The following is a 72,089-nucleotide window of genomic DNA, read 5'->3' as shown; positions in this document are numbered from 1 at the left end:
ATAATACAAATAATAATAAGTTGGGAGCTTCTCTGACAGACAAGTTTTGTGTGGGGGAAAATGAAGGCACAGTTCAGAGTGACATCTCAGCCCTTATTTAGAATCCCGTTACTTGTCTTGGGTTTTGTTTCAACCTTAATTTTTTTATTACAGTATTTTGGGCCTGATTCTGATATTACACAGGTGTAGATCCACAGTAACAGCATTATCTGGATTTATGCTGGTGTAACAGATCAAAATCAAGGCCCCCTGTGTTCAAGTTCCTGTTGTTTTGTTTTTAATATCTATCTCAGTGGTATCAACCTCTTCAGCCTCAGGGCCAAACACATTATTTCAAAAGTCTCAAGGAACTGAAATCAATACTTTGCGGCAGATTCTCTTCCATGTTCTGCTTCCTTGGAGCAAAAACAACCTACGATCACCTGATGGAGATTCCCTCAGAATACGAGGGTCCAGAGTGCAGAGACAGTGTGTCTTATTCCTATGTCTCCCGGCCTGCAGTCCCTGGCTGGTGCCAGAGGAGTGTTGAGATGGGGAGCGGCATGTCAGACACAGGGAGTGGGAGTGCCTATCCCCAGCTGGTGTGTGGTCCCTGCGAGCAGCACAAGTTAGAGCAGATCCCTCTAACTTGTGACAGGGCTGGGGCAGAGAATCAAAGAGCCATAGCTGGCTGTTTGTTCTCAGCGTCTCTTCTTTTCCCCCAGGGTAGCCAGGCATAGGTGCCGACGACGTGGGTGCTCCGGGGCTGGAGCACCCACGGGGAAAAATTGGTGGGTGCTCTGCACCCACCGACAGCTAAGCTCCCCGCCCCGCCCCAGTTCACCTCACCTCCTCCCCCTCCCCTGAGCGTGTCATGTCTCCGCTTCTCCTCCCAGCGCTTGCCGCTGCAAAACAGCTGTTTTGTGGCGTAACAAGCTCCGGGGGGGAGGAGCGGCAACGCAGCGCGCTCAGGGAAGGAGATGAGGAAGAGGGGGGGATTTGGGGAAGGTGTTCAATGGGGCAGGGAGGGGGCGGAGTTGGGGCAGTGACTTTTGGGTAGGGGTTGGAATGGGGCAGGGCAGGGGTGGGAGGGGACGGGGCACGGGTGGAGTCAGGGCGGAGGAGGGTCGAGCACCCACCAGCACCAGGAGAAGTTGGCGCCTATGTAGCCAGGTGTCCAGTTTTCGACCAAATAGTCCAGAAGAAAAGGGAACCTGACTGTGTCTGATCAGTAGATCTGACAGCAAAAGTCTGGTTACTGTGGGTGGGGGAGGCGGGGAGGCACTGGATCATCACCTGCGGCCATCCCCTACTCATCCAGGGCTGACTCCTGCCTGTGTTGGGCAGCTGCAGCTCCCAGTCCTGGCTCTGCAGGCAAGTCCCTCCCGACCCGGGCGGGGGTGGGAAGGGGAGGAAAGAGCAGCAAGCAACGGGGGGAGGGTGGAAGAGGACTGAATGGGGGCGGGGCTTTGGGGAAGATGTGGAGCAGGGGAGGTTGCAGCACACCTGCTGGAATATCTGTTTTTTAAATATTACAAAGTTGGCAACCCTACCCTCCTGTAGGCTGTCCCGGGGGGAGCTGTGTAGGGGAGGGACACTATCAATTGGCAGGTGTTCCCCTAGGCTCAGGGAGAGCCAGTGAAATGCCTATCCTGATTCCCTTCCTATTTTTTTCACTTGTTGTCTCCAGGAATTAGTTCATCCCCTTATTTTTTTCTGGTCCTTCTGCTCTGTAAAGGGGGCTGCTCTTTTGGTTGAACAGATGGATCCCATTTGGGGATCCATCATAAACATGGGGACCAAATAGGTCTGCTGTTCTTGTATGTCTCAGAGCCTGGCAGGGAAACAAGCAATGGACAGTGGTTCTCAACCTATTTACTATTGTGGGCTGCATATGCTGCTCTCTGTGTGCTATGTGGGCTGCATCCACACTATGTACTATATGCATCCACCATACACACTATATGCATCCACCATACAGTACCTCTATGGCCCTGAGGATGTCACATGGGCTGCAGCTGGGTGCTGATTGGGCTGCATGTTGAGAACCACTGATCCAGAGCTAGTTTCGTCCTTCCCCTGTGATGCAGCACTTGGCCCCTGGGGGAGCTGCTGAGCAGCTGCAGCAGGGAAGGGAAAACAGCTGGTCAGAGCTCTCCTGGCTCAGGCAGAATTGCTCTTGGAGCTGGGAGGAAAGCAGTTGGAAGCAACTGGGGAGATTATGTTCCCTTCCTCCTCACTGTAGTGATAGAGCTTATTCAAACACTTCATTTTAAAAATCAGACAGTGCAGTTTAGGGAACACACTTTAAATTCATGATGAAATACAAATGACCAGTTATTAATCTCAACATTTGCAATATTATTGTTAAATTTAAAATTGATTCAGTGGCACAAATGTCTGAATTTTAAAGAGATTTTAAGCAGATGAGTCTAGCTCTCAGCTGAAGCAGCCCAAGATAGTGTTCAGTAACCCAGGAAGCCAAATAATTTGTCTGGTCAATTCAAAGTCTTTACTAGCTCTGAAGGCCAGGTGTGTGACACCTTTGTCATTATTGGGCCACTGTAAGTAGCCTTCTAGACTAAACCACAGCCATTAAGATGTACCGCATACAAGGCATAAAGGAAGCTGAAATAGTGTTTGGTAAAAAAATCCCTGCTTAAAGGAGAACCAATACAGATCCTGCACAAAGACAAAGCCATGCACTATGCACTAGCACAGTGGTTTTCGACCTTTTTTCATTTGCAGACCCCTAAAAAATTTCAAATGGAGGTGAGGATTCCTTTAGAAATCTTAGACATAGTCTGCGGACCCCCAGGGGTCCGCAGACCACAGGCTGAAAACCACTGTTCTATGGTAATGCCAACCTTTTGTGGACCTTAGACATAGTCTGCATACCTCAGGTTGAAAACCACTGCACTAGTACAGCGGGCAGGAGGGCAGGGATCCCAAGGTGAAGAAAGAAATGGATAGGATGGAGTTGGCTGGTGTATTACTGAATCAATGAAGTGGCGGGCTTCTATGATGCCTATTATGAAAGAAAAATGACATGCCTGGGTTGAGGCTGAATGAAAAGGAGAGAAAAACATATTGCTCCCCGTATGGAATATATATGCTCCAAGAGAGCAGTGATACAACATTCTCCTCACAGCTGTGGTGCTTACAGATCATTCAGTACTTAAGGAGTTTGCCAAAGCTCTGCTTTGTTCTGTGTCTAGTTTCAACTGGCTGTGCATAACTGCAAGAGTTTCACAGTGCCCCACCAAGAAAGACTCTCGGCCTGGGAAGCTCAGCTGTAAAGACACAGTCATAGATTCATAGATACTAAGGTCAGAAGGGACCATTATGATCATCTAGTCTGACCTCCTGCACAACGCAGGCCACAGAATCTCACCCACCCACTCCTGCGAAAAACCTCTCACCTATGTCTGAGCTATTGAAGTCCTCAAATCGTGGTTTAAAGACTTCAAGGAGCAGAGAATCCTCCAGCAAGTGACCCGTGCCCCATGCTACAGAGGAAGGCGAAAAACCTCCAGGGCCTCTTCGAATCTGCCCTGGAGGAAAATTCCTTCCCGACCCCAAATATGGCGATCAGCTAAACCCTGAGCATATGGGCAAGATTCACCAGCCAGATACTACAGAAAATTCTTTCCTGGGTAACTCAGATCCCACCCCATCTAACATCCCCTCACAGGCCATTGGGCCTATTTATCACGAATATTTAAAGATCTATTAATTGCCAAAATCATGTTATCCCATCATACCATCTCCTCCATAAACTTATCAAGTTTAATCTTAAAGCCAGATAGATCTTTTGCCCCCACTGCTTCCCTTGGAAGGCTATTCCAAAACTTCACTCCTCTGATGGTTAGAAACCTTCGTCTAATTTCAAGTCTAAACTTCCCAATGGCCAGTTTATATCCATTTGTTCTTGTGTCCACATTGGTACTGAGCTTAAATAATTCCTCTCCCTCTCCGGTATTTATCCCTCTGATATATTTATTGAGAGCAGTCCCCAATTCTATGTCTTCCATTTTAAGCCAAACCTTAATAACAGTAACACTTAAAACTTAACATTAATATAACACACAATTACAAATACTTTTCGCCAATATAATAACTACATGTACTTACAACGTTCAATTACTCTTTAAGGTGCCCTGCACTATTGCATGGGCCTCCCCTGGTACTTCAACCCTACTGCTGTCAGGAGGCAGCAAGCCCACTTGTTCTGGTTGTTCCATGTTCTGGAGCTCCAATGCCTCAACCTGCTGTGGTTTGTGCTTGTTAGAGACCCTCTTGGTGAAAATGGCAGAGTCATTGTACTTATCTCCCTCCTTTCTGGGACTTGTAAAAGGTGTCATCTCTTTGTCACCCCAAAAACCGGAGAAGCTCACATCACCGCAGGGCAATCACTGCTGTTTGTCACCACTGTTTCCCATCACACAGATGCACAGCATCATTTTCAAGAAGTGGCGGGAGTTCCTGGGATCCCAAACGATATAATTTTTGCCTAAACCATCTGCAAACCCCCGCCCTGTGACTGACATTAATTTTTAACAGTGCAGGCGTTCTTGTTTTGAGTTTTCTATTGAACAAACTATCAGCAAGTGACAACACAGGCTTCACTGCTGGCATTCTGTAATTTAACAGTTATCAGCACTTTTATTATTTTCACACCATTTTTCACCAACTGATTGGATCGGGGACAACGGGGAGTAGCGGCTATATGTCTAAACCCATACTTCACTGCAAACTGCTTAAACTCATGCCCACTAAACTGTGACCCATTGTCAGGCAACTGACATACTGGACTCTTAAACTGATTTAAGGGGACCGCACAAGGGGGTTGCACTTATTTAATTTGGTTTTTAAACCAGTTTTGTTAAATTCATACAACTTTTGTGTGTAGGCAAAGCCTACAAGCTAATTATAAATAAAAATGGGAAGTAGAGCTGAGTCATCCATTACAAAAAAGTTATAGGCTGGAGTACTGCTGAATTGCATGATGATTTCTAAAAATACCAGACTGAAGTGAATTAAGTGTGAGTGAGTTCATAGGTGTTATACTGCATTCTGAAGGCTGCTTAAAATTAGCTGTGAATGCTCTGTTTGTCCTAAATATGCTGAAAAGATACCATTTTTTTGCATGTGTTTCAGTCTTGCTTTGAGCTGCTACACCTGCAGAACTAAACTGAAAGTCTAGCACTGTATGCGGTAGAGTGAGGGAGATAGCTTTTCTATTGCTCTGTTTTTCAATCATGCTTTCAAGCCCGAAGGAAGAAGACTCCTAAGAGATGTATGGAGAGGAAGCTCAATCATTTCCCCATATGATATATACAGTATATGTTACAATATTGTAGTACCTATGTTTTATTTATTTTTGAGGAGACATTTGCATTATAAAACTTTATTTTCAGATGTGCATGGCTTTCTGTAACACAATCCCCCCCACACAATAATTGCCCTTTGGACTAAAAATTATCTTTGTTCTCAGCCTAAAGGAAAATGTTAAAATTTAGCAAAATTCCATGTCAGGTTTTTTGCACTATCCAATGGTGAAACAGCTACATCAAATCCTCATCAGTTAGGGTTTCTTTACAGCCAGACAGGCTAGGAACATATTTATTTTAAATGAAAGTTTAAATTCTGCAGAATCTGGTGGGCCAACAACTGGCCACATTCAGCCTACAGGCTGCAGTTTTTGCCCCACAGAATAAGAAACTCAAAACCACCAATGGGCCAGATTCTAACTGCTCTTTCGTGAGTGTGCCATGGGTGGAGAAGAAGGACCAGGAAGCAATCCCTCTGGCTCCTGCACAAGGGGCAGCCAGAATCTTGGTGCAAGGAGAAAGGTCTTAGTGCCGCCAGTAGAACTAGACCAGTGGCTCTCAGCCAGAGGTACGTGTACCCCTGGAGGTACTCAGAGGTCTTCCAGGCGGTACATCAACTATTCTAGATATTTGCCTAGTTTTACAACAGGGTACATAAAAGCACTAGTGAAGTCGGTACTAACTAAAATTTCATACAGACAAAAAGAAAAGGAGGACTTGTGGCACCTTAGAGACTAACCAATTTATTTGAGCATGAGCTTTCGTGAGCTAATAAATTGGTTAGTCTCTAAGGTGCCACAAGTCCTCCTTTTCTTTTTGCGAATACAGACTAACACGGCTGCTACTCTGAAACCTTCATACAGACAATGACTTATGCTCTATATACCATACACTGAAATGTAAGTACAATACTTGTATTCCAATTGATTTATTTTATAATTATATGGTAAAAATGAGAAAGTAAGCAATTTTTCAGCAATAGTATGCTGTGACACTTTTGTATTTTTATGTCTGATTGTGTAAGCAAGTAGTTTTTAAGTGAGGTGAAACTTGGGGGCACAGAACACAAATCAGACTCCTGAAAAGGGTACAGTAGGGGTACATACTCCTGAAAGGGGTACATATCTGCAGTGGTTGAGAGCCGCTGAACTATACAACCTAAAAGAGAGGTGATGCCATGACCTCATTTTGCCTCAGCTGCTGTTTCAAGGCTGGCAATGGGTGGAGTTGTTCCTTCTCTGTGATTGCCTTTCCCTAGCGAACCTGGTGGCATTCTGCTTGCCTCTCTTTTCCATATGCAGAGTGCTACCAGGTACTGCCACTCGTGCAGTGCCCCTCATCTCCAATATCTCTGCAGTGGCTGCTAATACCACAGTCTGCCCCTTTACTGTATCTCTTCTCTTTACCAGGCCTGTCATTAATGAGTCCAAGGAGTTTACCAACAAACTTTCACCTAAGTTTTCAGCCATTCAGTTAAACATGAAGCCATATGTTAGATATCTGGGACCTACCCTACTCGTTGTATGTTGTTTATAACCTACTTTTACATGAAGGCATGCTGAAGGTAATTTACACCTACCAGTCATAAATGTTGTGGGAGATTGTGAAATTACCCCTTCAAAAATGTTGCCAGTCCTGGAAATTGTCCAAGAAAGGTACTCTCAGAGAGTAGCTCAAATTGGAAACTCAGACAATTACCTAGGTAACGTTGGTGTGGGCTGAGAAAGGTGATTCAGGCTTAATTCTGAATGTCCTCGCTTTTGACTGGTGTAGGCCTGTATTTTAGGGCTGTCAATTAATTGCAGTTAACTCACACGATTAACTCAAAAACATTAATCACGATTAAAAAAATTAATCGCGATTAATCGCAGTTTTAATCGCACTGTTAAACAATAGAATGCCAATTGAAATTTATTAAATATTTTGGATGTTTTTTCTACATTTTCACATATACTGTATTCTGTGTTGTAATTGAAATCAAATTGTATAATTTTTATTACAAATATTTGCACTGTAAAAATGATAAACAAAAGAAATAGTATTTTTCAATTCACCTCATACAAGTACTGTAGTGCATGCAAGCTCTTTGTTGTGAAAGTGCAATTTACAAATGTGATTTTTTTTTTTGGTTAGATACCTGCATTCAAAAACAAAACAACATAAAACTTCAGCGCCTATAAGTTCACTCAGTCCTACTTCTTGTTCAGCCAATCGCTAAGACAAACAAGTTTGTTTGCATTTACAGGAGATAATGCTGCCCTCTTCTCATTTACGTCACCAGAAAGTGAGAACGGGCATTTGGTGACATTTTTGTAGCCGGCATTGCATGGTATCTACTTGCCAGATATGCTAAACATTTGTATGCCCCTTCATGCTTCGGCAACCATTCCAGAGGACATGCTTCCATGCTGATGATGCTCGTTAAAAAAATGTGTTAATTAAATTTATGACTGAATTCCTTGGGGGGAGAATTGTATGTCTCCTGCTCTGTTTTACCTGCATTCTGACATATATTTCATGTTATAGCAGTCTCAGATGATGACCCAGTACATGGTGTTCATTTTAAGGACACTTTCCCTGCAGATTTCACAAAACGCAAAGAAGGTACCAATGTGAGATTTCTAAAGATAGCTACAGCACTCGACCCAAGGTTTAAGAATCTGAAGTGCCTTCCAAAATCTGAGAGGGACGAGGTGTGGAGCATGCTTTCAGAAGTCTTAAAAGAGCAACACTCTGATGCGGAAACTACAGAACCCAAACCACCAAAAAGGAAAATCAACCTTCTGCTGGTGGCATCGGACTCAGATAATGAAAATGAGCATGCATTGGTCCGCACTGCTTTTGATAGTTATCGAGCAGAACCTGTCATCAGCATGGATGCACGTCCACTGGAATGGTGGTTGCAGCATGAAGGGTCATATGAATCTTTAGCACATAAATATCTTGCGACGCCAGCTACAACAATCCTATCAGTACACCTGTTCTCACTTTCCAGTAACACTGTAAGCAATAGGCAGACAGCATTATCTCCTGCAAATGTAAACAAACTTGTTTGTCTGAGTGATTGGCTGAACAAGAAGTAGGACTGAGTAGACTTGCAGACTCTAAAATTTTACATTGTTTTATTTTTGGATTCAGGTTTTTTTGTACGTAATTCTACATTTGTAAGTTCAACTTTCATGATAAAGAGATTGCATTACAGTATTCGTATTAGCTGAATTGAAAAATACTATTTCTTTGTTTTTTTTACAGTGCAAATACTTTTAATAAAAAATAAATATTAAGTGAGCACTGTACACTTTGTATTCTGTGTTGTAATTTAAATCAATATATTTGAAAATGTAGAAAACATCAAAAATATTTAAATAAACGGTATTCTATTATTGTTTAACAATGCGATTAATCGCGATTAATTTTTTTAATCGCTTGACAGCCGTCATTTATTTGTGGATTTACAAAGGGTATTCAATTAAGAGTTGGAACCAGAATTTAGTTGTCTTAGAAGAGTGGGCCTCATTGCGAGTTTGCATGATGTGGATGTATTAGCCAGCAGCAGTTAACTATGATCAAGCAGTCTATTTGTAACTTAACCAAGATCTCTGTACAGAACACTTCACAGCTGAAATCCTTCTCCCACTGGGCATGACTAATCAGGCCTACTTTCCCTAACATTTTCTCCATCTTTTGAGGAGCTTCTATAAATAAATTCATTTCTCCATAAATACTTTCATGTTAAAATATTTGCTCACATTGTATTTTCTTTCTGTATCTTTCCCCCCTCCAAATTCTGTGACTAACACTAAGCAGTAGACAGGGAGAACCATGGTTTTACTGATAATATTGTCAACTTCTTAAGGCAATAACTGAATGTTGCAATTCATCTCTTTACTGCCATGAGCTAGATCAAGGGTTTCTTTTTCTCTGTTAGCCTTTCCAAGATGTGAGGTCAAAAAACGATATAACTGTTTTGCTCCTATTTCAGAATTACTTGTAAAACTGCACATTGCATTGCTTCACTAATGAAAAATACAGTTTGTGTGGCTGAGACAGTAAATTTAGCTATAATTAATTGGATTGCAATAATGATGACAACCACTCTTTTGAGGATAGAAAGGACTGTTAGTAACTCTAGTTCCTGTCTCCTACAGACAGACTGATTTAGAATTTACAGTGGATATCTACTTTGTTGGTAAAGTTCAGAGCAATGTGAATATGGTCAGAATCTAAAACTATGCAATTTGCAGTATTTCAAGAGAAGAGACTTTTTGTATATTCACAGATAGAAAATAGAGTCTTTTATTTTGACTTGGAGAATGTTTCTTTTCTTAAGTTGTTCAAGACATATAATTAGAACTGTAATGTACTTTACTAAACTGTACAAGTGATTCTCTGTCACAGTAACACACTGTTTTACAAGGCATCAGTGATTACCACAAAATTTTCACCTGTTACTGTAAATTCTTCTACAATTTAAAAATGTAAAAACCAAATGTTTCCCAAATCTGATCATATGAACAAAATAGAAAGAAAATGGAACCACCATTTAAAAAAAAAAGACATTTAAAAAAATAAACTTGGACTTTTAATAATCACAAAAAGTAGTACTTATAAGCAATACACAACTAATACTCTCCCCGTTGTACAAAGAATGCTCTACTGTAGGTATAAAAATCCTGCATAATTGACAAACCAATGGTCTGTGTTACAGAACACTGAATTTTCAAAGGATAAAGTAGTCACTAATAAAAACAAATGCTATAATAAACTAGTAATTTGTTCCATTATATTACTTTGTGATTACAATAACATCAATAATTTTCAGTTGAACTGTATCATATCCATGTAGATGAAAGTTTGATACTGATAAGATTGTTATAATGGAAAAACCTAACATTTTGATATTGATATTTGTATAATGCATATTGATGTATGTTAGTTTATAAGTACTGTGTACTTTAATTTTATTGAATGAAAGTTTGAAGCTTCATAAACTAGTACACTTTACTTAGCATTACAGTAACGGATCTTGTATGTGAAAGGTGAACTATACAAACATTTTCTGCCTTAATTCTTAAAAGCATTAAATGTATATAAAACGTATTATTTATAGAAAACTTTTATTGCACATATAATTTATATAGGCGCTCAGATATTACAGTGCTAAACACTGTAGCAAGCCTGTAAATAAAACAAATGATCAATCAACAAAACCTCTGCAATGTATAATATTTTTGTGTTGTTTACATATGACTATTAGAAGAGCTCTTCAGCACCAAGTGAAGAAAGTATCTGTGTCATTAAGCAGTGCTGTGTGACACCAGAGATTGACGTTATATTTGTTGTACTTGGGAACCAAATGACCAAGCTCTAAAATATACTGTGACAGGATAGTTAGAAAGTACCCATATAAAGAGTGCAGTCCATCTTTCTGGCTCAGCTAAAACGTTTAAAAGATGGCTCCAGAGGAGGACAAATATTTAACCTGCTCAAGAAAAAGAAATTTATCAAGTTGCCCTCCCCTTTGATTCTAAAACCTTGTCAGCTCCGCAGCTAAATAGAAATACGTCTGATTCACCAACATCTAAGTTCTCTATTATGAATATTTTGAGTGCCAATCTAAAATATCTACAGTATGCTTTATTAGCTGTACTTTATTTAGCACTTTTTATCTATAGCTCTCAAAGTGCTACAGAAAGGAGGTCAGGTATCATCATCCCCATTTTACATGTGGGGAAACTGAGGCACAGAAATGAAGTGACTTGTTGGAGATCACAAAGCAGGTTAGTGGGAGAGATGGAAACAGAACCCAGATCCTCTGACTCTTAATATAGTTTCCTGTCCACTGAAACATACTTTCTTCTCATTATTAATACAGATGAATTTGTAGTAAACTTTAATAGGCAGAACACTGGGAACTGCTGAACTAAGCCAATGCATGCAAATAAAAGTAGAGGAGAAATTTGTTAATTTGCATTTAACTAGCCTGGAAACCCCTTACCTCCCCCAGTGGTCCACTTCCTGCTTCTTAGCAAAGATTTAATAGGAGAGTGCTATAAGAGTCAAATTACAAAACACTTCATTTACAGACAAAGTACATTTATGTTGTATTATTCTTACTTACTAAATTGCAAAATTCAGTAATTCACTATCAATGTCCCAGTTAGTTTAATTTAGTGAGGTCTATTGAATGAAAGAAGGTAAGTTAGATAATGTTTCAGTCTCACATCTTCAATGTATAGAATATCCTCCATTAATACTACATGCATTTTACATGGAATTAAATTGCAGTACACTTTAAAATAAGACATAGAGCTGTGATATTTATCTTACTTAAAAAAAAAGTGATGTTACATTTTATGTTGCACATGTACAGGATACCTTGGGCCTGATTCTGCATTCTTTAGTCAGGAAATATCACTTATTTATATGATGGCATAATATTTTCATTTGTTTGTTTGACTACACATTGAGCAGAATTGTTTATTGAACTCTCCACAGTGATATCCAGGTTTTTTTTCTCAGTGATTGTAGTTAATTTAGATGCCAAACATATGTATCAGTTCATATAATTTCTTCTGATGTGTATTATCTTGAATTTGTCAACACAGAATCTTATCTGCCATTTTGCTGCCTATTTACCTGCCTTTGACAGGAACTTTAGAAATACCTTGCAGTTTTCTCTAGTGTTCACTATCCTAAATAATTTTGTGTCATTTGCAAATATTTCACATTTTTCAGATTATTAAACATATGTTAACTAGATAATCCTGGCCTAGGATGGAGCCTTTGCTACTCAGATTCTTTAAAAGTCTGTGAGGAATTGTGTCAAAGGCACTTTGGGAAAGTCCAAATAAAACTGTCAGCTGGTTCTCCATCTATTATTCTGTTGATGTATTCAAAGAATTCTATCACATTAGAGAGGCACAATCCTAAAATTAAAAATAATTACCCATCCATGTTCTGCTTTTCCAAATTATCTTTTAAAATATGTTCATTAAATTATGACAAAGGTAACATAAATATTTAATAATAATACATTTTGAAAATGAAACCAGTTACTCACTGGTTCCTTATTTTCACTAGTTTGCTTCAACACTTGAGGCAGATATTTTCCTTTCTTTTGCCTCTTGCTTGTCGGTTTGCCGCCTTAGGCTATAATCAGTGATGAGCTGCCAAAATCTTAACAACCGGTTCCCTATAAAAAGTTCTGATTTAAGGGATGTGCCCCAGTATGTATTTTTTGTACCAACAGGGTTACCATACATCCGTATTTTCCCAGGAGGAATTTTTAAATGTTAAAACATTTTAAATGTTAACATTTAAAAATTCCTCCTGGACGGCAATTTAAGAACCAAAAAGCCTGACCTATCCGCGAAAATACGGATGTATGTTAACCCTGCCTAAAGTTCTTTTTTAAAAAGATGGGCCTGAACTAGAAATGAGCTCCTTTTCACATGCGTGCGGCAGGGGCTGGCTGCGGGCAGGGGGTGGCTGGAGACGGGGGCTGGCTGCAGGCAGGAGGTGCAGGGGTGGCTGGAAGCAGGGGCTGGCTGCAGGCAGGGGGTGCAGGGTGCGGCTGGAGACAGGGGCTGGCTGCAGGCAGGAGGTGCGGGGGTGGCTGGAGGCAGGGGGTGGCTGCGGGCAGGGTGGTGGGTACCCACGAGGAGAGCAGCAGGACGCAGCCCAGGCCCAGCAGTCGGGGACCCACCAGGCAGCAGCGGGAGCCCCAGGGCCAGGGGACCAGCAGCAGCAACAGGGTTCATGCCCAGGGCCAGGCGGCAGCCCACATGGCTCCCTTAGCTCAGCACCCCCGGTGGCTGGAGGAGGAATTACATCACTTCCCAGTCAGATCCCATTAAAGCCTCAGCGCCCCCTGCAGGGAAGCGCGTTAACAACCGGTTCTAAAACTGCTTCAAAATTTAACAACCGGTTCCCGCGAACAGGCTCCAGCTCACCACTGGCTATAATTAAATGCAAATAGGGCATGACTAGGTCCGACTCTGTTTAGAGCGTATGATGTAAGGCCAAGGCAACATCCTGCGCAGCATTCCACCTTCTCCACATTATTAATATTTAAAAAAAACAAAACCGTACATGAGGGTGTCCAACTTGCGACACCTCTCCGGAGTCTGATTTGCAGCAGGTGGCGGCTCGGCGCTGTCTGAAGGCCAGACCCCCTTTAACGTGTCTCATGTTGGGCACCCGAAAACGGAGGCTCCCAACCGGATTGTGCACTTTGCGAAAGCCAGGCCGCACAAAGCGCGCGGGCCGGCCACTGAGGGCGCAGTTCCACGTGATGCCCCTGATCCGAGCCCCCCGCCCCCCGGGGACAGCCCGGCCACCCGACTAGAGCAGCGACTGCTTCCCGCCGCCTCGCGGCCGCTTGCCCACCCCCCCAAGCTCCGGGCAGCGGCGGGCCGGGCTCCCTCCCGCGCGCTGCCCCAGCGCCAGGGCCATTCCCGGGCTGCGCTCCGCCGCCCCGCCCCCTGCTGCTTGCCCCGCCCCTTCTCACTCGAGCAGCCCCGCCCCTCCGGCTCGGTCTCGAGACCCGTCCCCACCCGGGCTTGCGCCTGCCCCAGTCTCTGTCCGCACCCGACCATCTCCCCCCGCCCGCTCGCTCGCTCCCGCGTGCTTGGACCGTTGCGCGTTAGCCCCGCCCCCCGCGCTGCCTCGAGGGAGCCGCCGCTCAGCCCGCGGGGCTGCGGACGGGGCTCGCCGGAAGGGTTTTCGTTCCGGTCCGCCGCAGCGGTTCTCTTCCGGTTCGGCATCCCCCATCATGGCGGCGGCCCCTGCGCCGAGCGGGCTCTGAGCTCCGCGGAGGCTCCTGGCGCCGCCTTCTCTGCCCGTCCCCTGCTGCCGGAGCTCGGCCGCTCGCGCCGGGTCGTGGGGAGCCGCCGCGGGGTCCCTGCGGCTGGTCGGGTCCCGGGGGGAGCCGGGGCCCCGCGCGCGCGCGCGCTTCCTGCCCGGGCTGGCGCGCTGCCGCCCCCATGGCGCCGGTACAGCTGGAGAGTAACCAGCTGGTCCCGGCCGGCGGCGGCTCCGCCTCGGCCCCGGCCCCCCCGGCTCCGGGCACCGCCGCGGCGGCGGCCAGCCCCGGCTACCGGCTCAGCACCCTCATCGACTTCCTGCTGCACCGGACCTACGCGGAGCTGACGGTGCTGGCGGACCTGTGAGTGCCGCGCTCGGCGCCCCGCTCCCTGCCCCTGAGCCCTGTCCCTGGGGAGGGTGCTGGGTTCCCGGAGCTGCCCCTGCCCGAAGCCTGCACCCCGGGGGAGCTAGACCTTGCGCGGCTTTGTACCTGCTCCAGGTTCATCCCATCCCCTTCTAAATGCTTGTGGGGAATCCGTCAAATGGGCTAAAAGGTGGAGAGCAGAGAAAAAGCTTGGACGGAAAGCATTTAAATTTGCCTCTAAATTAATTCTAGTGGTATTGGAACTTGAAAGTTTTTAAATTATCTACATTAATAATATGTTAAACTGAGAGATTCTTAAAGTCTCACACTTAAGTGCTTTAAAATAAAAAAATAGCTTGGACAATGAGAACAAGCTCGTCCATCTTTGTCTTGTTTCCTCCTACTGTTGGTTGCTGCGATGCTTGATGTGAAAACACAAACAAGGAGTGAATTTAAATCTAAAGACTGTGTTTAATTTAGTGTCTAAACTATCTCTCATCTCTTGAGCTATTCTGATGAACGTTCAGGGTGGTGTAGATGGGTATACAGAAAGGAGTAACTTATTGGGCCAATGAGAAAGTACCCATAGTTCTGTGCAGAACAAGAACTACTGAATCTGATGATGCAAACTGTATATCCATGGACTTGCTTACTCTCATGACATGCCCACTTTAGAATTTCAGCTGGTTTTGGAGAGGCACATTTGTGGTGCACTGACGTTTTATAAATCCTATCTACAGGTAATCTGTAAAGAAAATAAACAATCTTGGTTCAGTGTCTAGTGTGTGTTAATTTGAGTTTTAGGGTTTTCACAGTAAAATGCACTGAATGTAAGTGCTACTGACTTCTTGCATTTTCACATTCAGTTAGCTCTATGTATTATCAAAATATTTGCATGAGGCACACTGTGTACTGTGGTATGATACCAAACATTGCAACTTCATGTAATTAATACAAAATAAAAGTCAGGGTTAACAGTGCTTGAAGAATATGTTGGACAGTTGATCTACTATTGAATTATAGACTGTCCAGGATCTCAACCAAATGTGAATGTCCTAGATTTTCAATGCATGCCACATGTTCTGTGCATTTGGCTAGTAGAGGGGCTCCTTAGCGCTATAAAATATGCTTATTTTTGCATGAAGATCTCCCTTGCGTAGAATTCACTGTCCCACACAAAGTACTGACCTGTCCAGATCTGTGACCAAAAATGTAGCTTCCAAGTACAGAACAAAAAATGCTTTCTGCCCAAGAAGCTTACAATCTAAGCATGACAAAACACAACAGACTATTATAAATAGATGGGAGGAGTTCAACAGAGACAACATTAGTCAGCATGATAGGTAGTGGTCTGTGCACAATAGTGGCCTAACCATTGCAAAGCTTTTTCTAGGCATCATGACAAAAAAGAGTTTTGAGGAGGAATTTGGAGGTGGATAATGAGATAGCTTTGCGAATATTTACGGGCAGCTCTTCCCAATCCACCTCGTATCATTTGGGCCAAAAGTTATGCTATTAAGTGACCTACATTAAATGAGTTAGTTCGTCTTTGACAACCCTCCAGAAGACAGGACAATGAGCTACAGTGATTAGGGGCCTTATAAGTACTTATTGATATCCATATTGGCTAGCTCAGCAGAGAGACAAAAGTCTTTCATCTCAAGTTGATTCTTCTAATTCCAGTTTTAGTCAGGCTGGTAGATCATAGTGGTGGATCTCATGCTGATGCTGTCTATTTTGCACCTGTTGTATGTATAGACAACTCTTATTTCTAGGGCTATCAAACTAGCACTTTTGTTGAACAGTAAAACTTGACAAATTTAGTTGCATGAATATTGAGAAGTACTACACAACATCTTGGAACACCCTTTCCAAAGTGTGTGGTGTATTCATGTTGGAGTAGTGCTAACTCTTAAATTTAATCATTTCATAATGATAAGATCTCCTCACTGGATGCAAATGAATGTATAGGTAAATATCTAAATGTTTGAAATGTAATATAACATTAAATAATGCTTTTATGTTTTTATTAGACTACCAAGAAAGACTGACATGGAAAGGTGAGTCACAACAAGAGTGGGCTATTAATGCATGCTTAAGTTTAACATTAAGGTGAGTGTGGGATCATTGAAATAAAATATTTTTTCTTAATTCAAGACTTGTCTGAATAAAAGATGATTTCTTTTAAAAATGATTTCTTTATTGGATTGTCCTTGTGTTACTGTATAGAAGTAGCATTTTTCATGATAGCAATAGCAACGTTAATTTGAAACTACCTAGGATTGTTGGATTCTGTTGCTAATGTGCCTCTGAACCGTTCTTTCCCCAGCAAGAAGTGCAGTTCAGCTGAGGGCATTACCCTTCTGTGTGGGAAGAGATAAGACATTAAAACTTGGAGGATGGGAGTGCCTGACCTGATATTGAATCTAGCGGGAAAGAGAATAAGAACCTAAACAAATACAGATGTGTCGAGAAGGAAATTCTACCAATGCAGGACTAGTAGCTGAAAAATGTACATAGAATAAAGAAGCCTCTTGTTTGCCCGTCCTATATAATAGGAGGTCCACCTTTTCCTTAGACAACAGTTGAGGAAGCTTTGTTTTATGACTTGGGAACCTGTTTTCTTCAGAAATATATCCCTCTTTTTTTACTGAGGTCAAAGTACTGTACTTAATGTGCTTATTTTGGAGGTTTGAGTAGCTTCTATAGAACCTGCCAGAATATGTAATGTTGGCTTCTTTGCTATCTGTGTTAACTCTTTTTCTTATTGATCTAGTTTAGTTTTGAAGATATACGGAGATCATTCAATCACAATAATTCTAATGACAGTTAAACGGAAAATGCTATCTCTCAGGTCAAGCATGTACTTTGCATAATATGGCATAGATTTCAATTGTACAAAATTATTTTTTAACGGGATTTAATCCAGGGGTGGGCAAACTTTTTCGCCTGAGGGCCGCATATGGAAATGGTATGGCGGGCCAAGAATGCCCGGTGGGGGAGGGATGCTCTATGAGGTGTAGCATGGGGGGGCTCTATAAGGGATGTTACCGAGGCGGAGAGAGGGAGGGACTCATGGGGTGTGGTGCGACGGGCGGGCTCTATGGGGTGGTACCGGGGACTCCTAGGGGCCCTGCAGGGAGTGACACCAAGCACCATAGGTGGAGGCAGCTTAGCTGAGACGAGTGCGGCCCCTGGGCGTTTTCGAGGCTCTCGAGGGTGGGGCCATAAGAGTGGAGGAGGGGATTGGATGCGCTGCTGCATGGTGGGGGGGACGGTTGTTGTGGGGGGGTTTCCAATCCCAGAAACAGCATGGTGAAGTCGTGACTGTGCGGTGTGGTTCTGCGTGCTGGAAGATAATGCTCATCAAGGGAATTGTGAGTCGGGGGCAGGGGGAGTGCTGGGTGGAGCTGGGCAAGGCCCTGACCTCGCTCCCTAGCGGGAGCTTGAGGGCTGAATAAAAAGTCTGATGTGCCGGAAGCGGCCAATGGGCCGTAGTTTGCTCACCCCTGGTTTAATCTTTTCCACAACCAGATCCTTGTTTTAGGGGGGTCAAAAATTGGGATGTTTTCTTGGGACTTCTTTTCTCCTCTTCTCTTGAAGACATGCTGCGTGCCCAATATTCTCTCTTCTCTTCATTTTTAATCTTCCATGTTTCTTACAATTGTTACTCCATTTGCTACAGGCAGTGGCATTCAACCTGTATCTTTAGCCCCTGGGGATGTTCAGTGGGGGGTGGAGTGGCATACGTGGCTGTTGTGTCATTTGTGAGTTTAATTGGAACTTGCTTTGTGAGGCTCACACAGTCAAGTTGGTCAATAGACTGAATCAGCTTGGGTGTCTTTCACCAGGTGGGGGAGAGGTAGGAGAAAGGAAGGACAATGCTTGTGCGTCTCTGTAACCATTTAACAATCTGTCGTATCTAAATAGAATTGTGATATTTGGATCAGTATGTGGTAAGCTGCAGTGTGATATTAGGATGTATTTTTGTTGTTGTCTGATGCCATTTGGTGAAGTGGTTCTCTAGCTCTCTAAGGTTGCCTACAATTGCTGTAAGGGATGTTGCTTAATTAATCAACTTACTCATTTGCTCCTGCATATGAGAGCTGCCATAGCAGCAGTAATGATGCAGAGAAATTTAATAGTGCCAGACTCCTGAACCACCTCTTAAAGGAATAGTGGTTGCTTGCAGGATGCTGTCTTGATGACAGGCAGTATACACCCATCAGTGATGAAGGCGTGATACTTGGCAGGCTTAAACTTAACATGGATTTTAATTAGAGCTTAAGTCCCTTTCTAGGGTTTTCTTCTTGAGGACCCCTTGATAAGCAAAGCTTGTAGGAAATTATGGATCCTGATATTTTAGGATCTTTTTGAAAGATATGCAATTTTATTATATACAATGGACACCACTAATACTAGATTCTAACTGCTCCACATAGATAAGAGTAAATTACTTTCAGTATTACACGCAATAATACAAAATAGCAGTTGGACAGGAAACTACCTTGATATATTACAGTGGTACTGAGAACTTATTTGTAATGCAGTGGGGAAACTATGGGTTTGGGTTTTGATAACAGGTAACTTGTGCATTCTCACTGTTCATAATTCCTGTTTCCTTCCTTGCTCTCTAGTGACATATAAAGTAGTGTATATTTTTGATCTAAGTGGATCAATGACTTACATGATACATATTTTTAAATTGAACTTGCAGTACGTCAACTCTTAAGGGTCCTGCTTTCCAATGGATACAAATAGAAGTTGAATTCTCATTCCTGCTTTACATCAGCAAAGAGTTCCTGCTGGGAAGTATTAAAAGAAAACTCTTGTTCAGATACTTTGAAAAGCTATATAAACTTTCAGTTTTCCAAAATAATCTGTGTTTTTAGTCAGTGAATGAGGTGTTATGTCTCAACAAACAGTAGATGTCATTTTAATTTGCATTAAGGGCCCTGTCTACACAGGAGAATGAAAAGAATCTACTTTTTTAATTAAAAAGCAAAAGTTTTGAACTTGTTTTAACGTAAGGTTTTAGTAATTAAAAATAAATATTAAGTTACAGTAATAGCTCTGAAACATTGACTGACTTTGCCTCCTAATGGCAAGAGTTATTTACTCCTACTTCACTCCTAATCTACCTTCTGGACAATTTTTTTTATACTTGCTAAATATCCATTAATACAGAGGAGCAGGCTTTTTAGTGATCTCTCTTATGTAGTGATCAGAAAATCTGTTATGCTCTTCTTTTATACTTACTTGTTTTATACAGGCTTTACACTAGCTTTTTGAAGAGCCATCTTCATCAAAGAATATGTCTCTTAATAAAGCCAGATGCAAGCTCATACATCTAAGAACAAAGACTGTAGGTCACATTTACATGATGGGGGACTATATCTCGGAATGCAGTGGCTCTATAAAAGGCTTTTAAGGATAGTGATGGATAACCAGTTGAATTTGAGCTCACTGTTCAATGCTCTAGCTAACGGGATCCATGATAAACTGAGGACTATATACTACTACTAGTAGTAATAGTAGCAGGAGGGTGGTATTACCTCTGTATAGGACATTAGTGAGACCATTATTCGAATACTGTGTCCTGTTCTGGTGCTAACACTTCAAAAAGGATGTTGAAAAATTGGAGACGGTTCAGAAAAGAGCTACAAAATGGATTTGCAGTCTGGAAAATAACACTATAGTGTGATTTAAGGGGCTCGACCTTCCCTAGCATAGGCTAAATAGATTATGAGATGACTAGATCGTGACTAGAAATACTTACATGAGCCACAGATTTCTTATAATAGAAGGCTCTTTAATCTACCAGGAAGATGCAATGAGAACCTGTGGTTGGAAACTGAAGCTAGAAAATTTCAGATTAAAAACAAGATGCAAATTTTTAAATGTAACTGTTAGAACATCTTGCCTATGGATGTGGTGATTTCTCCATCACTTGAAGTCTTACAAGACAGGATATATTTCTAAAATATGCTTTAGTACCAACAATTTTTTTTTGGCTTGATGCAGAAATTACTGGATGAGGTTCTGTGTCCTGTGTCTTGCAGGAGGCCAGACTAGGTGGTTATAATGGTTCCTTCTGGCCTTAAATTTATGTATCTTTATTGACTACAAATTTTTTTTTTTTTTTTTTGTGAATTGCTTAATGTAGCTTAAACCTTGCAGCAGCATTTACAGCAAAAAATTGTGTAAGTTCAAAGTAACTCCTTGGAAGTCAATAGGTTCTGACCAAATTATGTGAGATCAGAAGCTTCCCATACCGTAGATGGCGTCTTACAGACTGGAATGAAAGCGTGAATTGAGATCCAAGCATTACTCTCTGCCTTTCTTACCTGCTATAGACAGGCTTCTGCTGTGGTGAAGAGTACAGATGGGGCTATGGATATAGGCTGTGGCCAGTATCTAATAGAGTAATTGTTAAAAATGTGGGGAGGGAGGAGGGGGGAAGGACTGGACATGTAGCATTTCTGCAAGTAAAGAGGAAAAAAACAAAAGTCTCAGGAAGGCATCCTGAATTTTGACTCCTCAGCACCACGCCCTGATGTATAAAAAGATTAAACCATGTTGTGGGGAAAAAAATTGTACAATTGAAATTGATGCTACATTTTGCAAAGTATAAACTTTATGTGATGCATGGCATTTTCTATGTAATTGTCTTTAGCAAACTGCACTGCAACTGAACTGCAGCTTTGTGAGATGTTTCAGTACTGACTTAACTCTTGATTTTTTTATTTTACAGAAAAATAGAAATTGTGCAGTTTGCAAGCCGCACACGTCAACTGTTTGTTCGATTATTAGCCTTAGTAAAATGGGCTAACAATGCTGGGAAAGTGGAAAAATGTGCGGTAAGTTAGCAACTTAACTTGGTATAAAATGACCTAAAACTTGTCGGTGAGCTTTTTAGTACCTTCTGAATAGATTATAAAATGCTCACATTAAAAAAGCCAGATTCCATATGATAATGTACGTGAAATGTACATTGCTCTCCTCGTTCTGTTCAATAATTGTAAGTTATATTTTTTATAGTAGTAATGTCGCTTCTCTCTTTAAGAGACAGTTACACTGTTGCAGTAAACCCCAAAAACTCATGAATAGGGAAAGCAAAAGGCATGACTGCATATTGTCTTCAATATTATTTTATCAGGAGTGAGAACATTTGGAGGTTAGGAGATGGGGTGGGGGTGAAGGGCAGGGGCATTGATCTCAGCACTAGTTCTTATTGTTACACTTGGTTGCATTATGTAGGCACTGTGAGATAGTAAAGTCCTGCTGTTGGTTAAATGAGTTCAAAGTCCAGCATGTTGCAAAAAGTCAGTTTATTGGCAGAATATAAATAAGTATGGTGATAATCCAGTAACAGTCTGCAAATTAACTGCCACAAACGTACCATAGTATGTAGGAGTGGAAACCTCTGTTGTGGAGTACAAGCTGAAACCAAATGATTCTCCTTAACATTCCATCCAAAATACTAGACACACAAGGTGGATGAGAGATCTTTTATTGGACCAATGAGTACATTTCCCAGACCTGAAGATGAGATCTGTGTAAGCACAAAAGTTTGTCTCTCTCACCAATGGAAGCTGGTTCAATAAAAGATTTTACCTCACCCACCTTGTCTCTAAAATATACTGGGATTGACACAGGTACAGCAACACTGCCTCCAAAATACTCTTCTTCTCCTAATTCTGGTGTTGGATATCTCACAGATGAAGCATTTGTGAAATTACTTAAAAAATAAATAAATAAAAAACTCCAAGGTCCCATTCACATTTTCCACATGCTCTGTGAAGAGAAGTAAAGAGAGCTGCCACCCACTAATGGAAGCTCTGTTCTCGGAGAACTTTAAATTGTAGTGCAAAGGCAGGAGCTAGGACTGTTCCAACTAAGCTCCCTGAACTTGTCTTCCTTCCCTAGGAGTTTCTTAAATTCAGACTTGAACCACCCTGTAGTAGAAGTGAAATGAGGTACTTACCTTTGATTAAAGAGTGGGAATCTGGTATTTTTATCTATAAAGGATTTGGTGATGGGAGAAATAAAATGTATAAATGTCCTTGATTAAGTATTTATTTAAGAAACTACCAAAATATTCCTTTCACCTCACCCCAAATATAGGCTTTTTTGAATTGTGGGGGGTGGAGGGAGAGAAAAGGGGGAAATACTATTTAGAGATACTTTGGGCAAGGGATTGACTTCAGCAGTCAGTATTTTTTTTTTCTCTTTTATAGATGATATCAAGTTTTCTAGATCAACAAGCTATCCTTTTTGTGGACACTGCTGATCGTCTGGCATCACTAGCTAGAGATGCTTTGGTTCATGCTCGCCTGCCCAGTTTTGCTATCCCATATGCTATTGATGTGTTGACAACTGGGTCATATCCACGTCTCCCAACATGTATAAGGGTAAATGTCTTTACAGTATAGCTGAAAAAGATCCCTCCTAAAATATCTTATCAGGTAACAAACACAAACTAATGAAACTAATGGTGTGAAACATCTTTCTCCTCCTGTAATTACTGCAGATAAAGTACATATTTCTCTTTGAAGTGCATGCTAATACAGAACCAATTATAAAATGTGCAAAATTCTAACTTGTTTATATTTAGAATATTTCTTATTAACAGGCTAACTTTTCCCTATCAAGGATTCTATCTTGCTAGACTACTTCTGCTCTAGGACCCAACATAGTAACAAACCTTTTTCCTTTGTCATTTATTGGTATTTGCACACACTATACCAAAACCCCAGAAAAATATACAACTAACCTAAAATGAGATTGAAATCTGCTGCTCACACTGTCTCTGGTTGTAGCGATGATCCTCTTAATACATGCTATTATAGTATCCCTCCAGGATTAAACAGCAGCCTTTTTTGTATCTAGAGATCCATGGAAACACCTTCAGCTATCTTTAATGCTGCTTTGTAATTTCCTTGTTTAGCTTGCATTCTGGTTAAGCAAGCTTTTCTGAAGTCATGTAAGACCATAGAACTTTAGATTATTTTTCTTTTAAATATAAAAATTTGGCTATCAACCTTAATTTTTGTAGCAATATCATTTAAGAATACTAAGGCAACTTGATGTACAAGGTCTGCAATAGTCTAAAGTGGGCTGAGTTTAGTGATTTCTTCCTAAATATAAGGTGGTTTGTCTAGGGCACAATCCAGTTCACTGGAAGGCAAATTCAAGAGGCTATGGAATGCGTGTTTTAAAACTGCCTGCTTTTAAATATAAATACTGCCTCCTATTCTACTTTCAGACTTCCAGTGTTAGTCTTCTGTATCGTTTATGAAAGTTAATTTATTTAGTAGTGGTTTTACTTCGGTTTGAGAGAGATAGACATGTTGATACTTACCTTAACAGGATAAAATAATTCCTCCTGACCCAATAACAAAAAATGAAAAGCAAACCACACTTCATCAGCTAAACCAGATTCTTCGACATCGACTGGTGACTACAGATCTTCCTCCACAGTTGGCGAACCTTACAGTTGGTAAGGACTTGAAGTTACTTTTAAAGACTCAGTTGTTTCAGGCTAATTAAAATAGTGATTTTAGACTTTTAACTAAAACATGACTGGGAAAAAGTTTCTAAGCATCTAAAAAGGTTGAAACCCTGCCCCTATGGGACATTAGTGTACATACTTCCCACAGCCTGAAAGAATTGGGAGTCATATAGTCTTATTTAAACCCACCGTACAAATCTCCAAAAAGCCCTACTTTGACAACAGAAGGAAAGGTTGCTCTTCTGTTCTGACTGTAGCATTGGTCTTCATGAGCCATTGTTTCTTATATTTCTGCACAGTTTCTAGTGATCAGGGGTCTGCTCCTACTCTGTGTCCTCCCCTACTGATGCTTGGTAGACAAAATGGCCTCACCTTTCTGTTTCTTCCCACCCTCATTTCCTGTGGCTCGTTTTCCCTTTGGTGTTAACTAATAACCTGATTTTAGCAACTAGGGTTTTGCGTTTAAAATTGTCCATTAGTGCATGTAATAGTAAATATGAAGTCATTGAAACTTCAGTATTGGATCCATTTTTCTCTAGGCAGGGTAACTGAATTGGGTTTTTAATCTTTGAATTTTCTGGATTTGTCAGTTACTCTGTCTAAATGTGTAGTATTTGGTAAAAATTTCAAAAGTACTTAAGTGACTCAGTTCCTTTTGAAAATTTTACCCATTGTGGCCTTTGTAAAAGAATGGTAAGTTATATAATCATATGGCATACTTAGTCACATGATTGCAGTGGCCCTTGAGTGGAAGGATGGTCCAGTGGCTATGGTGCTAATCTGAGACTTGGGTTCAATTTCCTGTTCCACGATGGACTTCCTTTGGACCTTGGGCAAGTCAGTCTTCTGTGCCTTGGTTCCCTATCTAAAGTAGAGATAATACTGCTCACAAAGGTGTTCTTGGAATAAATATCTAAGACAGATAGGTGGCCTAAATAGCCTTGCTTGTGTGTGTGTCAGAATCTCTCACACCTGCGGATGGAACTAGAAAAGGTCAAACTTGGTATGGGTAGCCTTCATCAAGGTGCATTACTTGTACTAAAGTTGGGTGTTCGCAAATTTGTAAATGCTTGAACTCTCACTTGGGGGCACGCACAGGGCACTTTGTACACTTGTGTGCATTAAAGAATAAAAAGATAAGGCTAGAATTTCAGGCTTGGTCTAAAATGAATGCTGTTATTGGCATAGCCATGTCAGTCTGGGTGTGAAAAAACAGTTGTTCAGACCAGTGCAGACACAGCTATGTTATTCAGGGAAGCAGTGTTCCTACACTGACAGGAAAAACTTCTTCTATCAGTGTAGGCTGCATCTACAGTAGAGGGGTGTTCTGGTATAGTCTCCATAATTGAAAATGCATTCTTAGTGATTGGTGAAGTAGTTCATTAGCCTTTCATTTCTGGAAATGTTAAACTACCAGTTAAATATTTTTTTCACGTGATTCAGTGTCTGCAGGCTGCTCAGGAGATAATCTATACTGAACTGACAGGTGTGTTACAAGTCCTGACTAAAGTAATACTGTTTAAGGAAATTTACATGGGATGTGCCCACACTGTGCTGGCTGGTATTTCCGCTTTCACAAACATTAATAGTTGTCTAAATTTTTATAGAAATGCAGGTAGCAGACTAGGGATCATAAAAGATTAATTTTGTTTTATATTGGAAGTCTTCTTGCACTTTAAAGTTTGAGGGCCTGTTTAGCATGCTGAGCATAAAAAAACTAGCTTGAACTTTCTCCTAGCTAATGGCCGTGTGAAATTTCGAGTTGAGGGGGAGTTTGAAGCTACCTTGACAGTGATGGGAGATGACCCTGACGTTCCATGGCGCCTCCTCAAACTGGAAATTCTGGTTGAGGACAAAGAGACTGGAGGTAACATCAGACGTCTTTTATTTTTACTTTCTTAATGTTGATCTGGGGAGCTGCTCTGAAAATGGTGTTTTATTAATCAGCATTAAAACTAATTGTACAGCCTATGTTTGCACTCTACCAACTTGATATGGATAAATCATACATATTGTCCAGTTTTTCACTACCTTGCTCTGTGTACTTTTTACCTTTAGGGGTACAGTCTCAATGGCATTTCCCCAAATATACTGAGAAAACTGTTTCTTTTCAGTAGAACCCAAGTTGCTAAATACCTTTTAACCTTTTGGAAGCTCTTCAGTGTGGTAGTCTTTTCCTAAAATGACTTGATGTTTAGATCTCTAATGTGAACTATTTTTAATTCATGGAAGATGGTCGAGCTTTGGTTCATAGTATGCAGATCAGCTTCATTCATCAGTTGGTTCAGTCTCGACTCTTTGCTGATGAGAAACCACTTCAGGACATGTACAGCTGCCTACGTATCCTTCCAAAGATGGCTTTTTAATAGAATGATGTAATAGCCTCACCCTCTAGTGATTAGAGCTCAAAAGAGAACATAAATGCTGTTAAGCTCAAGGATAATGCCCATTAGCGTAGAGGAAATGGTCTTTGGGGTTATTCTCATGGTCCAGCAGGAAAGATTCATTGCAAGAAGCAGTGTCTAATACTTACCTGGATTGTGTCATTCACTTGATTGTTCAGGTCACCAGGAAGCAAACAGGATGGGTAGCTTTGTGTACTAAACTGTTTACCCCTACAACACTTGGGTAGCTGCATGTGGCAAATGATCTAGAATAAAATGCTGACTTTCAAGGTGCAGTAGCCAACAATCTTTATTGACTAATAGGTGCAACAAAAGTCTACAAACTGTGGACAGTAAAGTGGAAAATAATTTATGCACGAGTCATTACACTGACTTCGTTCACACAAGGGATAAATTAATATTTGGGTAGTGTGAAATACTTGTCAATGAAACAAGTGATTCTGTGCAAAAATAAAAACGTTCTTAAGATAAGCTTGTAGTGTAATAACAAGAATGTAAGTTTTTCTACCAACTTCATTATGAACTGCATTTCTTGTAATATTCTCCCATCACCAAAAGGCAGTCTGATTTCAAATATCTGAAGCAGTTAAACTTCTAGGGTACTCTTTTCTAAGACAGGATGCTGTGCAAGAAGTTAGATAAAGACAGCTTTGAAAATACTTGACACTGTACAAAAATAAACTACCACCAAGTATTTATCTGTTTTGGGGAAGCAGTGAGTATGTATAAAGGACCATAGAAAAGATTTGTGATGTTCTGTTGTCTTACTGTGAATTGGTATAGCATACAGAGGGTGTTTGTATTTGCTTAACTCCATTCATTAGACTCCTTCTGCTTATCGCTTCAATTAGAAGTTTTGCATTCACAAACACTAATGCTGATTCGGGAACGTTGGGGTGACCTTGTGCAAGTGGAACGATATCATGCAGGGAAGTGTCTCTCACTCTCTGTTTGGAAGTAAGTTAAATAATTTTAAGGACTTATTTATGCTGAAAGACATGCAAGAAGACTCTTAAATGTTGGTGTATTTGTAATTAATAAACTTAGCCAGAATTTTCAAACCTGAATTTTGAAAGCTAGATCTCCTCAACTACCATATTTAATCACCTAAATATGTGGTCTGAATTTCAGAAATGCTGAGCACTTTCACATCATATTGACTTAGGTGGGGATGGTGGGTGCTGAGTGCCTCAGAAAATTGAACCACATTTATTTAGGTGCCATATATTAGCTAGCGTAACTGTTGATGCTGTTTTGATTCATATATCTAATATGCTTTAATCTGACATCTTACTTGATATCTTGCAAGTAGTGAGTCTTGTAAGCTAATTTATGTGCTCAGTTTAAATATTTCATTTTATCACTATTCTTCTAATCACTTTTAATGTAGCGCAACTGGCTTAATGTTTTCTGTGCAGTGCTTTTGTAATCAAATATTGACTACTGAAGAAACGTCTTCCTCCTCACTATGATTACACTAGCTGTAATATCACCACATGGCTTGGAGTGCTTCAGCAAGAATAACCTTTAGACTGTTTTAAAATATAAAATTATTTAATATTGCATTTTTTTAATTTAAAGCCAACAGGTGGTTGGGAGAAAAACAGGAACTGCATCTCTGCACAAGGTCACCATTAAAATTGATGAGAGTGATGTCTCAAAACCCTTGCAAATTTCCCATGAACCTCCCCTGCCAGCTTGTGACTCCAGATTAATGGAAAGAGCCATGAAGGTAAAACTCTCCAGCTGCAGCAGGCATTTAGTTTTCTAAATCAAGCATTTTTAACTATATTGAGTTAATACATAGTCTCACTACCAGATTCTATTCAAAGAGTTCAGACTCTAGTTCAGCATCAAATTCTGTTCTTGGTTAGGTGCCATTTCTTTTATGACCTCCACAAATTGCTGATCTAGAGGATATTTCACAGATTACTATAAAATTTCTGAATGCCTCACTTACTGTATCACAAAGGGGTGGTGGAAACTACGGCAAAGAGTTTAAAAAGTAACTAATGATTTTGTGTGGCCAGCTTGAGACATCTTGAAAGGTCTAATTTTCAGGAGTTCCCACATACTCGCCCTCTGAAAATAGGCCTCTTCAGAGTGTCTCAAGTTGGCCACCCAAAACTACTAGTCATGTTTGAAACCTTGGCCTGTATTTATAAGTATTATCCTAAAAGTTTAATACATATTCAGTTTTTAGAAATGTACAACTTGATTCTGCACAATAACTGTAGATAATCTCACTGGTCTGTTTTATTGAATCTTTAATCTACTAATGCCCCTGATCTTAAACTAACAAAATATGTGGGGATAGTCAGAGTGGTCTGAAATAAATAACTATAACCCTCATTCCTATTTGGGTGCGATATTTACTTTGGTAACTTCCCTTGACATGGTACTAGTTAAGTTTGGCAAAACAAACCTCTGTTGCCCTGAATTTTTAAGTAATTAAGTCTTTTGTAACTTCCTTGTTAAGTCAAATTGTGACATGCTGATACCAGTGCTTACCATAAAAAGTAAGCAATAGAAATAGTTAACTCAGGTTAGTTATATGATTCTCAAACCATCATGAACATCCTTACAGTGGGAAATCTTTACAGCACAAAACAAACCTTAACTCTGCCCCTCTAGAAGTAACATTAGCCCCTGATCTTCCATTCTTTGTTGTCTTCATACCTAAGGCTTGATCCTGTCAACCCTTTCATTGTAAGGATGAAGGACTCTGCACCCCGCAGTTTTTTAAGAAGTTTGGACAATAGTTGGCTGATAGCCACTGATGTAGTAACTGTACCATGACCTTCCTTCCACTTTCCGGCTTACTTCATAACAGATATAAGGAGTTTACAGTGTAATTATATAGGCCCCAAGTCAGAAAAGCACATGCTTAATTTTCAACATGTGTGTAAGTCCCACTGACATCAGTGGAACTCAAACATGTGTTTGAGCACCCTTCCTAAAACAAGACTGCAGTTTATAGAGGTATGTGTGAAGCCATTTTCAGTTCATGACTTACCACACACTGGTTCATTTCATCTCACTGTTCTAACTTGGTGATCTGAGCCTAGAGACCTTGTATGCATAGTTACGCACTCCCTCTGTATTTATTGTTGTTTGCATAATAATCACATTGGGTAGATTGACAGTAAGACATCATAGTAGTAAGGGCCTAAACAAAACAAAAATCTTAAGACAGATGAATCTATGGAGTCTTAATGGAGAATGATGACTTGAAGTAAGCTGTTTGTCTAAGCAGGCTGTTGTACAATATTTGTTGTGGTTTTTGTATGGTTGTAGAAGAAACTGGAGTCATCCAATATGTGATTATGAGGAAGGAGTTCCACTGCTATTGGTCACTGAGTTGAAACCCTTTGTTATGGATGGGTAAGATTTGTTTCTGAGAGCTTGTCTTACATGCTATAGTATTAGCAAAAGTGTGAATTTAAACCACTATAGTTATATTGATCTAACCCTGAGTAGACACACTTTTATTCTGGTATAAAGAGGGCATTTTTCAGGTTAGCTTCTGTCTTTTTGGAAATGGTTTAAGCTAAGCCAAAAAAAGCCCCTCTTACTCCAAAATAAAGTGTTTCCACATGGGCAGTTATACCAGTATAACTTTTGAATCTTTTCTCTGCAGACAAGCTGTAAGTTCTTCTAGTTGTCTCTCCCCCAGTTATCCTTCGGTGTTAAGTTGCTGCACTAGGGGCAGAGCTAAGGTTATTTTGATGTTGGCCAGACATACTTTAGTTGTGGGTACAAATTTATGGTGTATTAAGGTTCACAGAGAATTGTACAGTAAACCAATCTAAAATGTTCACTTGTAAAGTTAGGAAGTCTTATTCAAATGTATTACAAGTTCCTGTCGTAGTACCTAGATTTTATTTTAAACTTGCTCTTGTAATTTTATTTCTACAGATTGACCACTTATCAATAGAAAAACTCTTAATAGACAGCGTGCATGCGAGATCTCATCAGAAACTTCAGGAGCTGAAAGCCATCCTTAAGAGCTACAATGTTAATGACAATTGTATGTGTGTTTGTTATGACTTCTACATTTAATCTTATTTCTTTTATTGTGTATGTAAATGGTTTTGTCATCTTTGTCCCCCTCACTTCTCAGTTCCTTGTTTCTCAGTGCTTCTTTTAGCTTAATGATACGTTTAAAAAAAGTAAAATGTATTCACAAGCAGCAAGATATGGTTTCAAGTCGTCATACATTGATAGCTGCTTTGGAAAGTTTACGTACTTAACGTGTTCCCAGCAGATAATATCTAATTTTACGTATAGCACAGAAGCTAAAGTTTGTAGTGCATTATGTTTTGGATGGAGGGGCTGAAGTCTTCTAGTCTGAAACTTGTTATATTCTAAAATAAATAAAAGTCCTTTCAATGACTTCAGTAGCCTTTGGATTGAGCACTTATGTCTGATCCAACTCCTATTGAAACTGATAGCAGTTGGATAGGGTCTTCAATGTTCTTTATGCATCCTGTTGTTCATAGGTGTTAGGGATTTGACCGTTCTCCCTTAACTATAAATTGCTTTTCTGGCTGCTTTTCCAGCATTAACCTTGTTTCAACATAGGGGCCTTTTTTCTTGCAACTCCTTACTTGCATGAGAAATGAGGTAATGTGCAAATAGTCCTGCTGAATTTGGTGGGAGTACTTACAAGTGAGGATTACTGATATGGATTGGCAGGATTAGGATCCTAGGTTTGGTTGACTGTGATGGGCCATTGTTTAAGTGGATCAGAACGTCATGTGCGATGTAGTAATTTTAATTTTTATTTAGCATTCATTGAGACGGCTCTTCCAACTCTTGTTGTTCCAATTTTGGAGCCATGTGATCGATCAGAATGTCTTCACATTTTTGTAGATCTTCATTCTGGAATGTTCCAACTAATGCTTTATGGAATCGGTAAGTAGGTGAAATAGGTCATACTTAATACTTCATAAATATTCATAAAGCTCTAATCTTGCTTCCTTTATGTGAGTAAACTTCATGTGAGTGATTCCACTGACTCCATGGAACTATGTAGATGAATAAGGCTTACATGAGTGAATGTTGCAGTCTTGGTCTAAAATTAGGTATATAAATTTACAAATCCTTAATGTGACTGGATTTTCAATTAATTTAAGATACTTTGAATGCTTAATCCTTTTACAATACATACTAAATAGTTAGGCTTTGTTTAAATTGCATGTTTTGTATGATTCATCATGATTGGATGGTGCTTTTATTGGATGGAGTGATTTAATGCACATTATATTTAGAGTTCTGTGTAAACAACTGGTGTGACCTAACAGGTTTTAAGATTCTGCTCTTGTATGTGTGTATTCAGCACAGCATGGCTAACAGGTTCGGTGACTTAAGTTTCAAATTGTATGAGAAAAGTGGAAATAGGTTAGTTTTTCAAAACAGTATAACTAATTTTTTGTGCTGGGGTAGTATTTCAAAAGTTATTGCTCACTTTTAAGAGTGTGTGTGTGTGTGTGTGTGTATATATATATATGTGTGTGTGTGTATATATATATATATATATATATATATAAAAAATATAAAAAATGTGGGTATATGTATCAAATTAAACAGAAATACAAGAAGTTGTTTCTTACTCAGAGGTCCAAATTTCACTATTTACAAAGTAGATGTTAGACTTTTTGCTCACTTAAATATTTACATTTTTATAGACCAGCTGACACTGGATGACGTAGAGAAGTCAGTCAATGATGACATGAAACGCATTATCCCTTGGCTTCAACAGCTCAAGTAAGTGATCTTGGAATTATTCATTTAACTTACATATTATGAATTATAACATATAAGAATAAGTTCTTTAGCATTGTGGGGACGTATCCTTTCCCTATCGCAAGTAAGTTAGGGTGCTGGCTATCTCCTCTTCCCTCTGCTGGAGTAGACTCCGTAGCCCTTTCCTAGCCTGCCTTTATCCCACTCTGTCTGAAAATCCCTCCCCATGTGAGTTTGCACAAGGAGCTCCTTTGTAGTTGGGCTTCGCAACACTGCATGAGTGAAATCTTGTCTCATCTGAAGTCCATGCCAACTCCTACTGACTTCATTAGGGTCAAAATTTCACCGTGCGTGCAGACCTGCACAGTGTCCCCAAATCCTATTTCCCTCCTCCCACATTCTTACACAGTTGAATGTTACTAGTTCTGCTGCAAAAAAAATCTCCCCTTTGTAGCAGCAGAGGAAGCAACAGGAGTTGCCCATTGTCAGCATAATGCATTCCACTTATTATCCAGTTATTTTAGCACTTCAGTTTTGATCTGTTTATACCATTCAGGTATGTTCTAACTTGTAGATTTAGATGTCCTCTGAAGCCCTAAGATTGCTGCACCTAATAATTTTAAGCAAATAATATATTAATCAAATATATGCCCTTATGTCCCTAGAGCCTTCCAAGCCTGACTGTAACAAATAGTACAAATACAATTTAAAGCCATGTGAAAACAAAATCCCGTCTTCTGTTCCCCCGCTGCCCTGAAGCTCCCCAAAATCCCAGCACACTACTGTAAGAGTCGTACTCTATTGGCACCCTGGGAAATTATCAACATTCCTGTGTTACAAATTGTGGCCTGTAACTGAAGGCCAAGATAGCATTGCAATCCTTGAGGCAGCTCTGCTCTATTCTAAAACCGCCATTAGGACATGGCAGGCTTACTTTTGGGCATTATTATCCTGACTTGCAGAGGTTCCAAGCACCCAAAACTCCAGCTGGAGACCACAGAAACGGGATACTCAGTACATCTGAAAATCAAACTCTATATCTCTGGCTCATTCTCAGACCTAGCTGTGACTTGTTGTCTTGCCTGTGTGATCAGAATCCAATTGTATATATCTCAAATATAAAACTGAATTGGAGTCAGAATATTAGGATAAATGTGCTGTAATATCTTCTATGCAGGTCAGGCCGCCTTCATACCTGAAATTTCAGGTTCATATAATTGTGCTAGAAAATAGCAGAAACCAACAGAATAGTGCAGTATCAATGTCTGTTTAAAAAATAGTGACACGGCTTGCCAGAACACTGAAGTAAGAATAATTTTTTTCTTCAGTAAGTTTTCTTTAATGGGTCATGGTAAAGTTGGAAGGGGCCACACTGTGAACTCATTAAAACCTTCAGAGTTTTCTAAGGTGTTCTCTAATTGTGTAATCCTACAGAAATGTTTCCAGCAAAGTCTTTTAAAATCTCACTGAATATAGTTCTCAAATGAAAGAACACTTCCCTGTAGTCTCTAAAATCCAAGTGTGGCAGCAGTAAGAATCTAAGCATGAAATGAACTATAAATAAATGAAATTGAATTATCGTTACCGAAGCTGATGGAGACAAAATATAAACATTAATAGTGACAAGTAAATCAAATTTTTAAAATTCTATTGGTCTAGGGTAATTAACTTTAACCTCACTTTGTATATAACTTTTAATTTGATAGTGACCCTGTATGACTTATTGTTTTGGAGCATTCTAATACATAAAAACTCAAAGCATTAATGTTTTTTCTTTTTTAATGCAAGGTTTTGGCTTGGACAGCAGCGATGCAAACAGTCTATAAAACATCTACCTACAGTAACCAGTGAAACATTGCAGCTAGCTAATTATGCTAGCCATCCTGTAGGAAACCTTTCCAAGCACAAACTGTTTATCAAACTCACTCGCCTTCCACAGTACTACATTGTAAGTAATTGGAAAACACTTTTCTGAACTTTGTGCTTGGAGACAAGCATAACACACACTTTTTTTTTAAAAAAAAATGTTAAATACAGCATGTTAGACTATCTACCAGTGATGATTGCTTTAAACGTCTAGTCCCCATTTCTCTAGCTCTGAGGGTCTGTCTGTTAAGCAATATGGTTTGTATGAATGTAATCCGTTTTTGTTACCCCACAAGCCTTCTAGCTTTCTTTTTATTTCCTAGCAGGCTGGTCTCCCTTCTCTTCCTGAGTTCTTTTCCCTACTACAATATAATCTTTTTAGAAAGAGACAAAATAGTTTTTGGAAGAGGAAAAAAACCTAATGTCGTTAGTTTTTAATTTTTTTTCAAGGTTCTTCTCAAAATGAATGTTTTGTTTTAAATATAGGTGGTAGAGATGTTTGAAGTTCCTGGCAACCCCACAGAACTGGAGTACAAGAATCATTTTCTGTCTGTGAGCTGTCCTGAGGGAGATGACAGCCCTGCTACTGCACTTTTACTACAGCAATTCAAACCAAACATAGAGGAGTTGGTACTAGACACAAAAAGTGGGAAACATGCAAAAGGCGGTGCCAAGCGCAAGGTTTGTACCTCCATATGGAAACAGACATTAAACCTGTGTTTGCCTTCAGATTGTGACTAGTGTCTGGTTGTAGGTGAATTATAAGTACCTAAAAGATTAATTTGTTCCAGTTCAAAGCTAAATGCAGCTTGTGGGGCTCGCTGCCAGCTTTACTAATGACATACTTGAAATGTTGCGTCACTTACATCTCACAACAATTAGGGCTTGTCTACATAGGGAAATGAAGCAGAATGGCTATTGTGTAATAAGCTACTCTGCAGTAGCTATTCCAGTGAAGTTATTGCGCTTTAAATACACACCCTACCTTATTCCATAATAAGATCCATTTGTAGATGAGACTTTAGTCAAATACCCTTTCACTGTGTATGGTCTTCCCTTGTTTTAGCAGCTATACAAACAGATTAGGGGTCTTGAGTCATTCTGACTTTACTACTACTAGTTTTGACAACCTGGGCTTACATATTTATTTTAAATAAAGTAGATGTTAGATAAAGGCAACATTAATTTGTTATATTGGAATAGTAATAGTAACTTAATTAAACTTGACTCTGATACTCAAATAGTTGATCTGTTTTTAATCACTAGAGTCTAGTAACCCTAAATTTTGCTTTTACATGTATACAGTTTTAACTGTTTATCTTTTTAAGTAGTCTTTGCCTACTCTGCCTGGTGTTATCATGGATTGAATATATGTAGAAGGTTTTTTAGGGAGATATTTTACAAGAAATGGTGAATAGATGGAAAGAACTTTGAGTTCACGTGATGGAGTTATATAGTGTAAATTTTCCAATTAAAAATGTGATGACTGTATGAAAAGTAATAAAGTTAAAGGGCTCTTGTTCAGTTTTGAACTTGGCAGCTTTGTGCTATCAAGATCATCTATACCATTTCTTGGTATGGAAACTTTAAAACTTTAATCCTACAATGAGATCTGCATGGCAAAGTCCTGCTGAAGTCATCACTGAGACCCCTGCAAGGAGCCTGTCTGTGTTGTGCTCACTGCAGGGTCAAGATCTAGAAAATTAATTTTCAGCTCCCAGTCCTATGTGACTATGGGTATGTCTACACTGCAATTAGACACCTGTGGTTGGCCTGTACCAGCTGACTTTGGCTCGGGCTGTAGGGCTGTTTAATTGTGGTATAAATGTTTGGGCTGCAGCTGGAGCTCTGGGACCCTCCCACTTCACAGAGTCCTAGGTCCTGGGCTCCAGCCTGAGCATCTACGCTGCAATTAAACAGCTGCTTAGCTTGAGCCCCGCCAGCCTGAGTCAGCTGGCATGGACCAGCTGCAGGTGTCTAATTGTAGTGTAGACATACCCTAACTGTGTGGAGTGTTCTTGGACCTAATGTTTAAAGATATATAAAGTGTATGTTTTAAGTGTGACTTTGTATTTCATTAAAAAATAAACAGGATGATTGTGGTGATTCCTGGTTATTTCAGTTGTGTTTAAGTAACTCTTGTTTGTGTGGGGGGTTCTTTTTCTTTTCTTCTTAACTAGACCCTTGTCTATGCTACATAATTTTGGCAGTTCTGGAGCCTTTCTAGTTTCCGAAATATCAGATATGTTTATGCATTATCAGTATCCTGTTTTACAAAAGTATACCATCTTACATATATTAAAGTGCTTGTTTATAGGGTTGTGTTTTACATTTTTGCTGCAGTTCCTTAGTGTCGTCTGCTGATGTTTGCACAGGGAGCTCCTTTGTTACAAACTAACTTCAGATATAATGCAATGAGGAGGCTGTGACTGGACAGTGAGAAGGGATAGGGGAAAGGATGAGGCAGCATCAATAAGATGCTGTGATTATTGAGCAAAAGCTAGTGTATTTCAAATATTTCAGTGATACAGTGAATCTGTAAAAAGTGTAAGTAGGAGGTTTGTTGAAGTCTTGTGGCTTAAGTGAGTATTCAGAGGGAATTTAAAGGATTGTAAGGTAATGTAGATTGCAAGTCCCAAAACCTTTATTTTGAGGAGTTGATCTCGTCACTATGTGGAAAGGTACTTCAGGTTGACCCATAATATTTTGGGGGGTGTACTGTGTGTGGACACAGTAAATTAGTTTGCACAAGGAAGGTTGGAAAGTGTGTTAAACACTAAATTGTTTTGTGAGAAAAAATTATAGAATGGTTTTAAATGAGCCCGGTTGAGTCCTCTAACCCTTAAGAGTAACCATATGTGCCCAATGAGTATTAGCTGATCAAGGTTTTGTTCTGCATTATCACATTTTTGCAGGGTGACCGTTTTTATTCCAAACAGGCTAGTACATATCATCTTTCTCTGTTTGAATTCTAGCTGTCTGGTGATCCGTGTTCTGTAGAATCTAAGAAACCAAAACGGTCTGGAGAAATGTGTGCCTTCAATAAAGTCCTAGCTCATCTTGTAGCAATGTGCGATACAAATATGCCATTTATAGGACTTCGTATGGAGGTAAGTATTATGAGATTAAAATTTTCTTGGAATTTCTTTATACAAACTGATTTATCTATATTTGGGGGCATGTGCTAACATGTCTTCCGACATGCCTGCATACTGCTCTTTCTCTAGTCCTCTCTGCCTTCCATCTAAATGTCAGGAATCTGTTTGCATGGGCCAACTGGGTGCTTTAGAGCATGGTCCCCCTACTCCAGCTGCAGCTGTGACTCCCTGCCACAACTGATGCTCTGGAGAGGGAAAGGGGACAGGGGACAGTGAAGAGAGAAAAGGGGAGATAGTGGGATGTCAAGGGGAGACGAGATTGTAGTGTGGCCCCCTGTGTTCTCAATTTTCCATGCTCAGAATGTGAAACTGTCACTTGTAGCAAGATACACACTTTGGGAAAGTGCACACTCTCTCTCCCTCCCCCTCCCCCCCCACCCCCCCGCATGAGTTTGTTTGTTATAACTTAATGAAATCTTCCTTTTTCTTTAGTTGTCTAATATGGAGATTCCACACCAAGGAGTACAGGTAGAAGGAGATGGCTTCAGCCATGCTATACGTTTATTAAAGTAAGATATTGTTATACACTTCATTTTATCAAGTACGTGAACAGTATTAGGAAAAAGGAGCATTTAAAGAGTTTGACACCTTGCAACACTAAACTTTGAAAAGCATTTTCGTTTTAAACAATGGCTTATTTTATACCCCCAGTCGTTTAAGGTAATGTGGCCTGTGGTGGGGAGGGGAAGAGTAGGAAAATAATATATTGCCCTTTATTGTTGGAACAGCCAGTACTGGTGTCTGCTCATAGATGAGAATTGACCAGCTTAGGGGCGTGGTCTCTGTCTCTTCCAAACATGACAAATGCACAGCAGCTATAAGTAAGGCTAAGATTCTGTTGTGTATTTTTAGTAAGTCATGGGCAATAAAGAAAAATTCACAGAAGCTTGTGACCTATCCCTGACTTTTATGGCAAAATGGGGAGCTGCAGGGTCCCCACTCTGCCCAGGCTCAGAACTGTTGGGTTCCTCCACCTCCTGTGGCTCTCAGGTTGGGGCATCTCCGCCTCCTGCAGCGGCCCAAGCGCGTGGGCGGCGGCCCGGAGCTTGCAGTTCCCAGCCACCACGGGTGGCAGAGAGACCCTGCAGCTCCCTGGCACTGCAGGCTCAAGTCACGGAGGTCTCTAGAGGTCAAGGATTCCGGGACCTCCGTGATAAAATCGTAGCCAAGATCTGTCCATCCTTGTTCCAGCCAAAGATGGCTTGCTAACCTAGCATCTCTTGCTACCATCCTTGGCAGGAATTGCAATTCTACAACTAGCCTGTGTCCCAGGTTTCCTGTGTATCTCTTAGCAATCGGGAGGCTAGAACCTTGGCTTGGGACGTTTCACAGTACCTCTCTCCAGGAATGTGAATTATACTAATACATCCAGCCCATAGTTCTTACCAGCTTCCTTCTCATCCTTCTGCCAGGTGAAGGCTTTAATATAGCAGTGTATGGTTTTCTTGAACTGTACTTCCTTCTTCATTTATTTTTGTAGATTTGAAGTGTGCCCTTTTTTGTATTTTGGCACACCTGAAATTAACATAATTTTAAACCTTTTCTCAATAAGTGAAAGAAAAGGGATGTTCTGTAGAAGCCAGCAATCTTTATTTCCCCACATCTCAAATCACTTGTCCTCAAGCAAAAACTTGAATGCTTTAACAAGAATCCCTGGTATTGTGCTCTGAAGATCAACAGACTTGGGCTCTAATGGACCAGTGGAAGGAGGCTAATTCCTAACCTGAGGGCTTTTCACTGAGAATACTCATCAGTAGGCCCAGATCCTAATATCTAGAGACAACTGGTTCAGGCAACCGCAGGTGACCTCTTTAGTGATAGCTCATGAGGAGAGTTCTCTGATGTAGTCATGGCTTAAGCCAGTAATGTAGGAATTGCCATGCTGGATCAGACCATTGGTGCATGTGGTTCAGTGTTCTGTCTCCCACAGTGGCCAATACCAGCTGTTTTAGAGGAATCCTGAAGAGAGAAACTGCTTGTAGAGGAAGTTTCTTCCTAAGCCCCCTCATTTATTGCCTAGCTTATACCCTGAATCAAGAGGATTTATATCCATCTTAAAAAATCCTCTTGTATAATGTAATGTAACCTTTTCATACTTTGGTAATGAAAATAAGCTCTACTGATAAAGCACCTTTATACTGGTATAACTATGTCTACCCTAAAGTTGTGCTGCTTTAACTACTGATTTAGAAACAGCTATAGTTAAAGCAGTACACAACTGTGTATACAAGCCCTTATACTCCATATGCCATGTTTCAAAGGGATATATGAAGTCTAAGCAAGTTTGAAAGAAGGACTGTAGAGGGCATGTGAACTTTTAACAACTTTTAACTTTCCAAGTGTTGGAAAGAAGATGCAAGTTACATCAACTTAGAGTCCCTCTAGGAGAGGGGTTCCCAAACTTTTTGAATGCATGACGCCATTTTAATGAAGTCTTTTTAGCTTGGGAGCCCAAAGAGCATGGCGGACATCGTTTTGAAGAGCAAAATGGTGTCCCCTTCACAGGGTGACCTTGCACGCACCATATGTGTGAGATAATGCCACGTGGAGAACGCCATTTATAGAACGTTCTATAAAATGACATTGACTGCACAGTGTGACCTAGTAGTATTATGCATGTGAGGTCATGCTGTGCAGAGGATGCTATTTTGTAGAGCAAAATGGCATCCTCCAGGCATTGTGACCTCGCATGCACATAGGGTTGCCAACTTTCTAATTGCACAAAACTGAACACTTTAACCCCTTCCCTGAGGCCCTGCCCCTACCTTGCCCTTTCCCCAAGGTCCCTCCCCCCCGCTCACTACATTTCCCCCTCCCTTGGTGGCTCGCTCTCCCCCACCCTAACTCACTTTCACTGGGCTGGAGCAGGGGCTTGGGGTGCGGGGGGGGGGGAGGGGGAGAATGAGGGCTTTAACTTGGGGTGCGGGCTACAGTGTGGGGCCATAAATGAGGGGTTCAGAGTGCGGGTTGGGGCAGGGAGTTGGGGTGTGGGAGGGGGTGAGGGCTCCAGCTAGGGTGTGGGCTCTGGGGTGGGGCTGGGGATGAGGGGTTTAGGGTGCAGGAGGGGGCTCCAGGCTGGGGGGGTGGGGCCGAGGGATTCGGAATGTGGGAGGGCGTTGCAGGTTGAAGGAGGGGGTACGGACACTGGGTTGGGGTTGCGCGCTCTGGGGTGGGGCTGGGGATGAGGGGTTTGGGGTGCTGGAGGGAGCTCCAGGCTGGAGGTGGGGTGGGGCCGAGGCATTCAGAGTGTGGGAGGGGGTTGTGGGGTTGAGGGAGGGGGTATGGGTTCTGGGCTGGGGTTGCAGGCTTTGGGGTGGGGCTGAGGGGTTCAGGGTGTGGGAGGGGGCTCTGGGTTTGGGTAGGGGGGCTCAGGGCTAGGGCAGGGGGTTGGGGTGCAGTCTTACCTTGGGCGGCCCTTGGTCAGCGGGGCTAAGGCAGGCTTCCTGCCTGTCCTGGCTCCACACTGCACCCCGGAAGCGACCAGCAGGTCTGGCTCCTAAGCTGTGTGGGGGTCCAGGAGGCTCTGTGCACTGCTCTCGCCTGCAGGCACTGCTACTGCAGCTCCCATTGGCCCGCAGTTCCCGGCCAATGGGAGTGCAGAGCCGGTGCCGGAGGTCGTGGCAGTGTGCGGAGCCCTGTGGCCCACACCCCCAGGAGCCAGATGTCCTGGCCGCTTCTGCGGTGCACTGTGGAGCCAAGACAGGTAGGGACTAGCCTGCTTTAGACGCACAGCACCTCTGACCGGACTTTTAACAGCCCGGTCGGCAGTGCTGATCAGAGCTGCCAGGATCCCTTTTCGACCAGGTGTTCCGGTCGAAAATGGGACGCCAGGCAATCCTACGTGCAAAGTCATGCTGTGTGGAGCAAAATAGCATCCTCCGCACAATAGGGATCACTGTGACCCCATCTTCTGATGATCCCATATGGGAGTTGTGACCCACAGTTTGGGAACTACTGCTCTAGGGGTTTCTCTGAATTTGCTCATCACTATTTGGTGTATGAATATATTTTTGGGAATTAAAATATTAGCCAAGTTTGTTATATTGAATTTAGAATGAAGACTTATTTTAAAAGGGAAACTGGATCCCAATTTGAGGCCTGGGTAATAAAATATCAAAGTTGACACTAGACTCCTACAAAGACCTTGTTTAACTACTTTCTCTACAGAAGTCTCTCATCAGTAAAGTTCTACTTTAGCCAGGAGAGCAGAATTGAGCTCCTTTCAGAGGAATTATTTTGACAACAGCTTTGATTGTAGATCTATCTGAGGCTGATCTTCCCCTCATTTAACAATGTTTTGTAGCATTTTCTTATGATTTACTTGCATTGTAAGACTGGCATTTCATAGTTCGATACAGTTCCTGAAAGGAATAAAATACCTGGCTTCGTTTCTCCAGTCCCAGTTCTCTTCCATTCATTGTTCTGCAGAGCATCTTTTCTTTCAAGTAAAGTTATTTACATGTCTTTCTGGAAAATATTTTAACATGTATTCTATATTATGCACTCATGGAACTGTAATGTGTACAACTGTGCACTCTCTTCTTCATGGACAGAATTCCTCCATGTAAAGGTACAAGTGAGGAAACCCAGAAGGCTCTGGACCGGTCTCTCCTTGATTGCACTTTCCGATTGCAAGGTAGAAATAACCGCACATGGGTGGCTGAGCTGATATTTGCGAACTGTCCACTTAACAGCACATCTTCCAGGGAGCAAGGTTAGTTTTGCAGAAATATTTTGCAGATTTAACTCCTTTCTCTTTACCATGTTCTCTGTCAAATGCTAATCATTATTGACACTGCAGGACCAACACGTCATGTCTACCTGACTTACGAAAACCAATTGTCTGAACCAGTTGGAGGTCGAAAAGTTGTTGAGATGTTCCTCAATGATTGGAACAGTATTGCTCGACTGTATGAATGTGTGCTGGAGTTTGCACGATCTTTGCCAGGTACAAAAATACTCTCCTTTCCTTTTACACTTTTGGTGCATCTTATATAAATATGTAAGCTTTCTCACTCTACCTTCTTATTTTTTCCCCTTCCTCAAAAGAAATACCCAACCACCTAAATATTTTCTCTGAGGTTCGTGTCTATAACTACCGCAAGCTTATCCTTTGTTATGGAACTACCAAGGGAAGCTCAGTAAGTAACTCTTAGTACACTTCTAAAGCTGCATTTGAAAACAGAAACTATACAGGTTCAGAGCTTTTGGAACTTAAGCAAAAAGCCCTCCACCTTATTGCAATAACAGTAAAAAATTCATATTAACAAAAGCAGGGAAGCTATAAGTAATAGATGCAGACCATCATTAACTTGCTGGATGCCTAGATATTTGCATAATTGGTATGTTAAATACCAGGAGGACAGTTATGGATGGAATGCTGTCTTAAAAAAAATAAAATGAAGTCTCTGACGAAACTTCTGAAATTTAATGTTTTTTCTACTTTTAATCTAAAAAGGAGTCATATGAAACATTTCCCCATTTTACTGTGGACTGTTTCAATGCCACATGGATCTATCATGGCTCTCTTTAACCTGGGTTTTTAGAGCATTTGTTTGCACATGTAGAACGTGTATTGTAATGGTTAGTTACTTTCCATAAATGGCACGAATAGCACACTGGATTTTGCATAACATTGCCATTACACGTTGGCCTGACCCATCATAGCGTCTCAGTGTATTGTATTGGTGAGGCTGGATGAGTCTCAACTACATCTGTTTTGTAGATATTGAAGTATCAAGCGCTCAAGTCCAGTTCCCTTATCTCACCCCTTTTTGGTCAAATGAGGCTTCTGGTTTCTGAGTAACACACTAAGGAAATAGCCTAATTTCTTTCTATAGTTGCCTTTTCCCCCCATCTCTTGCTAATTATCCTCATGGGGATTTCCTAGATAAACTTAACAAAAAACAAAAAATCCAACCCCACGCTTTTGTAGAAAGCTATGCTAACTTTCTTCATGGCATTTTGACTTCAATTACTTTCATATTTATGTATATGTAATTTTCAGTTTCTGGTTCACAACTTGCAATCTGATCTAGTTGTTTTATTCAGTTTCTAAGATTTCTTTTGTTCTTGGTATTCTAGATCAGTATTCAGTGGAATTCCATACATCAAAAATTCCACATTTCATTGGGAACAGTTGGCCCAAATTCAGGTTGCAGTAATTGTCACAATACCATCCTACACCAGCTCCAGGAGATGTTCAATAAAACACCAAATGTGGTTCAGTTATTACAGGTAACTGTATTTTATTTCTCTTTATGAAAAGATAGAATTTAGAAAAGTGTAAGATAATTAAGGCCCAGATTCTGATGTTTGAGGTTTTTTCCCAAGGGTATCAGAATCTGACCCTTAATAAATTACTGATAGTTCATGCTGATTGAGGAAGAGCAGGTAATGGGCTCATTATCCTCCATGACTTGATTTTTCTTCTGAGGCCATTTCTACACTATAAACTTGGATCCATGCAAGTTACACCGGCATGAAGCCATCGCAGTTAGCATATCGCTTGTGCACATGCATTCTTGGCTCCTTGCATCTGTGCTGCTCATACTCACCAAAAGTGCTTGGGTCGATGCACAGTGTGGTGCACCATGGGTAGCTATCCCAGTGTGCAACCTGCCACTGTCCAGCACACACTATTTTGGAAAGTTTTGGCAATGCATGGGGGAGTAGAAATGAGTTATGCAGGGTGATTGGGAGCAAGGGGTCAACTTCCCAGTGTGCGTCTGTTTCCATCCCATAATGTCATCTATATCCCATAATTTTCACACCCTTTAAAAAAAAAAAATCCTATGAACCCATGCAGTGCTCCTCGTTGTCTGCCTTCTCTGACAGAAGCATGGAGCCTGTACATCTCTGTGCTATTGCCTTAAGTGGTGCAAGCCCAGGACACTCAATCTGGTAGTTGTGGAGCCACAAGAAGAACCGAATCAGCGGGGAATGTGACAATTTCTTTGACAGATTGCTGTGGGATATAGCGAGAACCAACTCAGCGTTGGTGGTGCTGTTCATAGTGCAGTTGCGAATGGTGGAGTGCTGCTTTTGGGCCTGAGAAATGAGTGTTGACTGGTGGGATCACATTGTAATACAGGTTTGGGATGATGAGCAGCGGCTGCAGAACTTTCAGATGTGCAAGGCCACATTCCTGGCTGAGTGTGCCGAGCTCATCCACCCCTCCAGCGTAGGGACACCAAAATGAGAGCGGCACGGACAGCGGAGAAGGGAGTGGTGGTGGCGGCATTGTGGTATTGTGCAATGACGGATTGCTACTGGTCAGTGGGAAATCATTTTGAAGTTGGAAAATCTGTTGTGAGGGCTGTTGTCATGCAAGTGTGCAGGGCTATTAATCGTCTCCTGCTGTGCAGGACTGTGACTCTCGGCAATCTGCAGGATATAATTAATGGATTTGCAGCCACAGAGTTCCTGAACTGCGGTGGAGCAATAGGCAGCACACACACCCCTATTTTGGCACCAGACCACCTTGCCACAGAGTACATCAACAGAAGAGGCTGTTTTTTTTTTTTTTATGGTTATGCAAACACTGATGGGTCACCGGAGGCACTTCACCAACATCATTGTTGGCTGGTCAGGGAAGGTGCACGACGGTTGCATTTTTAAGAACCCAGGACTGTTCAGAAAGCTGCAAGCAGGGACTTTTCTTTCCCAACTGGCGGATTACTGTTGATGATGCTAAAATGCCAGTGGTGATCCTGGGAGGCCCAGCCTACCCCTTGCTCCCCTGGCTCATGAAGCCGTACATTCCCCCGGACAGTACCAAGGAAAGATTCAGCTCTGGCTCAGCTGGTGCAGAATGACAGTTGAATGCACTTTTGGTAGATTGAAGGGACAGATGCTGGTGGTGGTTCCTCACAAGGTTGGATCTCTGTGAGAAAATCATCCTATTGGTTATAGCTGCCTGCTGTGTCCTGCATAATAACTGTGAAGCAAAGGGGGAATGTTTCTGCCAGGATGGAGTGCAGAGGTGGAGTGGCTGTCTGCTGAGTTTGAACAGCCAGACACAGGGGCTGTTGGAGCTAAGGGCAGAGCTATACAGCTCAGAGAGAGTTCGAAAGTGCATTTTAACAGTGAGCCACAGTAGTGTATTGTGGTATACTGTGCTCTACCTAGCCTGCTGTTTTGGGGCTTGTTAGGAATTGTGTGATGCGTCGTGCACATCTATGAATATAACACTGTCAATGCACCTATTAATTTTGCAGTGCTAGTACATATATGATTATTACACTGTTTGTGACTGATCCTATGAGTTGTCACATTGTACAATAACAAGTAAGTGGGTGATTTCATAACTGCTAGGCACTCTGCAGCATAAATTGGGAACTAATAATAAAGATTAATTATTTTCCAAATAGGTTTTATTCAGTAAGAAAACCAGCGCAAGTAAAATTCTGTGCAATTTAAAAGTAAATACATTAAGAACTTAATAATGGAATGAAGCTTAACAAAGGGAAAGTACGTTCATGTCCATTTTACCTATGCATAGGGCAGCTGTGGATCTCACAGGTTACTTAATGTGTAGTTGTGGTTGTCCTTAATGTCACCTGGGATGGAGTGATTTGGGGTATGGATGCAGCCCCTGATGCCACATGAGAATGTTGAGGGGGGTGTAGGGAGATGCTGTAATGGAGTTCTTTATGTACTGCAAAGGGAAGTGAGCATGTGACTGTGGAACCTGTAGGTCCACAAGAATCTGCAGCATCTGTGTTTGCTACTGGAGAAGCCCCATTATGTCCTTGTGCATCTCCCTCTTCTTTTCCTGTTGGGAGTCCTGGGTCTTTTGCCTGTCCACTCTTTCCTTTTCCCGGCTGTTTGCTCATGGTCTGATGTAGCACTGGCTTACAGGATCTCACTGAACATGTCATCCGAAGTCATCCTCTTTCTCCTCCTTATCTGGCTCAGGCGTTCCGTGAGTGTAGAAGGCGAACCCCTCAAGACCAGAATAGCAGCAGCTGTAATTAAAACACACTGAGGTACCATTGTCAGTATAGTCACAATGGAAAGTGAAAGTTAAGATTCAGAACTCCTTTCCCTTATTCCCCATAAGTTGTAAACAAGACGTGCTTATTGACGCTTCTGCTTTGGGTTCTCGTGCATGGCGCCATTTACAGCACTAGCCATGGTGAGTATGGCCCACCAGGGGTGAGGGAAATGAGGAGGGAATTGTTTGGTTGCATGAAATTGTGTATAGGGCAAAGGCACTGAGTACTAGCACCATTTTCCACAGGCGGCAGTGATTTTGGCTGACATCTGACTCCTGAGGGAAACGAGCACAGAGAGCACAGCTGCTGCTCGTGTCCTGAAGCCACCAGGGCCTGTATGTGCTAGCCTGTGTACTGCAACGGTGCTTGCTGGAGTCATTGCAGAATGGTGTGAGAGAGTGCCCTACGTGGAGAAAGAAATAAGGCTGCCATCCCTAGAAACCTTTGGGAGAGGATTGCAGAGTATCTCCATGAAAGTTTCATCAGAATCACTCAGGAGGATTCAAGGAACATCCCTGTCTACATAAACAAACTGCTCTGCATGGCCCCTTTGCCTGACTCCACAGGGGAGTGAAAAGCAGATGGCACTGCCTTCTGTAGTTGTGCTGCTACCTCTTCTCCTATGAGTAAATTAATGAAAAGTTGATAGCTGTTCCTGCTAAGTTGGAATTGCCAAGACCATAATGGGAAATATATTTACAGACTTACCCAAGTATCCTTTCCCTTCATTGGGCTCACCCATGCTTAACTGGTGGGACTGACTGGACTGTGGTGGAGTCTCAAACAGGTCTTGGCTCACGGCATAACTGACCCCCCTGGTTTCAAGACCTGCTTCCTCTTCATCCTTCATGTTCACAGCAGGGGTCTGTGTCTCGGGTTCTTCAGAGGTATCCATGGTGGCGGGTGGGGTGGTGATGGAATATCTGCCAAGTATGGCTTTGTGAAGGCATCGGGTCTGTGGCTCAGCACTGGATCGACGGTTGGCCTTCCTGGCCTTCTGATATGCCTGACACAGTTCCTTCATTTTCATGTGGCCATGCTGCTGGTCCTTGTTTACCCCTTTTCTTGCATCCCCCGTGCAATCTGCTTTTAGATGTTCATGTTTCTGCTGCTGGTCTCCAGCTGTGCCTGCACAGTCTCTTCTCCCCACAGGCCTGGGAGATCCAATATCTCCTGTTGACTCCAAGCTGGAGTGTGGCTGGAATGTGTAGCTGGCATGGTGATCTAGGCAGTTGCACAGAACTAGAGAGTTGCCAAGATGGACAATCAGAAAAAGGCATTTCAAAAATTCTCAGGGCTTTAAGGGCGGGGCCTCTGTGATCTCTGGGCAGTGGAGTTCACAATTGTGACTAGGGTGGTCAGTGTCAGGAATTGTGGGACAGATGCTGGAGGACTGTTAGGGTCAACATAAATAACGCATTGTCTACATTTTCACTTGTGTTGATCTTGGTACATTGACTGTGACTTGGGGAGGTGGTATTGCTGTGTCGCTGTAACAAGGCAGTTATGTTGGTGGGAGACAAATTTAAGTTTGACCCAGCTGTGCATGTATCTATGCCAGGTGGCTTACAATGACCTAACTTTGTAGTGTAGACTAGGCCTGGATCCCTTAAAGATAGACTCTGTGATTGATTGTGGAAGGTAATTGATCTCTCAACGTCTGTTCTCTTGCAGGTATTGTTTGATACTCAGGCTCCATTAGTTGCCATCAACAAACTTCCAACTGTGCCAATGCTGGGTCTGACTCAACGCATCAACATTGCTTATCAGTGTTTCTCAATCCTGCCGCAGTCACCCACGCACATCAGGCTGGCTTTTAGGAATATGTACTGCATTGACATCTACTGCCGGAGCCGTGGGGTGGTGGCAATACGTGATGGAGCATATAGTCTTTTTGACAATAGTAAAATAGTTGAAGGTTTTTACCCTGCACCAGGACTCAAGGTAATTGTTTTTGTGTTTTCTGGCATCTTATGGAAGCATCACTCATGGTTTCATTGTGCAGGTTGAGATGAGCTTTTCATTTAAAGCCAATTTATATGTGAAGAATACACTGTATCTCCTCAAAATTACAGCACTTACTCTTTTTGAGCACAGAATTTTCTGGTTTACAAGTAAACTGGTTAATTAGTATAAATTTATTTTAACTCAAAATGTGTCCAACAAGAAACTTAGCTCTCAATGTGAGACTGTTTTTTGTTTTTGTTTTGTTTTGTTTTTTTTGCTCCTGAATGATCTTAATAATGAAATCATGCAGACGCTTCAGGCTTCTTTCATACCTAAGCCTCGTTTAAAGACTTTTTTAGGATTAATGGTAATTTTTCCCCATTCTTCATAGTTGAACGCTGCTTCTTCAGCAGGGCCTGATGGATAATTTTCTACTTCAGAAAAGTCTATGTAAAACTGCCTTCTTTGAAAAGGCTGTAGTCTCCCATTGTTCTCAGCAGGACTGAAGCCAGAGGCTGCTTTTAAATATGATGGCTGGCTGGGCTCTCACTGGAAACAATGGGAGGCAGTGGCCCTTTTTGAAAAAGGGCACCTATGCTTCAGTCCTACTGAGAAATGGGAATGGCAGCCATTTTTAAAGAGGGCAGTTTCTGAATTTTCTGAAAGATTTTTATGTACCAGCCTCTGACAGAAACTTTCAGTTATGAAAATTAATGGCAAAGAATGAACACTAGTGCTAAATATTTTTCTTCAACATCTACCCTTGCTCCAGAGCTACACAGACGGTTGGAGAGGAAGTAGGGGTCTGTAGTGGGGAAGAGGACAGGAAGGCGGGGGAAGATTGGTGTGCTTGTGTGTAGGGGAATGTAGGAGGTACAGGAGAGAGAGAGGAAAATGGGGGTGTGTGCAGGATGAGATGCAAGGGGGAATCTGAAGTATAAATTCCCAGTACTTTCTATTGCTCTGGCAACACAAAGCAGCTCAAAATACAGTTTAACTGGCCAGTATGCCCTGCACTGCTCCAGAATAGCATAAAGCAGCTAGAGCAGACAAGTGAATATGGCAATTTAAAGTTTTTAATTTTAAGGCTGATGCTTCATATCATTGGAAATCTCTCATGGTACCATTCTCTTTGGATTTATTTTTATACTGATCATGTAAATTTTTGGGGGGAGGAGAAAGGGAAGTTCTTAGGCAAGCTATGTTCAGATGGAGTTATGGTTGAAAGTACATATCAGTAATTAGTAAAATACACCACAAGGATTTTACCATTTTAAAATCAACCCAAACATGGTAAGATATATTGAACAGTTTGCATAGAGTTAAGGTTGTATGGGTAATATGTGGAATGGGTTGGGGAGAGAGAAAAATCTGACTCTAAAAATCAGTTTAGGATAATCCAGGACCAACAACACTAAAATACCTTAATCGTATGATTATTGCTTAGTGATACTATAGGGCAGAGTTTAAAGGTCTCTGGATGCCTGCATTTCTGTAGGTTAACAAGTTTGGATTTATTTTTGATCAAATTAAGTAAGGTTCTGTGGGCACTCACTGGTATTGTAGAGTCTTTCTTTAAAGAAGAGAAGAATCTCTTGAAATGACACAGGCTGATTTGATCATAATTCCTCCAAGTAAGTTGTATCTTCGAGAAGTGTGGTGGGTTTGTGGTGGTGGTGGTGGTTTTGTTTAAGAAACTTCCAGGGACTAGCTGTGCTCTTACCCTTTTTTTTTATTCCTGTTTTTTATAAGCCATAGATTCTGGAAATTAGTGCTGTGCATAAATGTCCTTTGGTTGCACTAGAAACCTCTCTTCAGATAAATATTTGATATCCTTAATAGTCAAATTCATTGTCTTTTCTGTGCCAACTAGCTAAAAAACAAAAATTTCAAAGCCTTCTAGGATATTGGTGGTTGGTCAGGGGACACTGGGAATGCAGATGCCTTTCCAGTTTACTTGACTTTCTTCTTGAGGATACCTTCTAAGTAAAGGGTTCATTTCTAGTTGAGGAGGTGAAAAAGGGAATTGTTATAAAGATAATTTTTACACTTGCAAAATTATAAGTACAACTACATCTCAATCGATGGTCCTATCTAAATACAGAATCTTTATAAAATTATTTTCCAGTGACTAGTATGTGATGATTCTTATACACTTACTTCTAATTATTATGTACCTTATTTTATTTCTTGGTTAATGGTTTCCTTCAAGTTTTAAACCTTCTGAGAGCTGTTTGGCTTCACAAATGTTATAGATCTTCCTGAGTTTGATTTAACCAACCTGGAGTCAATTTTTTGTATTTGAGGGCTGGAGACGTAGATTTCCATCTTTTGATAACAGTTTGGCACAAGCCAGTAGAACTTAACAGGAAGGGGGTTGTTTTGCCAAAACTTCTACGGGAACAAACTTGTACTGATCTAGAAAACTAGAGTTGCTTAAAACATTTACTACCTTTTTAATAGGAGATTGGTATGAAAGGCTACTGAATTTTGAGGGTGAACTTGCCAGAGTGGCAAACAGCAACAGTTTCTTTGTAACCAAATTGGTCTTTGACTTCCTGATCTTGTGAATTGTATTTCAAGTAATGGAATTTATATTTTAATCTAGGGATAACCGAATAAGTTATAAATAGCACACATACACTACTGCTATTGATGCTTAGATCAGTTATAAGTATAGAATTGCTGTTAGAGGCATGTAATAAATTATAATAATCAAATATATCCACAGACATTCCTGAACATGTTTGTTGACAGCAATCAGGATGCACGAAGACGATCTGTAAATGAGGATGATAATCCGCCTTCCCCTATTGGGGGGGACATGATGGATTCATTGATATCACAACTTCAGCCCCAACAATCACAGCAACAGGTAAAATGTAGGCAAAATAATAAAACCACAAGTTACACTGTATCTCCATTGTTCTCCATAATTTATATCTACCTTTTTAGAAAAATGTATGTATTGTGTCTTCCCCGAGAGGAATGGCAATAGCAGATGAGAAGCAAGTATAAACCAGGGGTCTCAAACTCAAATGACCACAAGGGCCACATGAGGACTAGTGCATTGGCCTGAGGGCCGCATCACTGACACCCCCCCACTCGCTGCCCCCAGCCCAGCCCCCACTCCACCCCTTCCATGAGGGCCTGCCCCTGCCCTTCCCCGCCCCCATTCCACCCCATTCCCCAAAGTCCCCGCCACACCCCGCACCACTCCCTGCCCTGGCCCCGGCCCCACGCTGCTCCGCTCCGGGAAGCAGCCGGAACCACGTCCCTACAGTCCAGGGGAGGGAGGGGACTCGAGGGCACAGGGCTCTGTGTGCTACCTTGCTGCTCCTTCAGGTACCTCCCCTGAAGCTCCCATTGGCTGTGGTTCCCTGTTCCCGGCCAACGAGAGCTGCAGGGGGCGGTGCCTGGAAGCCAGGGCAATGCACAGAGCCCTCTGCCGCCCCACCCTGGGGCCGCAGGGACATTGTGCCGGCCGCTTCAGGGAGCAGCGCGGGGCCCCAAGGGGCAATCCTGCGGGCAGGATGTGGCCCACGGGCTGTAGTTTGCCCACCCCTGGCCTGGAGGTAGGCCGGGTGGGGAGGGTGCGGGCTGCTTGGTGGGCCGCAGGAAATAGCCCCGCATGCTGCATGTTTGAGACCCCTGGTATAAACTATAGTGCTTTGAAATAGCCCTTGGAAGATTTATTCATGTTTTAAAATGTATGTTTACTTTGAGATAGCATTATAGATAGCACATAGCATGTTGACTGCCATTCTGGAGAACCATTCAACATGTCTTATTTAAAACAGAAGAGGAGCATGTAATTGCGGGGAGACAATGTGGTTTTAAACTACAAGATTTTTTTGGTAACCTGAGGACCTGTATTGGATTTTTGGTCTTTGGAGGGTGGAAGTGAAGAAGAGGGTGAGATGTGTAAAGATAGTGTTTATGTGGTTTGAGGGAAGGGAGTGAAGACTTCAAAAACCGTGGAACAAAGCAGCAAGCCCTGAATAAGGAGGTCTGAAGACTTGGATGCTGTGGTGTTAAGCTGATTAGACAGATCTGATATCAAACTACCATCAGTTTTTTGCAGAATCTATTAACATTAGTACTTAGTAGATTCAGTGTGAAATCATTGAAGACTTCCATTTTACTGTGTTGACACTTTCAGCCATTTGCAAAACAGGCAGGAGCATCAGGAGCTTACCCTCTTACTTCACCACCCACATCCTATCACAACACAGTGACCCCATCTCCTTCCATGATGCATACACAGTCACCAGGTAAGATGGCTCTCAATTCTATATTGGCAATAGATGTTATGGAATGTACGCTTTTTATATTCTCAAGAATAGTATGATTTACGGCATACTTCTCTCATAAAGTGACCTTCTGTTACTTATGAGGCTTGCACAGTGTGGTTGGTCTTAGCTACACTGCATGTGAGCTCTACATGAACTTCAGCCATGCTTCCTTAATTGGCATTTGCTGTGCTTGCATAACAGGTAATTATTTTTACAGGCACCTAAATTGATCAAATCAAACAGCTTCACTTTTAGAGGTCCTTTTCTGAAAGGGCTATTTCAACTTTCTACTCCCAGACGTTTACACTTGGGTGGAGACCAAAACTAAGTGTAAACTTCAAAAAGTTATGAGCACCTGAGAACAGAGCTTAAATTGGAAATAGTTATGCAACCTTAACTGAAGTTAGTTTGATGCGCCTGATATAACAAGGAAAAATGTTTTACCTATTGCCTAAGAATGTCATGTATTATACGTGTAAAATGTACTATAGAATTTCTAGTTCACATTTGCCTTTGAAGAAGGATTGGTTACTGAATAAATTGGTATCATGGTTGCTGATTCATGTCCAAGATGCAGCTGCTGGGGGTAAAGATAACTCGGACTAGTATGACATGTCTCTAAAAAAGAGAGAGCACTTTTTTCTGATTTTTCTTTGCTATTGGTTTACTCAAGCTTTTGAAGGAAAAGTAGGAAACAACAATGAATTGCTGTTTGTATCTGGCTATCTTTATTAGGAAATCTGCATGCTGCAAGCTCCCCTAGTGGTGCTTTGAGAGCTCCATCACCAGCATCATTTGGTCCAACTCCTTCGCCTTCCTCTCTTGGAATAACAATGGGACAAACAGCTAACTTTGCCAGCCCACATGGTGAGTTCTTGTAATAGTACATCTCTATATTGACATGAACAATAAACTTTCTTAAAATTAAGCCCTGTCTGTGCAGACTTAGAGACAAGGTAGGTGAGGTAATATCTTCTATTGGACCAACTTCTGTTAATGGAAGAGACCAGCTTTTGAGCTACACAGAGCTCTTCTTCAGGTCTAGAGATTTACACTGTTTGGAATAATGAGTGTTCAGCAATTGGCTTGAAATAGCAGTTTGTGTGGATGTGGATTTTCTTGGTAATTATAGCCATACAGATGCTTTCAACTACTTTGAGGTGTTGCTAGTCTATTGAAAATTAAGTACAGTAACTCCTCGCTTAACGTTGTAGTTATGTTCTTGAAAAATGCGACTTTAAGCAAAACGATGTTAAGCGAATCCAATTTCCCCATAAGAATTTATGTAAATTGGGGGACGGAGATGTTAGGGAAAAATCTTTTGCCTGACAAAAGACATTATATACACATACAGTATACGTTTTTAAACAATTTTAAACGAACAATTTAATACTGTACTCAGCAATGATGATTGTGAAGCTTGGTTGAGGTAGTGGAGTCAGAGGGTGGATCGTCCAGTTGATCCTCTTGCTGTTCTTTCTAAAGTGCCTGGGGGTGCTCCAGCTCCTCTCCCCAAGCATGCGATGGCCTCTCCCCTCCCCCCCAGCCTCCTGAATGCCACAAACCGCTCCCTCCCTGTGCCTCCCACCCATAGCAATCAGCTGTTTCGGGGCATTCAGGGGGGCAGGGAGTCCTTGCTCCTTCCCCCTCTCCCCAGAGCCTCCTGAATGCTGAGAATCCGCTGATTGCTGCAGGTGGGAGGTGTGGGGAGGGAGGGGGGAGTTGCTGATCCGTGGGGCTGCCTGCTGGCAGGCGGGAGGCGCTGCGGGGGTGAAGGGGAGCTGATGGGGAGGCCACCCTGGTTCCAAGCCCCCACGGCCAAACAATGTTATAAGCAAACATTGTACAACTTTAAATGAGTATGTTCTCTAATAGATCAGCAACGTAACAACAAAACAACGTTAACCGGGATGACATTAAGTGAGCAGTTACTGTACCAATCACTCACTGCCCCTTACTAATATGTGGAAAATTGACCTAGACTATCATGCAGTATCACTAAGAGGCCACGGTTTCAGCTGAATTTAATTACTTTACCCTGTATCTTTAAATGTAAAACAACTTCTGTTAATTACCTTCACATGCAGCTTGAGTCAAAAAGGGAAGTAATTGAGAACAGGCTAAAGAGATTCAGTAACTTAAAACTTGAAAATTGTTGACCAAGTCTTGTTTTACAGTGCACAGAAAAGTGCAACTGATCCTTCCCCCCACTTCAGTTATTGAATTACTTGGAAAACTCTATTCAAATTACTTCTGCTATAATTACAGTACATTAGATTCTGCTCTCGATAACACCACTACTACTTAAATCACCAAAAATTAAGAGTGGATTTATTTTTCAGCATATCAGTCAAGTAACTGAGAAACAGTCTGTTGTAGACACTATAGTCTGATTTGTTATTAGAAGTATACACAAATGGATTTTATTATGGAACTTTACTGCAGTGAAGTGAAGTTACTGAGGCATTTTCCCGAGTAAACTACACCCTTTGTCTTTCACTGTGTCCAGCTTTCATACAGCTAGTGGGAGGTAGAGATCTGCTGTAGTCAGTGGGACTCTGTATGGAAGGATCCCTTTGCAGAATCTAGTTAATAACTAATAGAATTTAAGGCAAAGTAATAAGTATGTAAACTTATATTTTAAATTTAATTCTTTAAAATGCTTACATCTTACAGATGGAGTGTGAGATAAAAGGAAGTGGATGCTGTGTCATACTGGTATTTTAAACGGAGTTTTTGAATACTTCGTTTGAAAGCATTGTGTGTGAGCCATATTTTCTGCGACTTAAGAAAAGCTTTAATTAAAAAATAACCTTGAGAATTTCACAGGTACCATAGACCCTAGTTCACCCTACACAATGATGTCGCCCAGTCAGCGTGCAGGGAATTGGCCGGGATCTCCTCAAGTGTCTGGTCCCTCACCAGCTGCACGCATGCCTGGAATGTCGCCAGCCAATCCTTCTCTCCATTCTCCAGTCCCGGATGCCTCTCATTCCCCACGAGCTGGAACAAGTAAGTTTTATATTTAACAGTATTATAATTGTGATGCACTTTAAAGTTAATATTTCTTGTTCCATCTCTTTTGTAGTATTCCTTATTTTTATCTGCTACCCTTTAGTAGTAAAATAATACTTTGCTACATATATGCATTTATTCTGGCCCAGTGTGAGTCTTAAATAATTAATAAAAAATGGAAAGCAAGTCAAATCATGGTTAGCACTGGATCTGTTTTTATCTGGTTCTGAAGGTTTTTTGTTTATTTACTGAGCTGTTGATTGAATATTTGTGTTTAAGCCTTTGATACCTCATGGTGAGGAGAAGTCCAGATGAATAGCAGCAGTGTGAAGAAGATCTGAAAGTACATATGAGTACAAGAATAGTAAAATGTCACACCAACACTGTGAAATGATCTTGGCAAGATTGATTTAACTATACTTCTTGATCACTTCTGCCCACTGTTTGAGTACAAAGTTGCCATCTGCTGGCTCACCCCTAACCTCTGATGCTTGGGAGAGAAAAAAGGGCCAATATACTAGTTGCTAACATTACTGAGATTCTCTGCATGGGTTGAGTATAATCGCCATAACTACTTGACTTTGTTGCTATAGCTGGGCCTATGTTGTATGGCAGCTAGTGCTGTAAATTCCCTTGAGGAGGAGCTAACTGGGAAGATAAAGCAAAAATTAGTCATTAAATATATGAAGTTGGCAAAATGAAACTTCTGCTTTCATGGTAATGCTATTAGTTTTGTTGTTACCTCTTCCTCCAAACCCATCCCCATTTACTTCTGGGTTTTGTCCATCAGTTCCATGCTGTCTGACACCATGTGAGCTCCCTGGGGCAAGGACTGTCATCTTTGTTACTATTTTGTACAGTATCTTCCAAAAATTTGAAAACATAACGTGCAGTCAAACTCTGTATACTTTCAATAAGGGAGAATTTTTCTATTTCCATCAGGTTCCCAAACAATGCCAACTAATATGCCTCCGCCTCGTAAACTACCTCAGCGCTCCTGGGCTGCATCTATCCCCACAATCCTCACTCACAGTGCCTTGAATATTCTACTGCTGCCCTCTCCTACTCCTGGGCTTGTACCAGGACTAGCTGGTAGCTATCTTTGCTCCCCTCTAGAGCGATTCCTTGGATCAGTTATTATGAGGCGACACCTTCAGAGGATCATCCAGCAAGAAACGGTACTTAAATGATTAATTGGTAACTCCCTAAGTATTGACTTTCAAGTGTAAATTTCTTAATAGTTGTTTGTCACATGCTTGCATTATAGGTCTGGTTCATAATAAATCACAGACTATTCTGTCTGAATTGTAATTGCTTTCAGCATCTGAGAAAAAGAGAAAGTAAGAGCAGATATCCAGAACGTTGCTGCTAATAAATGTTTCCAACTTTCTAGTTGGAACACCATACACCTTCAGCATCCATTTTGAACAACTGTGTATAATACATCTAGAATAAATGAAGTCCAGTGATTAGAGTAGGGGTTGAAGAGTCAGGATTCCTTTGTGTTCTATTCCTGGCTCTCTCACTGACTCAAGTATGAACTTAAGAAAAAGTTCTGAATCTCCCTGCCTCAGTTCTTTTCATCAGTATGATGGGCGTAATACTTTCCTAACCCTCATATCTGGGTGGAGGGGTGTGAGGGCTTAATTAATGCTAGTAAATCTCTATATAAATATGGAGGATCTCAAACTTACATTTTAACTTTCTTGCTTATGCTATTCATGCTGTTGGCAAAGTGAAACAGTAGTGTATCAGTCTATTAATGCAGTATAACACAGAATTAAATCCCCTTCAAAGTTAGGCTGACCGTATTCTGAAGTCCTTAACTTCAGGGAATCCCACACTTCTAGGTGTGGAGTCTCCTACTTACCTGACTACAGTAAATATCTGGTCCCTCTGTGTAGGCATTTACATGTTCCCATCACAGTAGTATCTGAGTTCTTGATAAATGACCCTTCCTAGCTGTATGCAAAATATTGTGTGATTTCTCCTCCCTTCCCTTGTGCCCTTCCCCACCCCCCCCAAAAAAAAAAAAAAAAAGGAAAACCTGTGCAGTCGTATAATGTGATAGCTGTTCTTTGGGGGAAAAAAAAAAAAGAATAAATAAAAGATGATGATTGGGGCCCAGATCCTCTGATACCCAGTCCCCCCTAGGTGCAGCAGGTTGGGGTGGAGAGCCATTATGGTGTCAGATTATGGATCCCTGATCTTGGGGATGGTTTTACTCTAAGTGGTGCATGGAGCAGGCTTGGGGCTGCTCTGAACTTTTCCAGCTGGCTGTACGTTCCAAGGAGTCTCTTCTCCCCTTCCTCTCCCCCCCCCCCCCCCCCCAGCAGCTGGAAATGACCAGAACTCAGCATGATCTAGCCATACCCTTAGCCCTAGGGATGGGGAGGAAGTGCTGAAGATTCCCTCCATGCTGAAGTAATCAACAGCTGTGGAGGGGAGGTCAGTTTCTACTCCTTTGTGCTTCCAGACCAGTGCAAAAGGAGCAGAGTTGGGGCCGGGATCTAGCACTGTATTATTCCTGAAGGTGATGTTTTTATATGGCCAAAACTTAATTGGTGCTCTTATTAAAAGAAATAACCTTCAAAATTTTGGGGGGGGTCTGAGGAGTGAGTTTGTTTTTCTCCTGCTCCATGAAGTACTAATTAGATGTGGTGTTTCTGTTCATACAGCTACAGCTAATAAACTCCAATGAACCAGGTGTAATAATGTTTAAGACAGATGCACTGAAGTGCAGGGTTGCCCTTAATCCGAAAACCAACCAGACTTTGCAGCTAAAAGTAACACCTGAAAATGCAGGACAATGGAAGCCAGAGGAGCTACAAGTTTTGGAGAAATTCTTTGAAACAAGAGTATGTACTTAAACTACTAACATTCAATGTCTTGTTTTCTATGTCACTTTAATATTGGCCTATTTTGCAGCTCTTATTCATGAGTAATTCTCTTGATATCAGTGGAACTAGTGATGAGAATAAGAGCTGCAGGATAAGAGTAGAGGTTAACAGCTATGCACAGTTGTGGTGCTATATACATAGCAAATTGACCAATTCTGATCTAGATGGACCGTACTAATTGGTATTGTATTACTGTAGGTTGCAGGACCACCATTTAAAGCAAACACGCTAATAGCCTTTACAAAACTACTAGGAGCTCCTACACATATCCTCAGGGACTGTGTACACATCATGAAACTGGAGTTGGTAAGTTACTTTTTTTTTAACTTTATTGACAATATTTAGACTACTGAACTCCAAGTCTGTGCTTAAAATAATAAAAATCTGTTTGTTTGTTTGTGACTGCAGAATGAGTTCCACCCTGTAGTGTAAATGAAGATACAGAATGTAATATTAAATGCATAAATTCAGTAAAGATGTGTTCACTGTGCTTCTTACGAAGAGGTCAACAAAAACTTGTCCTCTCCCTAGACTCTAAGCATTTGATGAAAATAACACAACTGTGTGTTTGTATAGTATTTTCATTGCTATCTCAGTGTAGATTCACAGAACCATTCTCATAGCAAGAGGAGATTAGTTAACTCTTAATTATATTTATATTAAATGTGAAATCATCTGAAAGCTTGAAGAGTCTAGCTTAAGTGTCATTTAACAGTACCAACATGCTACAGTAGTCAAACACATATGTTACCTTAATGTGCCTTGCTTTATCATGTTCTCTGTGGCATGTTTTTAAAACAGTTCCCTGATCAAGCAAGCCAATTGAAATGGAATGTGCAGTTTTGTTTAACGATTCCTCCCAGTGCCCCACCAATTGCACCTCCAGGAACACCTGCTGTTGTGCTGAAATCCAAAATGTTGTTTTTCGTAAGTATAATAGCTGTCTTTATTAAAAGCTGCCGTGTGGACAGGGTCTGAAAGGAGAGCAGTGTTACTAACCAGCTGGTAGAAGGGTCAGTTCTCTAAACCTGGCTTCTGTCTGCACATGGCATGGCTACTCTTGGCTAGTAACCATGGTAGCTAAAAATGTTGCTGTTGCAAGAAGCCTAGGGTCGCATACTGGGGTTTTTTTTTTTTTCTATCGTTCAGCACACTTTTTCCCTTTCTGTGGCTATGACCCCATAACTATTCCTGCGTACCTTCTTTGGCTAGTCGTCTTCCTTGCTCTCTGGAGATGCTGTGATAAAGTATCCTAAAATTCATTGCTTCATGCACTGCTGGTGCCATTCTGTATTTGTGTCCTCTGGTCTTTCTGTTCTTCGCTGAAACGCTGTGGGATAGTTGCTTGCATTTTCCCAGAATGTTGCGATACAAATGTGGTCTGATGTCAGGAGAGCCACTGTGTGGACACAAACTGAACTGTGTTAATCGTCAGGCTTAGATGATGGTGCCTTCAACCCGTTACAAAATCAGTTGTACTGGCAGTGCGAATGGGTCCTTAGGAGGTTATCTCAACTATAGTGTCTTGAGACTGGATGTAGATTATTCCTAATTATTGAGCTGTTATCTGTGAAATATGAGATGTGAATAAAATATAGGCCTAGAAATGTTTAGAAGTTTTGCCGCAATGAGCGGTTCTGTTTTGGACAGTGGGCTCATATAAAATGGGAAGAATTTATTGTGTATATGCAGTAGGATGAAGACAATGTGGAAAGCTATGGCCACAATTCGTTTTACTTAAATACCTTTTCTTAGGTATAGAATCTTTATGTGAAACCTAGTTTGTGTGTGTTACTGTATTGAATGTTCTCCCCACATAGAGATAATTTAAAAGGAAATGAAATAAAAAAGGACCTGACTACAAGCTAGGGCTTGAAGTAGCAAGGCAACTATCCTAACATTATGTGTGTGTCTGAAAAATACTGTTTCATCTTAATGCACTCTTTATCGTTTTTGTTTTACCCACAGCTTCAGTTAACACAGAAAACTACAGTCCCACAGGAAGCCGTTAGCATTATTGTCCCAATAATTTATGATATGGCTTCGGGTACAACGCAACAGGCAGACATTCCCAGGCAGCAGAACTCTTCCGCTGCTGCTCCCATGTTGGTTAGCAGTATTCTAAAGAGGTTTGCAGAACTGAATTCTCCACGACCAGGTACTGTACATATCCAGTAGACAGAACTCAAGAAGTATTCAGACTTAAGAATAAGTGGGGTTTCGTTTTAGTGATTTGTAATGCATGTCTGTGTGGAGAGAGGATCGATCAGCCTTTCTTGAGGTGATCTTCAGGTCCCCATAGGGTTAATTTATGTGTTGTTGAGTACTATTGAGACCATACCAGTCATTTGTGCTAGAGGGTTGTATTAATGGCACAAGCTAGTTTACTGTTTGTCTAGGAGGTAGAATGCATGTATTTTGACATGGCTTATGCTACTGCAGTCACAGCAACATAGTGTTCATGAGTGGACTCAGTGTAAATAACAATTTTAATGCTGTGGTAAAACATCTGATTTCATGGTTTACCATAGATTAATAAACCGTTTCCATAGAATAGCATAAAGATATATTAAAGCCCTGATCAAACACTGTCCGTGTATCGTGAAGAATGAAAAATGATCGGAGTGATTGTTTGCTGAATGTACGCTTTACCAGTGTTGTCATGGGTGCAGTGAAAACTTTCACTTTCTACCAAATGTGCTGTGAAGCTCTTGCATGTAAGTTGTTCCTAGGAATGAAAATTGTTTCAATTTTGCTGCAACATTTTTATTTAACCACTTAAAAAAAAGTGTTTTTTAAAACACACCAGCGATAGGGTTTAAATGGTGAACTCAAAGGCTGAATTCTGCTTCTGTTCTAAGTATTTATATATCTTAATCTAATTCACAATACTTTTGTTATGCTTGATGCTTCATTTGGAGTGACAGAATTTTAGAATGTTAACATCTTAAATTGCTAGGGATGTGCCTATTTTTATGAAAATCATGCCACGTTCACATTAATATTGCATCTTCTGTTATATTAAACTTAATAGCAATGTAGATGAGTAGGGGGGAAAACAAACAAGGCTTGGGCAAGGCTTCCCAGACCTCATGGGATCCTCTACTTTAATTCCTTCTGTGGCTTGCCTCTTACCCTGTGTTAGACCTTTTCTGAGAACTAGCAGGATGAGGAAGAGGGCAATTGAACTCTGAGAGATAACTTTGAACTTGCAATTTCATTTTTCCAAGAGCTGTGTGTGAGAGATCTCAGTCCTGCACCACCTCCCCATTTGTAGATTTAAAGATAAACAGGTTTGGGCACTTTATTACTGAGCATGATGTTACGTATAACAGGACATGTTTGTTCTACTTAACTAACCAAACATAATTGTTTAAAGTTAATAGGTGGTGATCTTGATGTTTTGGAATAACATCTTACACAGTGATAAATATTTTTTTACAAGGAGTTTTACCCACAATATTTCTGTACACAATAGATTGGAATGCTCAGTTGGGTAAATAGCACTCCTTCAAAAAACAAAGTTAACTGAATGTCTCAGAAGTGCAAGTTCTCTCTTGTTGAGTACTAGTGGGGAAAAATATAGATATTTCTCCGAGCCTAACTGGAGTACCTCAGTTCCTGAAGTTATGATTAAATGAAATTCACAGTAAAATATTGTTGGAATGCCACGGCATAGGGAACAATCTTCAAAGCTACTTGGAATGTCCAAAATTGAGATATCTGTTCTTTGGTAAATTGATCAAGATAGGAGGGTGGAGCTCACCAGTTTTTGTAGCTGTCACTATAGATCTTGATGTAATGAGATGGGACACAGCCCATGGAACAGAATGGGGACAAGAAAAAAGTGTATCTGAAAGAAGCCCATGTCCTCGAGTAGGATCCTATCCAGTCAAGGAAATATGTGGAGTAGGGTAGGGGACATTCCTGTGTACACCAGCCCCATTTCTACCAGCATATAGTGTCTGTATTGATGTGTGTTTAAAAAAAAAAAAAAAGGCTGGGGTTGGGGGGTCCCTCTGCTGGAAACTTTTGAAATGTTTGATGCAATTTGCTGCCATTTAAAAAATTTAAGACCTTTGGAAAGACGTATAGCTGGGTGGAGAGTGTTCTCCTTTTGTCTCTTTGGAGGGGTAGGAGAGGTTATACCTTTCCCCAGTGAAGGAGAGGGATAGCTAGTTGGGGACAGATCTCTTTTTACAGGAGGAGTGAAGAGGGGTTTCCTAGCTGGGACATCACTTTTGACAAATGCTATTGCAGCTCCACCTACTGGTTGGAAGGATTGGGAGACCCAGAAACTTCCCAGCAAGGCACTAGCTCCTTCTGCTGTTCTCACTTCAGATTCATAGATCCATAGATGCTAAGGTCAGAAGGGACCACTATGATCATCTAGTCCAACCTCCTGCATAACGCAGGCCACAGAATCTCACCCACCCACTCCTGCGAAAAACCTATTCCCCAGCTTGGTGAAATTTTCACCATACCAGCCAGAGTGGAATGGGGACTCCCTATGCCAGGGCAAAGAGGAAGAGCTTCCTGCCTGTTTTTAGCCAAGGAAGGAGAATTGCACTCCCTATATTCTAGCACCTACTTCTGATCCATTGTCAGAAAACTATAGTTTTTGCAAGACTGTATCCATAAATATGGTTTAGGAAAATGCCTCAAATTGTTTAATTTCAACAAAGACAAATACCTATTGTCTGAATGATTGTGACTATAGCTGATAAATGTTCCATCTTTGTGGTTACAAAAACATGCACACTGTAGGAATGTGATTTGCAGCAATAAAAATGGCAGGAAATGGCAAGACTGACTTACCTGTGTTATACTCACAACTGAAATATTTGAGAGCGGATGGGACAAATGAGATGAACTGATTAAAAATCCATGAAGTAACACTTATGGTACTATTTACACTTATTGTATACTATAATCAGTGTTGCCTCATTTTGGCTGTATCTTTTACCTTGCTCTCTCTTTTTGTGAGAGTATTTTGTACTCAACTTCATTGTCCTTTTAATAAAATGCTAGTAACTGAAAAGTGACTTTTTTGGCAGAGTTTTATTTTCAGGTACCTATTGTTAAACACTGCCTAAATCTTTGTTTCCCTGAAATATTAACTCCTAGTGAATACCCAGTGAATCTCTTCCAGGAAAGACTTCCACCCCACCTCCCCAAAAGGAAATCAAATACCAATTGTTCAGTAAAAGATTAACCTTACATTGAAAAAAGGCAGAGAATCCCAAGAGAGACAGTATTTTGTGGACCAATGTGGTTAAGCTTGTGCCTTGGTCCTGCAAGCTGCTCTGGACCCTGTGGGGATGCTAGGGTTTGCCTATGTGGAGGAGCTTGTAGGGCCAAGGCCTTCAAACACTTCAGTTTTTTTTATTACACTTCACCTGAGCTAATCTTTTCTGAATATCTGATTTTCACTGAGGTACTGCATTTTATTTAGCCAATTTTTGCAGCTGGATGTACGGTGCAAGTCGATAATGACATGTCCAAAGTCATGCTGTGACTGTTTGGTTCAGCAGTCGGGATTAATGGCTCCCAGAGCACTCGGCTCTAATCACTTAGATCACACCATCATCCCTCGGCAGCAGAACATAACAGATCTTAATTGACACTGCTTAAGTAGCCCAAAGTTAAGTGGAGAGGAAGAATGCAGCCCAAAAAACCTGACTAGGCAAAAACTTATTGTTTTAAACTTTTTTTTTTTTTTAATTGTACCATATCCTTCACTGTACATTTCCTGATGGAAAGGAATTAGAGAACTGTGTGGCCTGAGATCTGGAGTCTTGCTGGAATAAAGATGAAAATATCTTGATCTTGGCTTGTGGTGATTTATATATTTTTATATTTTTGTCAAATTCTTCTAAAACACCTGTTGAGGTCATTGAAATTGATCTGCATAAGAGGTTTCAAATAGGGACATTTCTGGGAACTTGTTGCTGAAAATGTTGGTTTGTTGAAACTGTTCATGAGAAAGGGTTGATTTTGAAGAATTTCCCATTTCAAAAAAAATTTGAGAAATTTTGAAATTGTCATGTCTCACTTTGACATTTTTGAAACAGTTTCATGTTTTGTGTTGAAATGACTTTTCACTTCAAAATTTAAGTTAACTTAAGTGGGGGGGGGAGTTTCAGTTGACCCCATCTAAAACTTTTTTGCATTTTGATTTTGCCTTTTTATCCTGATTTTTAGGATGGGAATTTTTTTTGACATCTTAAATTCTTGTGGGATAGGAAACCATTTCCCACCCAGCACTAGTTTCAAACTTCTTGGGTTTCTTAAAAAGTTTAGTTGCTGCTTGTAATCAGTTACTATATGTAAATTTCTGTCAATTTCTTGAAGTTTTTATGAAACTAAATGTGGTCAGATGCACCACGCGTAAGCTTTTTATGAACAGGTTACAGAAGAACTAGAAATTCCTTGTATGATAAATCATCCCATGGATTCATGAGACTCAAAAGGTATTAAAGCCTTAATACTAGCTGCCACTAGTTTCTGGCAGATTTATGGCTGGCCAGAGACTGTGCTGAGAAATTCAAGCTGAAATTACTTTACGTGACATATTCACAAATTCTAACTGTTGGAGTGAATGGGTTTGGAAACTTGTACCAGAGGTACCAAAACAATATTCCTGAAATGACATATTCATGCAGGCAATGTCCCTGAGGTCAGTGGAATTTGCAAGTCTTAATTAGCACTGTCTTTAAGGCACTTTCCCTTCTAAGGCTAAAACCATAGTCTAAACAATGCTTTTACACTGGTAATCAGCCAGTGTGGGTAAATTATAGTTGTTTACACTATGTTAAAGTATTACACAGTATTTAAAAATCAGAAAGTACTGTGTGAGCCCCAGCGTGGAGCAAGCTTGAGTAGCATACTTTGCTTGCTTGTTACAAATTAAATTAACCCCTGATTGTTAATTCATTTTTTTCTCTGTCATGCTAACTTGTATTTTTTCTCCTTTTCCAGGTGAATGCACAATATTTGGAGCTGTTCGTGATTTAATGGTTAATCTTGCCCTAACCCCTGGTGGGCGCCCATAGAGACTTTTAAAACAAGGCTGAAAAACAAGAGACTCAGCAGCAAAAATCTCAAACTCTGAAGTAAAGCCTTCAATTAAAAAAAGGAGAAGAGGACATTTTGACATGCGTTTTTTTAAAGAGCTAAATATATTAAACTGGGAAACTTTCAGGGATGCACTTTCATCAAATGATCAACATAACTTTTATATAGTGCTCTTGTATAGTGTGTTTTAAGGGATACATTTCAGACTAGGTAATAGATTAAAGTGTCAGCTTGCCGCTAATAGATTTAATATTCTGTTTTATACTAAGATTATGAAAATGCCAAACTTGTTTGTTTTTTTTTTGTTTTGTTTTTCTTATGTTTTGGTGTAATAGACTTGGGTTTTTTTTAAGGCAGATCTGTCATTTTGAATACTGTAAAACTGTGACAAACTTTATATTGAAACTGTATTTTAATATTACTGCTTTGAATCTTTAAACAAATTATTTGGGCTTGTTGTAAACATGACCCCAAAAAGCAATATTTAATAAACTAGATAAAAAACCTTAAACTGAGATTGTATGATTTCCATGAACTTCTCTCCTCCTTTCTATTGTATCACTTTAGGAAGTGAATTGTTGTAAAATGTTTGACTAAAATGTGATATACATGTTATTGTCTTAGATGTGACACATTTTATAATTAAAAATACTATCAGGTTTTTTTCAGCCACTTCAGATCATTTGCCTTATCTCCTACATGGCTGTTTGTGTTTTTGGCCCCATCCTTTCTCTGACCCCAACCCTGTGGAAGAAATAATTTTGCTCCCCAAAAATGACTTCTTCACTCTGCCAATAATTCTGATTATTTTTAAATCTTAAGGAAACTGTACTTATTTAGTGTATCAATTCTAGTTTATAAACATTATTTAAAATATAATCTTAGTTTGTTTTTATCAAAGTGAAAAGAAGCCACATATACGTAGCAAAGGCCACATGATATAGTGGGAGTAGGCATGTTTTCTCAGTGCTCCTGCATTCTTGTTCTGCGTTTCATTTTAAGGACCCCCCTTCTCCCCCCACTGCTGTTACTATTTAAATCCTTAATTTTACATATAATGTTTGAATAGGGGTCAGATGGTGAAGGGAGGAGAAGTAGAAGAATTACAAAGCCATCTTTTTTTCAAATTGTGTTCAGTGAAGTTGGACAAACTGATTCAGGAGAGCTGAAGTTGACTAAGAAAAGTGAAGAAATAACTTCATGTTTAACTTCTCAAGTTGGACACTACATTGGGAAACTGGAAAGTAAAAGGAAGGTATGAAAAAGTTTGTCAGTCTTAATGAAGATTCTCAAATAGTTCTATGACTACCCATTCATCTTAAGAATCAATTCCAAACTAATTTTAAAAATGCTCCGTGGATTTACTCGTGCCTGCTTTATGGACTTTGTGTTTTTACTCCTCTCTCTTTAGCAGCGGCTTCCTGGGCTTTCTACATGCATCTGTTTTGGTGGAAGAGCCATCTCCTCTCAAGTTCCTGCTATCTGGAACATCCTTCACGTTGGTCACTGCTTCAAATTTCAGCTATTTTTTTTTCCTTCTGTGTATATTGGTCCCTTTCTCTTGTATTTATCTATTATGTAAAAGATGGTTAAACTCTCTACACTTGAAACTTTTAACCTAGTTTATTCAACTCCTGCCTTCACCTGTAGGTTGAAATTAGAAACTAGATGAGGGATGCACTAAAGATGTCTGCAGTAGAACAGAACTCATGGAGCTGAAAAAGCATTACATCAGATACTAGACTAGGTTACTATTCATGGTATAATAATTCCCATATTCACTAGCTGCCTGCCCTAAGGAACCATCTGGAGAAGGGGATGTGATCACTGTTTTACTAATGTTCAGGGACGGGAGTGCTGTGAGGCAGAGGGCTTTGGATGGGCTGAGCACTTTAGAAAGACACTTACACCCACTTGCCACACAGAGCATTATTGTTATGGAAAGGTTTGGCTGTCCATTTGAGTAACAGAATACTGCCTGGGAGCACAGCACTTTCTGCTACTTTCTGACTCCGTTTCAGACAAAGCTGCCTACTGACACAAGAATGAGATAGACAATGGAAACATAAGGGGCTGAATTAAGGTTTCACAGGCAACCTTAATTCTGGTATTTCCTAACTTCTTAGTGCTTTGCTTTGCAACATTAACAATGGGTTTCACAGATATTTGTTGACAGCAGAGGAATCATGAGATTCAGGCTTCCATTCCATGTTCTGGAGCGGAATGTGCTCCAGTGGGCACAGACTCTGCTCATCCACCCTAGGCTTGACTCCTGGCCCATCATCTCCAATCTGTTTTTCTCCTCTCTGCGCCCCGCCACTCATCAAAGTCCCCAGTCTCTACTCTTTAGGCTTCTGATCCTAGTCCATTCTCCTTGCCAGTAAATCCTAGTCTTGCTCCTCCAAGTGTCTCGTCCCAGTCTCCTTGCCTAGCCTTTGCCAGTTCACTCTCCAATCCCCCGTCTATCTCTCCCTTCTCCACTCATGCTCCCTGTCCCTTCTGGCTCCCAGTCTCCTCCTCCAGCTTCTCATCTAATCTGTGTCCTCACTTCTCCTGGACCCTTGTTCCAGTCTCTCCCCCCACATCCCAGCTTGTTGTCACCTCTCTCTCCTTGCTCCATTAGTTACCAGTTGTCCTGTCAGCCTCAAGTCCCAGTCTCTATTGACCAGGCTTCTTGTCCCAATCTACCCCCACCCCTCCCTCACAACACCCTATGTCTGAGTCTTGTCTGCATTTGAATCAGGAAGCTTCATCCTCCATGATGCCTTGGTGCCAGCAGGAGGTCACTGTGAGCACAGGAGGGATGGGCTCCCTGCTCTCAGTTCTGATACCCTAATCCTAAGCAGCTGTGAAAGTGTGGCTTTGCTCCTTTAGCCTGGAGTAAGCCTAGCAGCTCTGAAGATGTTGCATGTGTAAGAGCTGTGAGGAGATGGAGCATGCTTAGTGAGGATGGGCTCTTCATAGAGGTTATCTGTTAAGCTCTAGCAAGTCTCCACTGAGCACATGCAAACTGCTGCTGTTCTTTGAGGAGGGTCCCCGTGGGCGCTCCACTTTAGGTGAATCTGCGCCCGTGCATTTGTAATTGCTACTAAAATTCTCCAGTGCCTGGTTGGGTCACACATGTGCTGTCCCTGTCTCACGCCATCTCAGGTGGTTACATAGTGCTGTGCGACCAACCCTCCCTCCGTTTCTTCGCTGCCACCCTGGGCTTGAGATGTAACAATTGGCAGCGCCTCTGAGCTAATCTGTCTATCTTTAATTTTAGAATACTAGTTAATAGTTTAATTTATTACCCTATGTCTTCCCTGTTCTTTTTTTTTTTTTTTTTTTTTTTATTCTTAGGAATTTAAGTTTCAGTTATTAGGCTACACCTTAGTGTAGTATAGTTAGCCTCCCTCATGCCCGGCTCTCCGGGTTTTAAATGTTGCCTCACTTGCCAGTCCTCAATCCTGGGGTCTGAAGGGCACTCACAATGTGTCTGCTGTCTTGGGGAGCTAGACCTACCATAGAAATGCTCATACTGCCATACTTTCCTTGTGCCAGAAAAGCTAGGGATCTACAGCTAAAACTCCTCATGATAAAGTCTCTGTGCCTGGTGTCTGAAATCACAGACCCCTCCTGGGCACTGAGCACCAGCGGTGGCATCTGGTAGAGGTTCCCCACCACCCTCTCAGAGGAACACTCCGCCAAAAAGACGACAAATAAGCGGGCTCAGACCTCCCGTCCTCAGGAATCCGCCAAAAAGAGACGTTCCCCAACCTGTCAGACCCCATCGGTAGTGACCGCACCAACACCGTTCATCTCTGAGGTAGCAGGAACATCCAGTACAATGGGTACTATGTGAGGCAAAGACCCTAAGCAGGCTGGCTCGGAAAAAGGCACTAAAGGGAAACTATCACACCTACCTTGGTACTACCGGAGTTGCTCAAACATGCGGCACCAAGCAGCTTGGCAATGCTACAGTCTGTGGTGCCACCTTCTGCCTCTACAGCACATAGCATGTGACCCTCCTCACTGAGGTAAAGGCATCAGTATGGCCGACAACACCCTCCTCGGTACTGATGCTCTCGGTACCGCAGCAATTTCTTCTCAATAAAGATCTTCTAGTCTTAGCACCGGAATCTCCACGCCTCGGTTCCGACCTTACTCCAGCATGCTTGGTATTGTGCCATCTTACCGCACCACCCAGATCAGCTCCTCCTTCATCTAGCAATGAGGATGATGATGAAGAAGAAGGGGAAATCTTCTCCTCCCATCACTCCTCACCTATCCTCACAGCTACAAGACAAGGTCCACCAGAGCACCATAAATACCAGATCTGAAACTCAAAGATGGTACAGACACCCATGGATGCCGCCACCTATGTTTTTTCCACCACAGTGGTCCTACTGGGACCCATGAGCAGCGTACTGCCCACACTACCCTAAGCGTCCCAGTCCACTCAAGGAGCGGTCAAGGCATTCTCCATCACTCTCTGTACCTGGGCCCTCTGAACCTCTGGAAGAGGCAGTCGAGGAACTGGAGGAGACTTCAGATTAGGAACTCATGCCAGATGCCAATTTTTCATCCTCCTCTCCAGATGAATCTATTATGCTTCCACCACCCATGACAGGGATTGACTTTAAACAGTTCCAGGAAAAGTTTGAGGATTGCAGATTCCCTGGAGATTCTGTTGGAAGAAGTTGCGGAGTCCCAACATAAGTTGCTGGACCTCCTCCAGGATTGCCCTTCCAATAAATGAAGCTCTTGTGGACCCAGCCAAGACCATCTGGCAGATCCCAGCAACAATTCCACCCGTCTGCAAAAGAGCAGATTAAAAAATACTCTGTCCTTTCCAAGGGAATGGAATTTCTGTTTTTACACCCCACATCAAACTCTGTGATGGTAGAGGGCGTGAACAAGTGGGGCGGACAACACCATTCAACACCCCGCATGAGAGGAAGTGGAAAAGGTTGGACTTTTTTGGACGTAAAGCTTACTCTTAAGCAGTCCTGTGGTTTTAGGATCGCAAATTATAAAGCACTAATGGCCAAATACAGTCACTCAGATTACTCAATGTCTGACTTTATTGAACACATACTTGAGGACAAAAAGGAACAATTTAAAGCATTTATATCCATGAATCAGCTCCTAGTTTGCACAACTTTACAAACTTCATTGGACTTTGCAGACATGGCGGCACATTTCAGTGCCATGCCCATAGGAATGCAACAAGCTTCCTGGCGCCACCTCTCTGGTTTTCCCAAAGAGGTACAACCAGCTGTGTCCTGTTCAAAGGCCCCAAGTTGTTTGCAGCCAAAACACACAAGTCCCTTCACACTTTGAAGGACTCCCGAACGACTCAGATCTTTGGACACACACACGGAAGTATTACTTGACAATGCAAAGATCTAGATCTGCGCCTTACACACAACTTCAGAGGCAACGTGACCCGCAGAGGCAGCAACCCGCAAGATGGAGACCACTCCCTTCCCAGCCCTCAATATCCCAACAACTTCCCTCTAAACAGCAATGTTGAGGGTTTGGTCAAGGACCAGAGACGCCTGCCACTTTTTCTATTGCTGGATCCATCCAACACCATCCATCCATTCATTTTTCCACCTCTCGATTAAAGGTGGCCTTTCTCGTCACTATCACATCCGCCGGACGAGTAGGAGAACAGGGTCCTTTTGCCACACCCCCACACAATATTTTTTTAAAACAATTACCCTGAGACCAGATCCTGAATTCTTAAAGTAGTTTTCTCATTCCATTTGAATCAACCCATCCATCTCCCTATCGTTCTTCCCAAAACCTCATGGGAATAAACAACAAGCATTGCTTCACATCCTGGACATCCGAAGAGCGCTAGCATTTTACATTGAGAGGCCAAAGTCTTTCAAAAAGTCACTAAAGTCATTTCTTTCCATCACAAAATGATCTAAGGGGGATACCATTTCCAAACATAGGCGGTATAAATGGATCTCCAGCTGCTTTTACCTTTGCTGTCGCCATCAACAGCTACCACACCCACAAGGGATCCATACACACTTCACCAGAGCACACTCTGCCTTGATAGCCTTCCTCAACAATGTACCAGTTATGAACATCTTCAAAGCAGCAATCTGGGCATCAGCCCATACATTCACACAGCATTATGCCATAGAGCAGCACTTTCATCAGATGCTTTACTGGTAAGTGTGGTTTTATCATCTGCCACGGCTGCAACTTCGAAGCCCCTTTCTTCCATCGAGGGGCACTGCTCTACAGCCACCTAAAGTGGAGCACCCACATGGACGCTCCTTGAAGAAGAGAAGGTTACTCACCTTGTGCAGGAACTGAGGTTCTTTTGAGATGGTTGTCCTTGTGAGTGCTCCACTACCCTCCTCCTTCTCCTCTCCTTTGGAGTTTTTTTGCACCATAGAATGTAATAGAGAAGAAACTGAGGGAGAGTTGGTCGCACAGGGTTATGTAACCATGTCAGATGGCACAAGATGGGGACAGCACATGTGTGACCCAACCAGGCATTGTTATTAAAAATCTCTGATTACAAGTGTGGGGGTGCAGATTCACAAAGTGAAGCACCCATGGGGACAACCATTTTGAAGAACCTCAGTTACTGCACCCCCCCAAGTCTTATAATGTGGTCAAATTTGGGTGTGTTTTCACAAGGATGATAAAAGGCACATCCCTGACTCAAAG

General features: G+C 41.4%; 1 protein-coding gene across 1 annotated transcript; it reads left to right on the top strand.

Moving 5' to 3' along the window:
• The first annotated feature begins 14,299 nt into the window (after positions 1 to 14,299).
• On the top strand, positions 14,300 to 65,922 carry MED14 (mediator complex subunit 14). Its single transcript, XM_074968986.1, has 31 exons — positions 14,300 to 14,481; positions 16,518 to 16,544; positions 21,239 to 21,344; positions 22,725 to 22,898; positions 23,857 to 23,986; positions 25,737 to 25,865; positions 26,231 to 26,338; positions 27,228 to 27,360; positions 27,985 to 28,135; positions 30,322 to 30,433; positions 31,195 to 31,320; positions 32,094 to 32,172; positions 33,940 to 34,099; positions 34,504 to 34,698; positions 36,993 to 37,127; positions 37,608 to 37,684; positions 41,729 to 41,889; positions 41,977 to 42,123; positions 42,225 to 42,316; positions 43,260 to 43,412; positions 47,849 to 48,118; positions 50,853 to 50,996; positions 52,284 to 52,395; positions 53,152 to 53,283; positions 55,246 to 55,428; positions 56,374 to 56,609; positions 58,110 to 58,289; positions 58,530 to 58,637; positions 59,133 to 59,258; positions 60,300 to 60,489; positions 65,313 to 65,922. Exons 1-31 carry the CDS (start codon positions 14,300 to 14,302, stop codon positions 65,384 to 65,386), a joined length of 4,332 nt encoding a protein of 1,443 aa, XP_074825087.1. The 3' UTR covers positions 65,387 to 65,922.
• The last annotated feature ends 6,167 nt before the right edge of the window (positions 65,923 to 72,089 follow it).

The sequence above is a fragment of the Natator depressus genome, chromosome 1 (genome assembly GCF_965152275.1).
Source record: "Natator depressus isolate rNatDep1 chromosome 1, rNatDep2.hap1, whole genome shotgun sequence".
NCBI classification, from domain to species: Eukaryota; Metazoa; Chordata; order Testudines; family Cheloniidae; genus Natator; species Natator depressus.
Note: the sequence above shows the minus strand (reverse complement) of the source record. Positions and strands in the feature narration are given on the sequence as shown.

Coding starts and splice junctions, on each gene's coding strand:
- MED14 (XM_074968986.1), top strand. CDS start 14,300: ATGGCGCCGGTACAGCTGGAGAGTAACCAGCTGGTCCCGGCCGGCGGC. Junction 31,321..32,093: donor ACTAATGCTTTATGGAATCG/GTAAGTAGGTGA, acceptor ACATTTTTATAG/ACCAGCTGACACTGGATGAC. Junction 37,685..41,728: donor CATGCTATACGTTTATTAAA/GTAAGATATTGT, acceptor CTTCATGGACAG/AATTCCTCCATGTAAAGGTA.